Source organism: Spermophilus citellus, assembly GCF_964194105.1.
Source record: "Spermophilus citellus genome assembly, chromosome: 17".
NCBI lineage: Eukaryota > Metazoa > Chordata > Mammalia > Rodentia > Sciuridae > Spermophilus > Spermophilus citellus.
The window spans coordinates 20,092,656-20,164,744 of NC_138199.1; positions in this window are offsets into that span (position 1 = coordinate 20,092,656).

A 72,089-nucleotide genomic window follows, 5' to 3' on the forward strand; every position below is an offset into this window, starting at 1 on the left:
AAGGGGGCAAGCTCTGTGGGATAGAAGCCTGGCTGGTGCATTCTCCTAGGACCTTGACCCACCACACGTGACAGAACTCCCTCCAGCACTGTGTCCCAGTTGAACTCCTTGTATTTCCTGAAGCAAATTCCAAACTCCCAGTGCAGCAGCAAGAAACACCACGAAAAGTGGAGGATGACCAAATGGCTTCACAGTCCACACAGGGAGACACTTAGACCCCAGTGGCCACAGTTTACCTGCAAAGAGAGAATTCAGCACTTCTGCCTCATGTTCATTGGAAAATCAGAAACCATGTCCTCCAGGTCACATAGATGCAGACCTGGTTTGATGGTCTCACTACAAAGGAAGCTAAAGCTCCTGACAACAACATATATTTCAAGTGCCCAACCTCAGAAGCAGTTTCTCACGAAGTCTTTAGGCCAGCAGAGCTCCACGTTTGTGGAGTGTTTACCCTGTCCCTTACTCATGGAAAGTAGTCTACCACCTCCAAGGTTGTGAACTCCTGAGCATTTTCCATTCCACATATGTATTCACAGCATTTCTAACTCTTCTCCTCAAATTGTGTCTTACTTATTGTGAAGGTAATGTCAAGGCAATGTTCTGGATGAGAGTGGGAAGATTTTTTTGTAGCACATATTGGCCTACACATTGGATTCATTTTCCTATTTTCCGTTCGAAATACTGAATCCCTGACACTCACCCATACCCTACTAGATTGTGACTACGAATACTAATATGATGGAGAAAAATAACTCAAACAGAATAGAAATACAGGCAGTTCAGAGGAGGCCTGGTGTATAGTTGGACTGGCCTTTGGCATTATAAAGGGTAGGTGTTATAAATCTAGTCCAATTTAGTAGAAATAGTTCTCCATGTGTTTTGAATGTTAACAAATATGTGAATTCCTGTCTCCCTTTCTCTGTAGCCTATTCAGCAACATGCATTTTTACATGCACATATAGAATCCTACCTCCTATCCCACGTCCATTCTTGTGAGGTGGCTGACTTGGCAGATACAAACTGTGAGAAGAGATCACTCCTCCTAAACGCTGTTGGAACTGAAAATTCAACCTCCAGGTGAGCTTCCCACATGAACAACATGATACATAAATACATGTTCAGTAAAATAAATATTTTTGGATCTGTGGATGATAAATATTTCATGATGAATTTCGATTGGCATATATATTTCTACTCTTTAATGTCTGTGTTTGTGTGTGTGTTTTTCTTTTGTGTATATATATATATATATATATATATATATATATATATATATATATATATATATACATACACACACACACACACACACATACACACACTCTCCAGATTTTTCAAAATATGAAATGTATGTGTCATATTATATACTCCCTAAATTCATTCATGTTCATATATGTGGATTTATAATCAACTTTTCACAAGATTATTCTCAGAAATAGTCATCCACCTGAAATACATATTTGTTTCCTAGTGCTGAAATCCTAATATTTCTACAGTAACTGACCCAGTTTAACATGAATGCAAGTAGATTCCTATGGGACATGATGTGTATTTTGACGTTCATTTTTATTCAACACTGGTACATTACTATTTCTTCAGTTGATGCACATCATAGGATATGTATTTCATCCTCAAGTTCACAAATTTCTAGGCATTCATTTCCCTTTCAATCACTTCCTGCTTCAGAACACATGTATTCCTCCACGTTTCTTGACTGGTCTTTTCATGAGACTTCTTTCCAAACACATTCTTTTCCATTTCCATAATCCCTTGTGAAGCAAAACTCACACCCCCTTCATGGTAAACCATAACCCCAATATCACCATTAGATGTATAACTGGTTAGAATGAATGGTTGTGTATCAATATTAGATTTCCTATATATTTTCAGATATCAATGCAATCCATTATTTAAATTGGAACCTGTTATACTATTTATTCACAGTATGGTCTATTCATGCATTATCTCTATATTCATAGACCCAGGGTACACCTATTTGTACCCCCAAAGGCTAATTTATATGTCTTCAACATATTACTCCCAGAAATGGTGGAAGAAACACTCATGTCACCTGATCTACATATACATTTTATCACAGTGATATTCTGGACACAAAATGCAAAGGTCACACTTATGATTGCACCAACGCCTCATTGGAAAGTGAGCATGGATTACTAAAAACATCCTTGTCCAGGTTGCCTAATGCTCTCAAATGTCAATGCTATTGGTGACTACACATTTGTTTCTTCCTAAGATGATATATTCAACCTCAACCCTGTTGAAAATGTCTAATCCACTCACTCACTTTATACTTTGCCTGATTTCCTAATGTCTCTATTGATATCTGCTTTCCTACATATGTTCCCCAGTTCATCATTGTGACTGACTCTTCACATGTGCTGACGTTTACATTCACTCTCTAACCGACACCCTATTGCTAAAGAACTTTTGGTCCAAATTGCATACTCACTCTTCTTCCAAAACTTACCAACTATCTTCCTAATCCTACCTACTATCCCTTTTTGACTGGATGTTCTCTTCTACATTCAATCATCCAAGGTACAAGGTCCTATGCCATTGTGTACCGATTTATCTGAGACATCTGTGCAGAAAGTCATTCAAAGCTAAGTATCCCAATCAAGGGCCCAATGCCCTTCTGGCCTTCAAATCTTACTTGGATTTCTGTTTTCATACATATATTTCACCTATATATTATTATAAATATCCCAGGTTCCCAATACCATTCTTCATCCAGCAGAGTGATTCCTAAGCCACATCAAACAGGTTCTTAACCCTAACCATACACTGTTCCCTCAATCTAACTTTACAGAAGAGCAGGGACAGAGTGGGTCTTACAATACAGGAATGTGGGGGATCTTCCACCTGCTGAGAACCTCAAAGGTCCATGCAGAAATGATCCCTGGAGAAGATGTAGGCAGCTATGAAGGACCTGAGAGAGCAGAAGTCATCTTCCATGGCAAACAACCTGGTCAGGATGAAGGGATGTGTCTGAATGAGCCTCTCTCTTCTTAATGTAGACAAGATGGACCAAAGCAGGCCTGTGTGGAGAGCTGTTCCTTGGTGCCTATGGTTGATATTCCATTCTAACTTGTGAAAGTGTCACAGGAAGGAGGGGCAGCCTCCATCTCATGGGAGCCTTGGAAGCAACTGTTAGGACACAGTGGTTGCCAAGGCAGTGACCTCATTCAGTTCCTGAAGGAAGTGACCTCACCTCACTTCCTTGGTGATGGAACTCTCTGAACTTGGGATCCAGGAAGCCAGGCACCCAGAGCCAGTCCCAGTCCCAGTCCCAGTGGGCTCACTTGTTTGGATTTACCAAGGACAGAGTCAGTCTTTCTTGGTACCCACTGAGGTGAGGATTGCCAAATGCCAGGAAAGCTCTGCAGAGGGGCCTTTCCTGAGAAAGCAGGTAGTGGCTCACCGCTGGCTCCTGACAACTTCACAGAGTTGGCCAAGGAGGCCAGATGTGAGACAGGACAGGCCCTTTCGGGGGAACATAGTATGGCCCACCAGTCAGATGACACTCCGGGTAGTCACAGACCAACTTGGAAGGAGGTGCCTTTGTGGGTGTGGGTGTGAGTTTGTGGTTTTGTCTCATGTTCTGAGAATAGGTAGGAAAGGCGGTTTGTTTGGGTTGGAGTGGACTGTTTCTAGTAAGGCTTTTGACAAGGCGAGTGTTTCTATGTTTGTGTATCCCACTGTGTCCCTGGTTGTAGACATTAGAAAAGAGAATGCATCAATGGATGTGTCCTGTCTAGTAGAAAGCTTCCCAGCATTCATCCTGCCCAATTTATGAATGGACTGCGGCTTGCCTTATGGATGGGCAACGCCTACTATCTTCCTAAGTTCCTGTTTTCTTCCTGAATTCTGGCCACTCTCCAGAATAGGCTCATGGTTTTGTGTCCAAGATATGTACCACCTCCAAGCTCGGTGACATGGCCATGTACTGGATAGTTGAAAGAAATGGTGAGCATCTCAGAAAACTCAGATATCAGTGTGATCAGTAAAGTCTCCCTAGAGAAACCCTGCTTTGGGCCTTTGGCTTACCTATCCTTTTGTGGCCCTGAATGTCAGGAAGGCCTTTGCCTCAGGGCACCCCTTTGTGAAGCCTGAAGAAAACAGTTTTCAAATGGAAATGAATGGGCATCACCTGTGGCTCTTTGCTTAATTGCTTTGCAAAGGGATGTGTCTGAATCAGCCTCTTGGCCCTGTGTGAGGCTGTGGCTTACATTGTCAGCACCTGATGGATCCAAAGAAAGATCCCATGCGTGCATCCAAGGCCAAATTGGCACAAAAGCAGTCATCCTGGATGAGGTCTCTCGCCTTCCTCTGTAAGGTTCCTGACCTCCATCAAGTGAGAATAGGGATCCTTTGTGTCAAATGAGTCCTTCAAAGCCATGCAGAGGCTAGCCCATAGGTGCTTGGGTTTTCTCATGACTCCAGTTCACACAAAGAATCTATACCCGGCAGTCAGTAGGCCTCCAATTGGAGAAGTAGAGCAGTATTAAAGGCAGGCCTATTTGATCACTCCAGGTCCAAAGGAAGGGTGTCCAGGCCACCCTGACATTAGGCAAATGAGAGGCAAGGGAGCTTATTGTGGACACTGTCTTGGGCTGTGCCCCTCATGGAAACCTCCAGCCAGAGGTCATGATGAGTGTCTGTATGGAAGAAGATGAGGGCCATGTGGCAGTGTTTTGGTTTGAATTGTGGTGTGGCAGTGGGAAGAGATGACTGGGTCCACCTGGGCTTGAACTCTGGTGTGATTCCCCTTGGAGACTGAGTTCTGGAACTGACCTCAGAGAAGTATTGCCGTGAATTGTGTCGGGATGTTAGGAGGCCACGCATGAGAGTCGCCCTTGGAAACTGAGATCTAGGCCCAGGCTGGCTTTCCACAGAGCACTGGGAATCTCAGCCCGGATATCACATGATTTTATTCTTAAAGACCTGGCAGCCATCGTGGAGAGTCCAAACACACGTGGACCTCACATTGTAGACCTCAATGGGCCTGGCTTCCTGTGACCTTTTGGCCACTCCTTGGGAAGCCTTGTTTGTGAGAGTTCTCCAGAGCTTTCGTTGAAATGAGCTTCCTCACCATTTAATGGTTCCTGAAGGAATGGAAACCCACAGTGCCTCCAACTTCATCCTTTAAAAATGGCTAGCTAGATAAATACCATGACATTTTTGAAATTCCCATGACCAGGTGGCACTGGAGAACCTTTGGATGTCCTGTTGCTGATCATGAGTGTACCAGACAGTGCCTTGATTGACTGGGTTTCATGAAAATGGTGTAGAACAGAGATGCCAGTGAGTTGGGGCCTGCTGAGTAGTGGGCCTAGAGCAGTGGTGTGCAGGTGTGTGATAGAACATCTGTGGTGGGGCCATGTGGATCTGCCATTGGCTTCCAAATGGCTTGTGACTGACATGGTGCAGCGAGCAGACCCTTCTATGTAAAGGCATCTTGTTATATGGAGAGGTTTCAGGGCAATGTTCAGAATCAGGTTGCTATGGTCAAGGGGGCAAGCTCTGTGGGATAGAAGCCTGGCTGGTGCATTCTCCTAGGACCTTGACCCACCACACGTGACAGAACTCCCTCCAGCACTGTGTCCCAGTTGAACTCCTTGTATTTCCTGAAGCAAATTCCAAACTCCCAGTGCAGCAGCAAGAAACACCACGAAAAGTGGAGGATGACCAAATGGCTTCACAGTCCACACAGGGAGACACTTAGACCCCAGTGGCCACAGTTTACCTGCAAAGAGAGAATTCAGCACTTCTGCCTCATGTTCATTGGAAAATCAGAAACCATGTCCTCCAGGTCACATAGATGCAGACCTGGTTTGATGGTCTCACTACAAAGGAAGCTAAAGCTCCTGACAACAACATATATTTCAAGTGCCCAACCTCAGAAGCAGTTTCTCACGAAGTCTTTAGGCCAGCAGAGCTCCACGTTTGTGGAGTGTTTACCCTGTCCCTTACTCATGGAAAGTAGTCTACCACCTCCAAGGTTGTGAACTCCTGAGCATTTTCCATTCCACATATGTATTCACAGCATTTCTAACTCTTCTCCTCAAATTGTGTCTTACTTATTGTGAAGGTAATGTCAAGGCAATGTTCTGGATGAGAGTGGGAAGATTTTTTTGTAGCACATATTGGCCTACACATTGGATTCATTTTCCTATTTTCCGTTCGAAATACTGAATCCCTGACACTCACCCATACCCTACTAGATTGTGACTACGAATACTAATATGATGGAGAAAAATAACTCAAACAGAATAGAAATACAGGCAGTTCAGAGGAGGCCTGGTGTATAGTTGGACTGGCCTTTGGCATTATAAAGGGTAGGTGTTATAAATCTAGTCCAATTTAGTAGAAATAGTTCTCCATGTGTTTTGAATGTTAACAAATATGTGAATTCCTGTCTCCCTTTCTCTGTAGCCTATTCAGCAACATGCATTTTTACATGCACATATAGAATCCTACCTCCTATCCCACGTCCATTCTTGTGAGGTGGCTGACTTGGCAGATACAAACTGTGAGAAGAGATCACTCCTCCTAAACGCTGTTGGAACTGAAAATTCAACCTCCAGGTGAGCTTCCCACATGAACAACATGATACATAAATACATGTTCAGTAAAATAAATATTTTTGGATCTGTGGATGATAAATATTTCATGATGAATTTCGATTGGCATATATATTTCTACTCTTTAATGTCTGTGTTTGTGTGTGTGTTTTTCTTTTGTGTATATATATATATATATATATATATATATATATATATATATATATATACATACACACACACACACACACACATACACACACTCTCCAGATTTTTCAAAATATGAAATGTATGTGTCATATTATATACTCCCTAAATTCATTCATGTTCATATATGTGGATTTATAATCAACTTTTCACAAGATTATTCTCAGAAATAGTCATCCACCTGAAATACATATTTGTTTCCTAGTGCTGAAATCCTAATATTTCTACAGTAACTGACCCAGTTTAACATGAATGCAAGTAGATTCCTATGGGACATGATGTGTATTTTGACGTTCATTTTTATTCAACACTGGTACATTACTATTTCTTCAGTTGATGCACATCATAGGATATGTATTTCATCCTCAAGTTCACAAATTTCTAGGCATTCATTTCCCTTTCAATCACTTCCTGCTTCAGAACACATGTATTCCTCCACGTTTCTTGACTGGTCTTTTCATGAGACTTCTTTCCAAACACATTCTTTTCCATTTCCATAATCCCTTGTGAAGCAAAACTCACACCCCCTTCATGGTAAACCATAACCCCAATATCACCATTAGATGTATAACTGGTTAGAATGAATGGTTGTGTATCAATATTAGATTTCCTATATATTTTCAGATATCAATGCAATCCATTATTTAAATTGGAACCTGTTATACTATTTATTCACAGTATGGTCTATTCATGCATTATCTCTATATTCATAGACCCAGGGTACACCTATTTGTACCCCCAAAGGCTAATTTATATGTCTTCAACATATTACTCCCAGAAATGGTGGAAGAAACACTCATGTCACCTGATCTACATATACATTTTATCACAGTGATATTCTGGACACAAAATGCAAAGGTCACACTTATGATTGCACCAACGCCTCATTGGAAAGTGAGCATGGATTACTAAAAACATCCTTGTCCAGGTTGCCTAATGCTCTCAAATGTCAATGCTATTGGTGACTACACATTTGTTTCTTCCTAAGATGATATATTCAACCTCAACCCTGTTGAAAATGTCTAATCCACTCACTCACTTTATACTTTGCCTGATTTCCTAATGTCTCTATTGATATCTGCTTTCCTACATATGTTCCCCAGTTCATCATTGTGACTGACTCTTCACATGTGCTGACGTTTACATTCACTCTCTAACCGACACCCTATTGCTAAAGAACTTTTGGTCCAAATTGCATACTCACTCTTCTTCCAAAACTTACCAACTATCTTCCTAATCCTACCTACTATCCCTTTTTGACTGGATGTTCTCTTCTACATTCAATCATCCAAGGTACAAGGTCCTATGCCATTGTGTACTGATTTATCTGAGACATCTGTGCAGAAAGTCATTCAAAGCTAAGTATCCCAATCAAGGGCCCAATGCCCTTCTGGCCTTCAAATCTTACTTGGATTTCTGTTTTCATACATATATTTCACCTATATATTATTATAAATATCCCAGGTTCCCAATACCATTCTTCATCCAGCAGAGTGATTCCTAAGCCACATCAAACAGGTTCTTAACCCTAACCATACACTGTTCCCTCAATCTAACTTTACAGAAGAGCAGGGACAGAGTGGGTCTTACAATACAGGAATGTGGGGGATCTTCCACCTGCTGAGAACCTCAAAGGTCCATGCAGAAATGATCCCTGGAGAAGATGTAGGCAGCTATGAAGGACCTGAGAGAGCAGAAGTCATCTTCCATGGCAAACAACCTGGTCAGGATGAAGGGATGTGTCTGAATGAGCCTCTCTCTTCTTAATGTAGACAAGATGGACCAAAGCAGGCCTGTGTGGAGAGCTGTTCCTTGGTGCCTATGGTTGATATTCCATTCTAACTTGTGAAAGTGTCACAGGAAGGAGGGGCAGCCTCCATCTCATGGGAGCCTTGGAAGCAACTGTTAGGACACAGTGGTTGCCAAGGCAGTGACCTCATTCAGTTCCTGAAGGAAGTGACCTCACCTCACTTCCTTGGTGATGGAACTCTCTGAACTTGGGATCCAGGAAGCCAGGCACCCAGAGCCAGTCCCAGTCCCAGTCCCAGTGGGCTCACTTGTTTGGATTTACCAAGGACAGAGTCAGTCTTTCTTGGTACCCACTGAGGTGAGGATTGCCAAATGCCAGGAAAGCTCTGCAGAGGGGCCTTTCCTGAGAAAGCAGGTAGTGGCTCACCGCTGGCTCCTGACAACTTCACAGAGTTGGCCAAGGAGGCCAGATGTGAGACAGGACAGGCCCTTTCGGGGGAACATAGTATGGCCCACCAGTCAGATGACACTCCGGGTAGTCACAGACCAACTTGGAAGGAGGTGCCTTTGTGGGTGTGGGTGTGAGTTTGTGGTTTTGTCTCATGTTCTGAGAATAGGTAGGAAAGGCGGTTTGTTTGGGTTGGAGTGGACTGTTTCTAGTAAGGCTTTTGACAAGGCGAGTGTTTCTATGTTTGTGTATCCCACTGTGTCCCTGGTTGTAGACATTAGAAAAGAGAATGCATCAATGGATGTGTCCTGTCTAGTAGAAAGCTTCCCAGCATTCATCCTGCCCAATTTATGAATGGACTGCGGCTTGCCTTATGGATGGGCAACGCCTACTATCTTCCTAAGTTCCTGTTTTCTTCCTGAATTCTGGCCACTCTCCAGAATAGGCTCATGGTTTTGTGTCCAAGATATGTACCACCTCCAAGCTCGGTGACATGGCCATGTACTGGATAGTTGAAAGAAATGGTGAGCATCTCAGAAAACTCAGATATCAGTGTGATCAGTAAAGTCTCCCTAGAGAAACCCTGCTTTGGGCCTTTGGCTTACCTATCCTTTTGTGGCCCTGAATGTCAGGAAGGCCTTTGCCTCAGGGCACCCCTTTGTGAAGCCTGAAGAAAACAGTTTTCAAATGGAAATGAATGGGCATCACCTGTGGCTCTTTGCTTAATTGCTTTGCAAAGGGATGTGTCTGAATCAGCCTCTTGGCCCTGTGTGAGGCTGTGGCTTACATTGTCAGCACCTGATGGATCCAAAGAAAGATCCCATGCGTGCATCCAAGGCCAAATTGGCACAAAAGCAGTCATCCTGGATGAGGTCTCTCGCCTTCCTCTGTAAGGTTCCTGACCTCCATCAAGTGAGAATAGGGATCCTTTGTGTCAAATGAGTCCTTCAAAGCCATGCAGAGGCTAGCCCATAGGTGCTTGGGTTTTCTCATGACTCCAGTTCACACAAAGAATCTATACCCGGCAGTCAGTAGGCCTCCAATTGGAGAAGTAGAGCAGTATTAAAGGCAGGCCTATTTGATCACTCCAGGTCCAAAGGAAGGGTGTCCAGGCCACCCTGACATTAGGCAAATGAGAGGCAAGGGAGATTATTGTGGACACTGTCTTGGGCTGTGCCCCTCATGGAAACCTCCAGCCAGAGGTCATGATGAGTGTCTGTATGGAAGAAGATGAGGGCCATGTGGCAGTGTTTTGGTTTGAATTGTGGTGTGGCAGTGGGAAGAGATGACTGGGTCCACCTGGGCTTGAACTCTGGTGTGATTCCCCTTGGAGACTGAGTTCTGGAACTGACCTCAGAGAAGTATTGCCGTGAATTGTGTCGGGATGTTAGGAGGCCACGCATGAGAGTCGCCCTTGGAAACTGAGATCTAGGCCCAGGCTGGCTTTCCACAGAGCACTGGGAATCTCAGCCCGGATATCACATGATTTTATTCTTAAAGACCTGGCAGCCATCGTGGAGAGTCCAAACACACGTGGACCTCACATTGTAGACCTCAATGGGCCTGGCTTCCTGTGACCTTTTGGCCACTCCTTGGGAAGCCTTGTTTGTGAGAGTTCTCCAGAGCTTTCGTTGAAATGAGCTTCCTCACCATTTAATGGTTCCTGAAGGAATGGAAACCCACAGTGCCTCCAACTTCATCCTTTAAAAATGGCTAGCTAGATAAATACCATGACATTTTTGAAATTCCCATGACCAGGTGGCACTGGAGAACCTTTGGATGTCCTGTTGCTGATCATGAGTGTACCAGACAGTGCCTTGATTGACTGGGTTTCATGAAAATGGTGTAGAACAGAGATGCCAGTGAGTTGGGGCCTGCTGAGTAGTGGGCCTAGAGCAGTGGTGTGCAGGTGTGTGATAGAACATCTGTGGTGGGGCCATGTGGATCTGCCATTGGCTTCCAAATGGCTTGTGACTGACATGGTGCAGCGAGCAGACCCTTCTATGTAAAGGCATCTTGTTATATGGAGAGGTTTCAGGGCAATGTTCAGAATCAGGTTGCTATGGTCAAGGGGGCAAGCTCTGTGGGATAGAAGCCTGGCTGGTGCATTCTCCTAGGACCTTGACCCACCACACGTGACAGAACTCCCTCCAGCACTGTGTCCCAGTTGAACTCCTTGTATTTCCTGAAGCAAATTCCAAACTCCCAGTGCAGCAGCAAGAAACACCACGAAAAGTGGAGGATGACCAAATGGCTTCACAGTCCACACAGGGAGACACTTAGACCCCAGTGGCCACAGTTTACCTGCAAAGAGAGAATTCAGCACTTCTGCCTCATGTTCATTGGAAAATCAGAAACCATGTCCTCCAGGTCACATAGATGCAGACCTGGTTTGATGGTCTCACTACAAAGGAAGCTAAAGCTCCTGACAACAACATATATTTCAAGTGCCCAACCTCAGAAGCAGTTTCTCACGAAGTCTTTAGGCCAGCAGAGCTCCACGTTTGTGGAGTGTTTACCCTGTCCCTTACTCATGGAAAGTAGTCTACCACCTCCAAGGTTGTGAACTCCTGAGCATTTTCCATTCCACATATGTATTCACAGCATTTCTAACTCTTCTCCTCAAATTGTGTCTTACTTATTGTGAAGGTAATGTCAAGGCAATGTTCTGGATGAGAGTGGGAAGATTTTTTTGTAGCACATATTGGCCTACACATTGGATTCATTTTCCTATTTTCCGTTCGAAATACTGAATCCCTGACACTAACCCATACCCTACTAGATTGTGACTACGAATACTAATATGATGGAGAAAAATAACTCAAACAGAATAGAAATACAGGCAGTTCAGAGGAGGCCTGGTGTATAGTTGGACTGGCCTTTGGCATTATAAAGGGTAGGTGTTATAAATCTAGTCCAATTTAGTAGAAATAGTTCTCCATGTGTTTTGAATGTTAACAAATATGTGAATTCCTGTCTCCCTTTCTCTGTAGCCTATTCAGCAACATGCATTTTTACATGCACATATAGAATCCTACCTCCTATCCCACGTCCATTCTTGTGAGGTGGCTGACTTGGCAGATACAAACTGTGAGAAGAGATCACTCCTCCTAAACGCTGTTGGAACTGAAAATTCAACCTCCAGGTGAGCTTCCCACATGAACAACATGATACATAAATACATGTTCAGTAAAATAAATATTTTTGGATCTGTGGATGATAAATATTTCATGATGAATTTTGATTGGCATATATATTTCTACTCTTTAATGTCTGTGTTTGTGTGTGTGTTTTTCTTTTGTGTATATATATATATATATATATATATATATATATATATATATATACATATACACACACACACACACACACATACACACACTCTCCAGATTTTTCAAAATATGAAATGTATGTGTCATATTATATACTCCCTAAATTCATTCATGTTCATATATGTGGATTTATAATCAACTTTTCACAAGATTATTCTCAGAAATAGTCATCCACCTGAAATACATATTTGTTTCCTAGTGCTGAAATCCTAATATTTCTACAGTAACTGACCCAGTTTAACATGAATGCAAGTAGATTCCTATGGGACATGATGTGTATTTTGACGTTCATTTTTATTCAACACTGGTACATTACTATTTCTTCAGTTGATGCACATCATAGGATATGTATTTCATCCTCAAGTTCACAAATTTCTAGGCATTCATTTCCCTTTCAATCACTTCCTGCTTCAGAACACATGTATTCCTCCACGTTTCTTGACTGGTCTTTTCATGAGACTTCTTTCCAAACACATTCTTTTCCATTTCCATAATCCCTTGTGAAGCAAAACTCACACCCCCTTCATGGTAAACCATAACCCCAATATCACCATTAGATGTATAACTGGTTAGAATGAATGGTTGTGTATCAATATTAGATTTCCTATATATTTTCAGATATCAATGCAATCCATTATTTAAATTGGAACCTGTTATACTATTTATTCACAGTATGGTCTATTCATGCATTATCTCTATATTCATAGACCCAGGGTACACCTATTTGTACCCCCAAAGGCTAATTTATATGTCTTCAACATATTACTCCCAGAAATGGTGGAAGAAACACTCATGTCACCTGATCTACATATACATTTTATCACAGTGATATTCTGGACACAAAATGCAAAGGTCACACTTATGATTGCACCAACGCCTCATTGGAAAGTGAGCATGGATTACTAAAAACATCCTTGTCCAGGTTGCCTAATGCTCTCAAATGTCAATGCTATTGGTGACTACACATTTGTTTCTTCCTAAGATGATATATTCAACCTCAACCCTGTTGAAAATGTCTAATCCACTCACTCACTTTATACTTTGCCTGATTTCCTAATGTCTCTATTGATATCTGCTTTCCTACATATGTTCCCCAGTTCATCATTGTGACTGACTCTTCACATGTGCTGACGTTTACATTCACTCTCTAACCGACACCCTATTGCTAAAGAACTTTTGGTCCAAATTGCATACTCACTCTTCTTCCAAAACTTACCAACTATCTTCCTAATCCTACCTACTATCCCTTTTTGACTGGATGTTCTCTTCTACATTCAATCATCCAAGGTACAAGGTCCTATGCCATTGTGTACCGATTTATCTGAGACATCTGTGCAGAAAGTCATTCAAAGCTAAGTATCCCAATCAAGGGCCCAATGCCCTTCTGGCCTTCAAATCTTACTTGGATTTCTGTTTTCATACATATATTTCACCTATATATTATTATAAATATCCCAGGTTCCCAATACCATTCTTCATCCAGCAGAGTGATTCCTAAGCCACATCAAACAGGTTCTTAACCCTAACCATACACTGTTCCCTCAATCTAACTTTACAGAAGAGCAGGGACAGAGTGGGTCTTACAATACAGGAATGTGGGGGATCTTCCACCTGCTGAGAACCTCAAAGGTCCATGCAGAAATGATCCCTGGAGAAGATGTAGGCAGCTATGAAGGACCTGAGAGAGCAGAAGTCATCTTCCATGGCAAACAACCTGGTCAGGATGAAGGGATGTGTCTGAATGAGCCTCTCTCTTCTTAATGTAGACAAGATGGACCAAAGCAGGCCTGTGTGGAGAGCTGTTCCTTGGTGCCTATGGTTGATATTCCATTCTAACTTGTGAAAGTGTCACAGGAAGGAGGGGCAGCCTCCATCTCATGGGAGCCTTGGAAGCAACTGTTAGGACACAGTGGTTGCCAAGGCAGTGACCTCATTCAGTTCCTGAAGGAAGTGACCTCACCTCACTTCCTTGGTGATGGAACTCTCTGAACTTGGGATCCAGGAAGCCAGGCACCCAGAGCCAGTCCCAGTCCCAGTCCCAGTGGGCTCACTTGTTTGGATTTACCAAGGACAGAGTCAGTCTTTCTTGGTACCCACTGAGGTGAGGATTGCCAAATGCCAGGAAAGCTCTGCAGAGGGGCCTTTCCTGAGAAAGCAGGTAGTGGCTCACCGCTGGCTCCTGACAACTTCACAGAGTTGGCCAAGGAGGCCAGATGTGAGACAGGACAGGCCCTTTCGGGGGAACATAGTATGGCCCACCAGTCAGACGACACTCCGGGTAGTCACAGACCAACTTGGAAGGAGGTGCCTTTGTGGGTGTGGGTGTGAGTTTGTGGTTTTGTCTCATGTTCTGAGAATAGGTAGGAAAGGCGGTTTGTTTGGTTTGGAGTGGACTGTTTCTAGTAAGGCTTTTGACAAGGCGAGTGTTTCTATGTTTGTGTATCCCACTGTGTCCCTGGTTGTAGACATTAGAAAAGAGAATGCATCAATGGATGTGTCCTGTCTAGTAGAAAGCTTCCCAGCATTCATCCTGCCCAATTTATGAATGGACTGCGGCTTGCCTTATGGATGGGCAACGCCTACTATCTTCCTAAGTTCCTGTTTTCTTCCTGAATTCTGGCCACTCTCCAGAATAGGCTCATGGTTTTGTGTCCAAGATATGTACCACCTCCAAGCTCGGTGACATGGCCATGTACTGGATAGTTGAAAGAAATGGTGAGCATCTCAGAAAACTCAGATATCAGTGTGATCAGTAAAGTCTCCCTAGAGAAACCCTGCTTTGGGCCTTTGGCTTACCTATCCTTTTGTGGCCCTGAATGTCAGGAAGGCCTTTGCCTCAGGGCACCCCTTTGTGAAGCCTGAAGAAAACAGTTTTCAAATGGAAATGAATGGGCATCACCTGTGGCTCTTTGCTTAATTGCTTTGCAAAGGGATGTGTCTGAATCAGCCTCTTGGCCCTGTGTGAGGCTGTGGCTTACATTGTCAGCACCTGATGGATCCAAAGAAAGATCCCATGCGTGCATCCAAGGCCAAATTGGCACAAAAGCAGTCATCCTGGATGAGGTCTCTCGCCTTCCTCTGTAAGGTTCCTGACCTCCATCAAGTGAGAATAGGGATCCTTTGTGTCAAATGAGTCCTTCAAAGCCATGCAGAGGCTAGCCCATAGGTGCTTGGGTTTTCTCATGACTCCAGTTCACACAAAGAATCTATACCCGGCAGTCAGTAGGCCTCCAATTGGAGAAGTAGAGCAGTATTAAAGGCAGGCCTATTTGATCACTCCAGGTCCAAAGGAAGGGTGTCCAGGCCACCCTGACATTAGGCAAATGAGAGGCAAGGGAGCTTATTGTGGACACTGTCTTGGGCTGTGCCCCTCATGGAAACCTCCAGCCAGAGGTCATGATGAGTGTCTGTATGGAAGAAGATGAGGGCCATGTGGCAGTGTTTTGGTTTGAATTGTGGTGTGGCAGTGGGAAGAGATGACTGGGTCCACCTGGGCTTGAACTCTGGTGTGATTCCCCTTGGAGACTGAGTTCTGGAACTGACCTCAGAGAAGTATTGCCGTGAATTGTGTCGGGATGTTAGGAGGCCACGCATGAGAGTCGCCCTTGGAAACTGAGATCTAGGCCCAGGCTGGCTTTCCACAGAGCACTGGGAATCTCAGCCCGGATATCACATGATTTTATTCTTAAAGACCTGGCAGCCATCGTGGAGAGTCCAAACACACGTGGACCTCACATTGTAGACCTCAATGGGCCTGGCTTCCTGTGACCTTTTGGCCACTCCTTGGGAAGCCTTGTTTGTGAGAGTTCTCCAGAGCTTTCGTTGAAATGAGCTTCCTCACCATTTAATGGTTCCTGAAGGAATGGAAACCCACAGTGCCTCCAACTTCATCCTTTAAAAATGGCTAGCTAGATAAATACCATGACATTTTTGAAATTCCCATGACCAGGTGGCACTGGAGAACCTTTGGATGTCCTGTTGCTGATCATGAGTGTACCAGACAGTGCCTTGATTGACTGGGTTTCATGAAAATGGTGTAGAACAGAGATGCCAGTGAGTTGGGGCCTGCTGAGTAGTGGGCCTAGAGCAGTGGTGTGCAGGTGTGTGATAGAACATCTGTGGTGGGGCCATGTGGATCTGCCATTGGCTTCCAAATGGCTTGTGACTGACATGGTGCAGCGAGCAGACCCTTCTATGTAAAGGCATCTTGTTATATGGAGAGGTTTCAGGGCAATGTTCAGAATCAGGTTGCTATGGTCAAGGGGGCAAGCTCTGTGGGATAGAAGCCTGGCTGGTGCATTCTCCTAGGACCTTGACCCACCACACGTGACAGAACTCCCTCCAGCACTGTGTCCCAGTTGAACTCCTTGTATTTCCTGAAGCAAATTCCAAACTCCCAGTGCAGCAGCAAGAAACACCACGAAAAGTGGAGGATGACCAAATGGCTTCACAGTCCACACAGGGAGACACTTAGACCCCAGTGGCCACAGTTTACCTGCAAAGAGAGAATTCAGCACTTCTGCCTCATGTTCATTGGAAAATCAGAAACCATGTCCTCCAGGTCACATAGATGCAGACCTGGTTTGATGGTCTCACTACAAAGGAAGCTAAAGCTCCTGACAACAACATATATTTCAAGTGCCCAACCTCAGAAGCAGTTTCTCACGAAGTCTTTAGGCCAGCAGAGCTCCACGTTTGTGGAGTGTTTACCCTGTCCCTTACTCATGGAAAGTAGTCTACCACCTCCAAGGTTGTGAACTCCTGAGCATTTTCCATTCCACATATGTATTCACAGCATTTCTAACTCTTCTCCTCAAATTGTGTCTTACTTATTGTGAAGGTAATGTCAAGGCAATGTTCTGGATGAGAGTGGGAAGATTTTTTTGTAGCACATATTGGCCTACACATTGGATTCATTTTCCTATTTTCCGTTCGAAATACTGAATCCCTGACACTCACCCATACCCTACTAGATTGTGACTACGAATACTAATATGATGGAGAAAAATAACTCAAACAGAATAGAAATACAGGCAGTTCAGAGGAGGCCTGGTGTATAGTTGGACTGGCCTTTGGCATTATAAAGGGTAGGTGTTATAAATCTAGTCCAATTTAGTAGAAATAGTTCTCCATGTGTTTTGAATGTTAACAAATATGTGAATTCCTGTCTCCCTTTCTCTGTAGCCTATTCAGCAACATGCATTTTTACATGCACATATAGAATCCTACCTCCTATCCCACGTCCATTCTTGTGAGGTGGCTGACTTGGCAGATACAAACTGTGAGAAGAGATCACTCCTCCTAAACGCTGTTGGAACTGAAAATTCAACCTCCAGGTGAGCTTCCCACATGAACAACATGATACATAAATACATGTTCAGTAAAATAAATATTTTTGGATCTGTGGATGATAAATATTTCATGATGAATTTCGATTGGCATATATATTTCTACTCTTTAATGTCTGTGTTTGTGTGTGTGTTTTTCTTTTGTGTATATATATATACATATACACACACACACACACACACATACACACACTCTCCAGATTTTTCAAAATATGAAATGTATGTGTCATATTATATACTCCCTAAATTCATTCATGTTCATATATGTGGATTTATAATCAACTTTTCACAAGATTATTCTCAGAAATAGTCATCCACCTGAAATACATATTTGTTTCCTAGTGCTGAAATCCTAATATTTCTACAGTAACTGACCCAGTTTAACATGAATGCAAGTAGATTCCTATGGGACATGATGTGTATTTTGACGTTCATTTTTATTCAACACTGGTACATTACTATTTCTTCAGTTGATGCACATCATAGGATATGTATTTCATCCTCAAGTTCACAAATTTCTAGGCATTCATTTCCCTTTCAATCACTTCCTGCTTCAGAACACATGTATTCCTCCACGTTTCTTGACTGGTCTTTTCATGAGACTTCTTTCCAAACACATTCTTTTCCATTTCCATAATCCCTTGTGAAGCAAAACTCACACCCCCTTCATGGTAAACCATAACCCCAATATCACCATTAGATGTATAACTGGTTAGAATGAATGGTTGTGTATCAATATTAGATTTCCTATATATTTTCAGATATCAATGCAATCCATTATTTAAATTGGAACCTGTTATACTATTTATTCACAGTATGGTCTATTCATGCATTATCTCTATATTCATAGACCCAGGGTACACCTATTTGTACCCCCAAAGGCTAATTTATATGTCTTCAACATATTACTCCCAGAAATGGTGGAAGAAACACTCATGTCACCTGATCTACATATACATTTTATCACAGTGATATTCTGGACACAAAATGCAAAGGTCACACTTATGATTGCACCAACGCCTCATTGGAAAGTGAGCATGGATTACTAAAAACATCCTTGTCCAGGTTGCCTAATGCTCTCAAATGTCAATGCTATTGGTGACTACACATTTGTTTCTTCCTAAGATGATATATTCAACCTCAACCCTGTTGAAAATGTCTAATCCACTCACTCACTTTATACTTTGCCTGATTTCCTAATGTCTCTATTGATATCTGCTTTCCTACATATGTTCCCCAGTTCATCATTGTGACTGACTCTTCACATGTGCTGACGTTTACATTCACTCTCTAACCGACACCCTATTGCTAAAGAACTTTTGGTCCAAATTGCATACTCACTCTTCTTCCAAAACTTACCAACTATCTTCCTAATCCTACCTACTATCCCTTTTTGACTGGATGTTCTCTTCTACATTCAATCATCCAAGGTACAAGGTCCTATGCCATTGTGTACCGATTTATCTGAGACATCTGTGCAGAAAGTCATTCAAAGCTAAGTATCCCAATCAAGGGCCCAATGCCCTTCTGGCCTTCAAATCTTACTTGGATTTCTGTTTTCATACATATATTTCACCTATATATTATTATAAATATCCCAGGTTCCCAATACCATTCTTCATCCAGCAGAGTGATTCCTAAGCCACATCAAACAGGTTCTTAACCCTAACCATACACTGTTCCCTCAATCTAACTTTACAGAAGAGCAGGGACAGAGTGGGTCTTACAATACAGGAATGTGGGGGATCTTCCACCTGCTGAGAACCTCAAAGGTCCATGCAGAAATGATCCCTGGAGAAGATGTAGGCAGCTATGAAGGACCTGAGAGAGCAGAAGTCATCTTCCATGGCAAACAACCTGGTCAGGATGAAGGGATGTGTCTGAATGAGCCTCTCTCTTCTTAATGTAGACAAGATGGACCAAAGCAGGCCTGTGTGGAGAGCTGTTCCTTGGTGCCTATGGTTGATATTCCATTCTAACTTGTGAAAGTGTCACAGGAAGGAGGGGCAGCCTCCATCTCATGGGAGCCTTGGAAGCAACTGTTAGGACACAGTGGTTGCCAAGGCAGTGACCTCATTCAGTTCCTGAAGGAAGTGACCTCACCTCACTTCCTTGGTGATGGAACTCTCTGAACTTGGGATCCAGGAAGCCAGGCACCCAGAGCCAGTCCCAGTCCCAGTCCCAGTGGGCTCACTTGTTTGGATTTACCAAGGACAGAGTCAGTCTTTCTTGGTACCCACTGAGGTGAGGATTGCCAAATGCCAGGAAAGCTCTGCAGAGGGGCCTTTCCTGAGAAAGCAGGTAGTGGCTCACCGCTGGCTCCTGACAACTTCACAGAGTTGGCCAAGGAGGCCAGATGTGAGACAGGACAGGCCCTTTCGGGGGAACATAGTATGGCCCACCAGTCAGACGACACTCCGGGTAGTCACAGACCAACTTGGAAGGAGGTGCCTTTGTGGGTGTGGGTGTGAGTTTGTGGTTTTGTCTCATGTTCTGAGAATAGGTAGGAAAGGCGGTTTGTTTGGGTTGGAGTGGACTGTTTCTAGTAAGGCTTTTGACAAGGCGAGTGTTTCTATGTTTGTGTATCCCACTGTGTCCCTGGTTGTAGACATTAGAAAAGAGAATGCATCAATGGATGTGTCCTGTCTAGTAGAAAGCTTCCCAGCATTCATCCTGCCCAATTTATGAATGGACTGCGGCTTGCCTTATGGATGGGCAACGCCTACTATCTTCCTAAGTTCCTGTTTTCTTCCTGAATTCTGGCCACTCTCCAGAATAGGCTCATGGTTTTGTGTCCAAGATATGTACCACCTCCAAGCTCGGTGACATGGCCATGTACTGGATAGTTGAAAGAAATGGTGAGCATCTCAGAAAACTCAGATATCAGTGTGATCAGTAAAGTCTCCCTAGAGAAACCCTGCTTTGGGCCTTTGGCTTACCTATCCTTTTGTGGCCCTGAATGTCAGGAAGGCCTTTGCCTCAGGGCACCCCTTTGTGAAGCCTGAAGAAAACAGTTTTCAAATGGAAATGAATGGGCATCACCTGTGGCTCTTTGCTTAATTGCTTTGCAAAGGGATGTGTCTGAATCAGCCTCTTGGCCCTGTGTGAGGCTGTGGCTTACATTGTCAGCACCTGATGGATCCAAAGAAAGATCCCATGCGTGCATCCAAGGCCAAATTGGCACAAAAGCAGTCATCCTGGATGAGGTCTCTCGCCTTCCTCTGTAAGGTTCCTGACCTCCATCAAGTGAGAATAGGGATCCTTTGTGTCAAATGAGTCCTTCAAAGCCATGCAGAGGCTAGCCCATAGGTGCTTGGGTTTTCTCATGACTCCAGTTCACACAAAGAATCTATACCCGGCAGTCAGTAGGCCTCCAATTGGAGAAGTAGAGCAGTATTAAAGGCAGGCCTATTTGATCACTCCAGGTCCAAAGGAAGGGTGTCCAGGCCACCCTGACATTAGGCAAATGAGAGGCAAGGGAGCTTATTGTGGACACTGTCTTGGGCTGTGCCCCTCATGGAAACCTCCAGCCAGAGGTCATGATGAGTGTCTGTATGGAAGAAGATGAGGGCCATGTGGCAGTGTTTTGGTTTGAATTGTGGTGTGGCAGTGGGAAGAGATGACTGGGTCCACCTGGGCTTGAACTCTGGTGTGATTCCCCTTGGAGACTGAGTTCTGGAACTGACCTCAGAGAAGTATTGCCGTGAATTGTGTCGGGATGTTAGGAGGCCACGCATGAGAGTCGCCCTTGGAAACTGAGATCTAGGCCCAGGCTGGCTTTCCACAGAGCACTGGGAATCTCAGCCCGGATATCACATGATTTTATTCTTAAAGACCTGGCAGCCATCGTGGAGAGTCCAAACACACGTGGACCTCACATTGTAGACCTCAATGGGCCTGGCTTCCTGTGACCTTTTGGCCACTCCTTGGGAAGCCTTGTTTGTGAGAGTTCTCCAGAGCTTTCGTTGAAATGAGCTTCCTCACCATTTAATGGTTCCTGAAGGAATGGAAACCCACAGTGCCTCCAACTTCATCCTTTAAAAATGGCTAGCTAGATAAATACCATGACATTTTTGAAATTCCCATGACCAGGTGGCACTGGAGAACCTTTGGATGTCCTGTTGCTGATCATGAGTGTACCAGACAGTGCCTTGATTGACTGGGTTTCATGAAAATGGTGTAGAACAGAGATGCCAGTGAGTTGGGGCCTGCTGAGTAGTGGGCCTAGAGCAGTGGTGTGCAGGTGTGTGATAGAACATCTGTGGTGGGGCCATGTGGATCTGCCATTGGCTTCCAAATGGCTTGTGACTGACATGGTGCAGCGAGCAGACCCTTCTATGTAAAGGCATCTTGTTATATGGAGAGGTTTCAGGGCAATGTTCAGAATCAGGTTGCTATGGTCAAGGGGGCAAGCTCTGTGGGATAGAAGCCTGGCTGGTGCATTCTCCTAGGACCTTGACCCACCACACGTGACAGAACTCCCTCCAGCACTGTGTCCCAGTTGAACTCCTTGTATTTCCTGAAGCAAATTCCAAACTCCCAGTGCAGCAGCAAGAAACACCACGAAAAGTGGAGGATGACCAAATGGCTTCACAGTCCACACAGGGAGACACTTAGACCCCAGTGGCCACAGTTTACCTGCAAAGAGAGAATTCAGCACTTCTGCCTCATGTTCATTGGAAAATCAGAAACCATGTCCTCCAGGTCACATAGATGCAGACCTGGTTTGATGGTCTCACTACAAAGGAAGCTAAAGCTCCTGACAACAACATATATTTCAAGTGCCCAACCTCAGAAGCAGTTTCTCACGAAGTCTTTAGGCCAGCAGAGCTCCACGTTTGTGGAGTGTTTACCCTGTCCCTTACTCATGGAAAGTAGTCTACCACCTCCAAGGTTGTGAACTCCTGAGCATTTTCCATTCCACATATGTATTCACAGCATTTCTAACTCTTCTCCTCAAATTGTGTCTTACTTATTGTGAAGGTAATGTCAAGGCAATGTTCTGGATGAGAGTGGGAAGATTTTTTTGTAGCACATATTGGCCTACACATTGGATTCATTTTCCTATTTTCCGTTCGAAATACTGAATCCCTGACACTCACCCATACCCTACTAGATTGTGACTACGAATACTAATATGATGGAGAAAAATAACTCAAACAGAATAGAAATACAGGCAGTTCAGAGGAGGCCTGGTGTATAGTTGGACTGGCCTTTGGCATTATAAAGGGTAGGTGTTATAAATCTAGTCCAATTTAGTAGAAATAGTTCTCCATGTGTTTTGAATGTTAACAAATATGTGAATTCCTGTCTCCCTTTCTCTGTAGCCTATTCAGCAACATGCATTTTTACATGCACATATAGAATCCTACCTCCTATCCCACGTCCATTCTTGTGAGGTGGCTGACTTGGCAGATACAAACTGTGAGAAGAGATCACTCCTCCTAAACGCTGTTGGAACTGAAAATTCAACCTCCAGGTGAGCTTCCCACATGAACAACATGATACATAAATACATGTTCAGTAAAATAAATATTTTTGGATCTGTGGATGATAAATATTTCATGATGAATTTCGATTGGCATATATATTTCTACTCTTTAATGTCTGTGTTTGTGTGTGTGTTTTTCTTTTGTATATATATATATATATATATATATATATATATATATATATATATATATACATATACACACACACACACACACACATACACACACTCTCCAGATTTTTCAAAATATGAAATGTATGTGTCATATTATATACTCCCTAAATTCATTCATGTTCATATATGTGGATTTATAATCAACTTTTCACAAGATTATTCTCAGAAATAGTCATCCACCTGAAATACATATTTGTTTCCTAGTGCTGAAATCCTAATATTTCTACAGTAACTGACCCAGTTTAACATGAATGCAAGTAGATTCCTATGGGACATGATGTGTATTTTGACGTTCATTTTTATTCAACACTGGTACATTACTATTTCTTCAGTTGATGCACATCATAGGATATGTATTTCATCCTCAAGTTCACAAATTTCTAGGCATTCATTTCCCTTTCAATCACTTCCTGCTTCAGAACACATGTATTCCTCCACGTTTCTTGACTGGTCTTTTCATGAGACTTCTTTCCAAACACATTCTTTTCCATTTCCATAATCCCTTGTGAAGCAAAACTCACACCCCCTTCATGGTAAACCATAACCCCAATATCACCATTAGATGTATAACTGGTTAGAATGAATGGTTGTGTATCAATATTAGATTTCCTATATATTTTCAGATATCAATGCAATCCATTATTTAAATTGGAACCTGTTATACTATTTATTCACAGTATGGTCTATTCATGCATTATCTCTATATTCATAGACCCAGGGTACACCTATTTGTACCCCCAAAGGCTAATTTATATGTCTTCAACATATTACTCCCAGAAATGGTGGAAGAAACACTCATGTCACCTGATCTACATATACATTTTATCACAGTGATATTCTGGACACAAAATGCAAAGGTCACACTTATGATTGCACCAACGCCTCATTGGAAAGTGAGCATGGATTACTAAAAACATCCTTGTCCAGGTTGCCTAATGCTCTCAAATGTCAATGCTATTGGTGACTACACATTTGTTTCTTCCTAAGATGATATATTCAACCTCAACCCTGTTGAAAATGTCTAATCCACTCACTCACTTTATACTTTGCCTGATTTCCTAATGTCTCTATTGATATCTGCTTTCCTACATATGTTCCCCAGTTCATCATTGTGACTGACTCTTCACATGTGCTGACGTTTACATTCACTCTCTAACCGACACCCTATTGCTAAAGAACTTTTGGTCCAAATTGCATACTCACTCTTCTTCCAAAACTTACCAACTATCTTCCTAATCCTACCTACTATCCCTTTTTGACTGGATGTTCTCTTCTACATTCAATCATCCAAGGTACAAGGTCCTATGCCATTGTGTACCGATTTATCTGAGACATCTGTGCAGAAAGTCATTCAAAGCTAAGTATCCCAATCAAGGGCCCAATGCCCTTCTGGCCTTCAAATCTTACTTGGATTTCTGTTTTCATACATATATTTCACCTATATATTATTATAAATATCCCAGGTTCCCAATACCATTCTTCATCCAGCAGAGTGATTCCTAAGCCACATCAAACAGGTTCTTAACCCTAACCATACACTGTTCCCTCAATCTAACTTTACAGAAGAGCAGGGACAGAGTGGGTCTTACAATACAGGAATGTGGGGGATCTTCCACCTGCTGAGAACCTCAAAGGTCCATGCAGAAATGATCCCTGGAGAAGATGTAGGCAGCTATGAAGGACCTGAGAGAGCAGAAGTCATCTTCCATGGCAAACAACCTGGTCAGGATGAAGGGATGTGTCTGAATGAGCCTCTCTCTTCTTAATGTAGACAAGATGGACCAAAGCAGGCCTGTGTGGAGAGCTGTTCCTTGGTGCCTATGGTTGATATTCCATTCTAACTTGTGAAAGTGTCACAGGAAGGAGGGGCAGCCTCCATCTCATGGGAGCCTTGGAAGCAACTGTTAGGACACAGTGGTTGCCAAGGCAGTGACCTCATTCAGTTCCTGAAGGAAGTGACCTCACCTCACTTCCTTGGTGATGGAACTCTCTGAACTTGGGATCCAGGAAGCCAGGCACCCAGAGCCAGTCCCAGTCCCAGTCCCAGTGGGCTCACTTGTTTGGATTTACCAAGGACAGAGTCAGTCTTTCTTGGTACCCACTGAGGTGAGGATTGCCAAATGCCAGGAAAGCTCTGCAGAGGGGCCTTTCCTGAGAAAGCAGGTAGTGGCTCACCGCTGGCTCCTGACAACTTCACAGAGTTGGCCAAGGAGGCCAGATGTGAGACAGGACAGGCCCTTTCGGGGGAACATAGTATGGCCCACCAGTCAGACGACACTCCGGGTAGTCACAGACCAACTTGGAAGGAGGTGCCTTTGTGGGTGTGGGTGTGAGTTTGTGGTTTTGTCTCATGTTCTGAGAATAGGTAGGAAAGGCGGTTTGTTTGGGTTGGAGTGGACTGTTTCTAGTAAGGCTTTTGACAAGGCGAGTGTTTCTATGTTTGTGTATCCCACTGTGTCCCTGGTTGTAGACATTAGAAAAGAGAATGCATCAATGGATGTGTCCTGTCTAGTGGAAAGCTTCCCAGCATTCATCCTGCCCAATTTATGAATGGACTGCGGCTTGCCTTATGGATGGGCAACGCCTACTATCTTCCTAAGTTCCTGTTTTCTTCCTGAATTCTGGCCACTCTCCAGAATAGGCTCATGGTTTTGTGTCCAAGATATGTACCACCTCCAAGCTCGGTGACATGGCCATGTACTGGATAGTTGAAAGAAATGGTGAGCATCTCAGAAAACTCAGATATCAGTGTGATCAGTAAAGTCTCCCTAGAGAAACCCTGCTTTGGGCCTTTGGCTTACCTATCCTTTTGTGGCCCTGAATGTCAGGAAGGCCTTTGCCTCAGGGCACCCCTTTGTGAAGCCTGAAGAAAACAGTTTTCAAATGGAAATGAATGGGCATCACCTGTGGCTCTTTGCTTAATTGCTTTGCAAAGGGATGTGTCTGAATCAGCCTCTTGGCCCTGTGTGAGGCTGTGGCTTACATTGTCAGCACCTGATGGATCCAAAGAAAGATCCCATGCGTGCATCCAAGGCCAAATTGGCACAAAAGCAGTCATCCTGGATGAGGTCTCTCGCCTTCCTCTGTAAGGTTCCTGACCTCCATCAAGTGAGAATAGGGATCCTTTGTGTCAAATGAGTCCTTCAAAGCCATGCAGAGGCTAGCCCATAGGTGCTTGGGTTTTCTCATGACTCCAGTTCACACAAAGAATCTATACCCGGCAGTCAGTAGGCCTCCAATTGGAGAAGTAGAGCAGTATTAAAGGCAGGCCTATTTGATCACTCCAGGTCCAAAGGAAGGGTGTCCAGGCCACCCTGACATTAGGCAAATGAGAGGCAAGGGAGCTTATTGTGGACACTGTCTTGGGCTGTGCCCCTCATGGAAACCTCCAGCCAGAGGTCATGATGAGTGTCTGTATGGAAGAAGATGAGGGCCATGTGGCAGTGTTTTGGTTTGAATTGTGGTGTGGCAGTGGGAAGAGATGACTGGGTCCACCTGGGCTTGAACTCTGGTGTGATTCCCCTTGGAGACTGAGTTCTGGAACTGACCTCAGAGAAGTATTGCCGTGAATTGTGTCGGGATGTTAGGAGGCCACGCATGAGAGTCGCCCTTGGAAACTGAGATCTAGGCCCAGGCTGGCTTTCCACAGAGCACTGGGAATCTCAGCCCGGATATCACATGATTTTATTCTTAAAGACCTGGCAGCCATCGTGGAGAGTCCAAACACACGTGGACCTCACATTGTAGACCTCAATGGGCCTGGCTTCCTGTGACCTTTTGGCCACTCCTTGGGAAGCCTTGTTTGTGAGAGTTCTCCAGAGCTTTCGTTGAAATGAGCTTCCTCACCATTTAATGGTTCCTGAAGGAATGGAAACCCACAGTGCCTCCAACTTCATCCTTTAAAAATGGCTAGCTAGATAAATACCATGACATTTTTGAAATTCCCATGACCAGGTGGCACTGGAGAACCTTTGGATGTCCTGTTGCTGATCATGAGTGTACCAGACAGTGCCTTGATTGACTGGGTTTCATGAAAATGGTGTAGAACAGAGATGCCAGTGAGTTGGGGCCTGCTGAGTAGTGGGCCTAGAGCAGTGGTGTGCAGGTGTGTGATAGAACATCTGTGGTGGGGCCATGTGGATCTGCCATTGGCTTCCAAATGGCTTGTGACTGACATGGTGCAGCGAGCAGACCCTTCTATGTAAAGGCATCTTGTTATATGGAGAGGTTTCAGGGCAATGTTCAGAATCAGGTTGCTATGGTCAAGGGGGCAAGCTCTGTGGGATAGAAGCCTGGCTGGTGCATTCTCCTAGGACCTTGACCCACCACACGTGACAGAACTCCCTCCAGCACTGTGTCCCAGTTGAACTCCTTGTATTTCCTGAAGCAAATTCCAAACTCCCAGTGCAGCAGCAAGAAACACCACGAAAAGTGGAGGATGACCAAATGGCTTCACAGTCCACACAGGGAGACACTTAGACCCCAGTGGCCACAGTTTACCTGCAAAGAGAGAATTCAGCACTTCTGCCTCATGTTCATTGGAAAATCAGAAACCATGTCCTCCAGGTCACATAGATGCAGACCTGGTTTGATGGTCTCACTACAAAGGAAGCTAAAGCTCCTGACAACAACATATATTTCAAGTGCCCAACCTCAGAAGCAGTTTCTCACGAAGTCTTTAGGCCAGCAGAGCTCCACGTTTGTGGAGTGTTTACCCTGTCCCTTACTCATGGAAAGTAGTCTACCACCTCCAAGGTTGTGAACTCCTGAGCATTTTCCATTCCACATATGTATTCACAGCATTTCTAACTCTTCTCCTCAAATTGTGTCTTACTTATTGTGAAGGTAATGTCAAGGCAATGTTCTGGATGAGAGTGGGAAGATTTTTTTGTAGCACATATTGGCCTACACATTGGATTCATTTTCCTATTTTCCGTTCGAAATACTGAATCCCTGACACTCACCCATACCCTACTAGATTGTGACTACGAATACTAATATGATGGAGAAAAATAACTCAAACAGAATAGAAATACAGGCAGTTCAGAGGAGGCCTGGTGTATAGTTGGACTGGCCTTTGGCATTATAAAGGGTAGGTGTTATAAATCTAGTCCAATTTAGTAGAAATAGTTCTCCATGTGTTTTGAATGTTAACAAATATGTGAATTCCTGTCTCCCTTTCTCTGTAGCCTATTCAGCAACATGCATTTTTACATGCACATATAGAATCCTACCTCCTATCCCACGTCCATTCTTGTGAGGTGGCTGACTTGGCAGATACAAACTGTGAGAAGAGATCACTCCTCCTAAACGCTGTTGGAACTGAAAATTCAACCTCCAGGTGAGCTTCCCACATGAACAACATGATACATAAATACATGTTCAGTAAAATAAATATTTTTGGATCTGTGGATGATAAATATTTCATGATGAATTTCGATTGGCATATATATTTCTACTCTTTAATGTCTGTGTTTGTGTGTGTGTTTTTCTTTTGTGTATATATATATATATATATATATATATATATATATATATATATATATATATATATATACACACATATACACACACACACACACACATACACACACTCTCCAGATTTTTCAAAATATGAAATGTATGTGTCATATTATATACTCCCTAAATTCATTCATGTTCATATATGTGGATTTATAATCAACTTTTCACAAGATTATTCTCAGAAATAGTCATCCACCTGAAATACATATTTGTTTCCTAGTGCTGAAATCCTAATATTTCTACAGTAACTGACCCAGTTTAACATGAATGCAAGTAGATTCCTATGGGACATGATGTGTATTTTGACGTTCATTTTTATTCAACACTGGTACATTACTATTTCTTCAGTTGATGCACATCATAGGATATGTATTTCATCCTCAAGTTCACAAATTTCTAGGCATTCATTTCCCTTTCAATCACTTCCTGCTTCAGAACACATGTATTCCTCCACGTTTCTTGACTGGTCTTTTCATGAGACTTCTTTCCAAACACATTCTTTTCCATTTCCATAATCCCTTGTGAAGCAAAACTCACACCCCCTTCATGGTAAACCATAACCCCAATATCACCATTAGATGTATAACTGGTTAGAATGAATGGTTGTGTATCAATATTAGATTTCCTATATATTTTCAGATATCAATGCAATCCATTATTTAAATTGGAACCTGTTATACTATTTATTCACAGTATGGTCTATTCATGCATTATCTCTATATTCATAGACCCAGGGTACACCTATTTGTACCCCCAAAGGCTAATTTATATGTCTTCAACATATTACTCCCAGAAATGGTGGAAGAAACACTCATGTCACCTGATCTACATATACATTTTATCACAGTGATATTCTGGACACAAAATGCAAAGGTCACACTTATGATTGCACCAACGCCTCATTGGAAAGTGAGCATGGATTACTAAAAACATCCTTGTCCAGGTTGCCTAATGCTCTCAAATGTCAATGCTATTGGTGACTACACATTTGTTTCTTCCTAAGATGATATATTCAACCTCAACCCTGTTGAAAATGTCTAATCCACTCACTCACTTTATACTTTGCCTGATTTCCTAATGTCTCTATTGATATCTGCTTTCCTGCATATGTTCCCCAGTTCATCATTGTGACTGACTCTTCACATGTGCTGACGTTTACATTCACTCTCTAACCGACACCCTATTGCTAAAGAACTTTTGGTCCAAATTGCATACTCACTCTTCTTCCAAAACTTACCAACTATCTTCCTAATCCTACCTACTATCCCTTTTTGACTGGATGTTCTCTTCTACATTCAATCATCCAAGGTACAAGGTCCTATGCCATTGTGTACCGATTTATCTGAGACATCTGTGCAGAAAGTCATTCAAAGCTAAGTATCCCAATCAAGGGCCCAATGCCCTTCTGGCCTTCAAATCTTACTTGGATTTCTGTTTTCATACATATATTTCACCTATATATTATTATAAATATCCCAGGTTCCCAATACCATTCTTCATCCAGCAGAGTGATTCCTAAGCCACATCAAACAGGTTCTTAACCCTAACCATACACTGTTCCCTCAATCTAACTTTACAGAAGAGCAGGGACAGAGTGGGTCTTACAATACAGGAATGTGGGGGATCTTCCACCTGCTGAGAACCTCAAAGGTCCATGCAGAAATGATCCCTGGAGAAGATGTAGGCAGCTATGAAGGACCTGAGAGAGCAGAAGTCATCTTCCATGGCAAACAACCTGGTCAGGATGAAGGGATGTGTCTGAATGAGCCTCTCTCTTCTTAATGTAGACAAGATGGACCAAAGCAGGCCTGTGTGGAGAGCTGTTCCTTGGTGCCTATGGTTGATATTCCATTCTAACTTGTGAAAGTGTCACAGGAAGGAGGGGCAGCCTCCATCTCATGGGAGCCTTGGAAGCAACTGTTAGGACACAGTGGTTGCCAAGGCAGTGACCTCATTCAGTTCCTGAAGGAAGTGACCTCACCTCACTTCCTTGGTGATGGAACTCTCTGAACTTGGGATCCAGGAAGCCAGGCACCCAGAGCCAGTCCCAGTCCCAGTCCCAGTGGGCTCACTTGTTTGGATTTACCAAGGACAGAGTCAGTCTTTCTTGGTACCCACTGAGGTGAGGATTGCCAAATGCCAGGAAAGCTCTGCAGAGGGGCCTTTCCTGAGAAAGCAGGTAGTGGCTCACCGCTGGCTCCTGACAACTTCACAGAGTTGGCCAAGGAGGCCAGATGTGAGACAGGACAGGCCCTTTCGGGGGAACATAGTATGGCCCACCAGTCAGACGACACTCCGGGTAGTCACAGACCAACTTGGAAGGAGGTGCCTTTGTGGGTGTGGGTGTGAGTTTGTGGTTTTGTCTCATGTTCTGAGAATAGGTAGGAAAGGCGGTTTGTTTGGGTTGGAGTGGACTGTTTCTAGTAAGGCTTTTGACAAGGCGAGTGTTTCTATGTTTGTGTATCCCACTGTGTCCCTGGTTGTAGACATTAGAAAAGAGAATGCATCAATGGATGTGTCCTGTCTAGTAGAAAGCTTCCCAGCATTCATCCTGCCCAATTTATGAATGGACTGCGGCTTGCCTTATGGATGGGCAACGCCTACTATCTTCCTAAGTTCCTGTTTTCTTCCTGAATTCTGGCCACTCTCCAGAATAGGCTCATGGTTTTGTGTCCAAGATATGTACCACCTCCAAGCTCGGTGACATGGCCATGTACTGGATAGTTGAAAGAAATGGTGAGCATCTCAGAAAACTCAGATATCAGTGTGATCAGTAAAGTCTCCCTAGAGAAACCCTGCTTTGGGCCTTTGGCTTACCTATCCTTTTGTGGCCCTGAATGTCAGGAAGGCCTTTGCCTCAGGGCACCCCTTTGTGAAGCCTGAAGAAAACAGTTTTCAAATGGAAATGAATGGGCATCACCTGTGGCTCTTTGCTTAATTGCTTTGCAAAGGGATGTGTCTGAATCAGCCTCTTGGCCCTGTGTGAGGCTGTGGCTTACATTGTCAGCACCTGATGGATCCAAAGAAAGATCCCATGCGTGCATCCAAGGCCAAATTGGCACAAAAGCAGTCATCCTGGATGAGGTCTCTCGCCTTCCTCTGTAAGGTTCCTGACCTCCATCAAGTGAGAATAGGGATCCTTTGTGTCAAATGAGTCCTTCAAAGCCATGCAGAGGCTAGCCCATAGGTGCTTGGGTTTTCTCATGACTCCAGTTCACACAAAGAATCTATACCCGGCAGTCAGTAGGCCTCCAATTGGAGAAGTAGAGCAGTATTAAAGGCAGGCCTATTTGATCACTCCAGGTCCAAAGGAAGGGTGTCCAGGCCACCCTGACATTAGGCAAATGAGAGGCAAGGGAGCTTATTGTGGACACTGTCTTGGGCTGTGCCCCTCATGGAAACCTCCAGCCAGAGGTCATGATGAGTGTCTGTATGGAAGAAGATGAGGGCCATGTGGCAGTGTTTTGGTTTGAATTGTGGTGTGGCAGTGGGAAGAGATGACTGGGTCCACCTGGGCTTGAACTCTGGTGTGATTCCCCTTGGAGACTGAGTTCTGGAACTGACCTCAGAGAAGTATTGCCGTGAATTGTGTCGGGATGTTAGGAGGCCACGCATGAGAGTCGCCCTTGGAAACTGAGATCTAGGCCCAGGCTGGCTTTCCACAGAGCACTGGGAATCTCAGCCCGGATATCACATGATTTTATTCTTAAAGACCTGGCAGCCATCGTGGAGAGTCCAAACACACGTGGACCTCACATTGTAGACCTCAATGGGCCTGGCTTCCTGTGACCTTTTGGCCACTCCTTGGGAAGCCTTGTTTGTGAGAGTTCTCCAGAGCTTTCGTTGAAATGAGCTTCCTCACCATTTAATGGTTCCTGAAGGAATGGAAACCCACAGTGCCTCCAACTTCATCCTTTAAAAATGGCTAGCTAGATAAATACCATGACATTTTTGAAATTCCCATGACCAGGTGGCACTGGAGAACCTTTGGATGTCCTGTTGCTGATCATGAGTGTACCAGACAGTGCCTTGATTGACTGGGTTTCATGAAAATGGTGTAGAACAGAGATGCCAGTGAGTTGGGGCCTGCTGAGTAGTGGGCCTAGAGCAGTGGTGTGCAGGTGTGTGATAGAACATCTGTGGTGGGGCCATGTGGATCTGCCATTGGCTTCCAAATGGCTTGTGACTGACATGGTGCAGCGAGCAGACCCTTCTATGTAAAGGCATCTTGTTATATGGAGAGGTTTCAGGGCAATGTTCAGAATCAGGTTGCTATGGTCAAGGGGGCAAGCTCTGTGGGATAGAAGCCTGGCTGGTGCATTCTCCTAGGACCTTGACCCACCACACGTGACAGAACTCCCTCCAGCACTGTGTCCCAGTTGAACTCCTTGTATTTCCTGAAGCAAATTCCAAACTCCCAGTGCAGCAGCAAGAAACACCACGAAAAGTGGAGGATGACCAAATGGCTTCACAGTCCACACAGGGAGACACTTAGACCCCAGTGGCCACAGTTTACCTGCAAAGAGAGAATTCAGCACTTCTGCCTCATGTTCATTGGAAAATCAGAAACCATGTCCTCCAGGTCACATAGATGCAGACCTGGTTTGATGGTCTCACTACAAAGGAAGCTAAAGCTCCTGACAACAACATATATTTCAAGTGCCCAACCTCAGAAGCAGTTTCTCACGAAGTCTTTAGGCCAGCAGAGCTCCACGTTTGTGGAGTGTTTACCCTGTCCCTTACTCATGGAAAGTAGTCTACCACCTCCAAGGTTGTGAACTCCTGAGCATTTTCCATTCCACATATGTATTCACAGCATTTCTAACTCTTCTCCTCAAATTGTGTCTTACTTATTGTGAAGGTAATGTCAAGGCAATGTTCTGGATGAGAGTGGGAAGATTTTTTTGTAGCACATATTGGCCTACACATTGGATTCATTTTCCTATTTTCCGTTCGAAATACTGAATCCCTGACACTCACCCATACCCTACTAGATTGTGACTACGAATACTAATATGATGGAGAAAAATAACTCAAACAGAATAGAAATACAGGCAGTTCAGAGGAGGCCTGGTGTATAGTTGGACTGGCCTTTGGCATTATAAAGGGTAGGTGTTATAAATCTAGTCCAATTTAGTAGAAATAGTTCTCCATGTGTTTTGAATGTTAACAAATATGTGAATTCCTGTCTCCCTTTCTCTGTAGCCTATTCAGCAACATGCATTTTTACATGCACATATAGAATCCTACCTCCTATCCCACGTCCATTCTTGTGAGGTGGCTGACTTGGCAGATACAAACTGTGAGAAGAGATCACTCCTCCTAAACGCTGTTGGAACTGAAAATTCAACCTCCAGGTGAGCTTCCCACATGAACAACATGATACATAAATACATGTTCAGTAAAATAAATATTTTTGGATCTGTGGATGATAAATATTTCATGATGAATTTCGATTGGCATATATATTTCTACTCTTTAATGTCTGTGTTTGTGTGTGTGTTTTTCTTTTGTGTATATATATATATATATATATATATATATATATATATATACATATACACACACACACATACACACACTCTCCAGATTTTTCAAAATATGAAATGTATGTGTCATATTATATACTCCCTAAATTCATTCATGTTCATATATGTGGATTTATAATCAACTTTTCACAAGATTATTCTCAGAAATAGTCATCCACCTGAAATACATATTTGTTTCCTAGTGCTGAAATCCTAATATTTCTACAGTAACTGACCCAGTTTAACATGAATGCAAGTAGATTCCTATGGGACATGATGTGTATTTTGACGTTCATTTTTATTCAACACTGGTACATTACTATTTCTTCAGTTGATGCACATCATAGGATATGTATTTCATCCTCAAGTTCACAAATTTCTAGGCATTCATTTCCCTTTCAATCACTTCCTGCTTCAGAACACATGTATTCCTCCACGTTTCTTGACTGGTCTTTTCATGAGACTTCTTTCCAAACACATTCTTTTCCATTTCCATAATCCCTTGTGAAGCAAAACTCACACCCCCTTCATGGTAAACCATAACCCCAATATCACCATTAGATGTATAACTGGTTAGAATGAATGGTTGTGTATCAATATTAGATTTCCTATATATTTTCAGATATCAATGCAATCCATTATTTAAATTGGAACCTGTTATACTATTTATTCACAGTATGGTCTATTCATGCATTATCTCTATATTCATAGACCCAGGGTACACCTATTTGTACCCCCAAAGGCTAATTTATATGTCTTCAACATATTACTCCCAGAAATGGTGGAAGAAACACTCATGTCACCTGATCTACATATACATTTTATCACAGTGATATTCTGGACACAAAATGCAAAGGTCACACTTATGATTGCACCAACGCCTCATTGGAAAGTGAGCATGGATTACTAAAAACATCCTTGTCCAGGTTGCCTAATGCTCTCAAATGTCAATGCTATTGGTGACTACACATTTGTTTCTTCCTAAGATGATATATTCAACCTCAACCCTGTTGAAAATGTCTAATCCACTCACTCACTTTATACTTTGCCTGATTTCCTAATGTCTCTATTGATATCTGCTTTCCTACATATGTTCCCCAGTTCATCATTGTGACTGACTCTTCACATGTGCTGACGTTTACATTCACTCTCTAACCGACACCCTATTGCTAAAGAACTTTTGGTCCAAATTGCATACTCACTCTTCTTCCAAAACTTACCAACTATCTTCCTAATCCTACCTACTATCCCTTTTTGACTGGATGTTCTCTTCTACATTCAATCATCCAAGGTACAAGGTCCTATGCCATTGTGTACCGATTTATCTGAGACATCTGTGCAGAAAGTCATTCAAAGCTAAGTATCCCAATCAAGGGCCCAATGCCCTTCTGGCCTTCAAATCTTACTTGGATTTCTGTTTTCATACATATATTTCACCTATATATTATTATAAATATCCCAGGTTCCCAATACCATTCTTCATCCAGCAGAGTGATTCCTAAGCCACATCAAACAGGTTCTTAACCCTAACCATACACTGTTCCCTCAATCTAACTTTACAGAAGAGCAGGGACAGAGTGGGTCTTACAATACAGGAATGTGGGGGATCTTCCACCTGCTGAGAACCTCAAAGGTCCATGCAGAAATGATCCCTGGAGAAGATGTAGGCAGCTATGAAGGACCTGAGAGAGCAGAAGTCATCTTCCATGGCAAACAACCTGGTCAGGATGAAGGGATGTGTCTGAATGAGCCTCTCTCTTCTTAATGTAGACAAGATGGACCAAAGCAGGCCTGTGTGGAGAGCTGTTCCTTGGTGCCTATGGTTGATATTCCATTCTAACTTGTGAAAGTGTCACAGGAAGGAGGGGCAGCCTCCATCTCATGGGAGCCTTGGAAGCAACTGTTAGGACACAGTGGTTGCCAAGGCAGTGACCTCATTCAGTTCCTGAAGGAAGTGACCTCACCTCACTTCCTTGGTGATGGAACTCTCTGAACTTGGGATCCAGGAAGCCAGGCACCCAGAGCCAGTCCCAGTCCCAGTCCCAGTGGGCTCACTTGTTTGGATTTACCAAGGACAGAGTCAGTCTTTCTTGGTACCCACTGAGGTGAGGATTGCCAAATGCCAGGAAAGCTCTGCAGAGGGGCCTTTCCTGAGAAAGCAGGTAGTGGCTCACCGCTGGCTCCTGACAACTTCACAGAGTTGGCCAAGGAGGCCAGATGTGAGACAGGACAGGCCCTTTCGGGGGAACATAGTATGGCCCACCAGTCAGACGACACTCCGGGTAGTCACAGACCAACTTGGAAGGAGGTGCCTTTGTGGGTGTGGGTGTGAGTTTGTGGTTTTGTCTCATGTTCTGAGAATAGGTAGGAAAGGCGGTTTGTTTGGGTTGGAGTGGACTGTTTCTAGTAAGGCTTTTGACAAGGCGAGTGTTTCTATGTTTGTGTATCCCACTGTGTCCCTGGTTGTAGACATTAGAAAAGAGAATGCATCAATGGATGTGTCCTGTCTAGTAGAAAGCTTCCCAGCATTCATCCTGCCCAATTTATGAATGGACTGCGGCTTGCCTTATGGATGGGCAACGCCTACTATCTTCCTAAGTTCCTGTTTTCTTCCTGAATTCTGGCCACTCTCCAGAATAGGCTCATGGTTTTGTGTCCAAGATATGTACCACCTCCAAGCTCGGTGACATGGCCATGTACTGGATAGTTGAAAGAAATGGTGAGCATCTCAGAAAACTCAGATATCAGTGTGATCAGTAAAGTCTCCCTAGAGAAACCCTGCTTTGGGCCTTTGGCTTACCTATCCTTTTGTGGCCCTGAATGTCAGGAAGGCCTTTGCCTCAGGGCACCCCTTTGTGAAGCCTGAAGAAAACAAACAGTTTTCAAATGGAAATGAATGGGCATCACCTGTGGCTCTTTGCTTAATTGCTTTGCAAAGGGATGTGTCTGAATCAGCCTCTTGGCCCTGTGTGAGGCTGTGGCTTACATTGTCAGCACCTGGTGGATCCAAAGAAAGATCCCATGCGTGCATCCAAGGCCAAATTGGCACAAAAGCAGTCATCCTGGATGAGGTCTCTCGCCTTCCTCTATAAGGTTCCTGACCTCCATCAAGTGAGAATAGGGATCCTTTGTGTCAAATGAGTCCTTCAAAGCCATGCAGAGGCTAGCCCATAGGTGCTTGGGTTTTCTCATGACTCCAGTTCACACAAAGAATCTATACCCGGCAGTCAGTAGGCCTCCAATTGGAGAAGTAGAGCAGTATTAAAGGCAGGCCTATTTGATCACTCCAGGTCCAAAGGAAGGGTGTCCAGGCCACCCTGACATTAGGCAAATGAGAGGCAAGGGAGCTTATTGTGGACACTGTCTTGGGCTGTGCCCCTCATGGAAACCTCCAGCCAGAGGTTATGATGAGTGTCTGTATGGAAGAAGATGAGGGCCATGTGGCAGTGTTTTGGTTTGAATTGTGGTGTGGCAGTGGGAAGAGATGACTGGGTCCACCTGGGCTTGAACTCTGGTGTGATTCCCCTTGGAGACTGAGTTCTGGAACTGACCTCCGAGAAGTATTGCCGTGAATTGTGTCGGGTTGTTAGGAGGCCACGCATGAGAGTCGCCCTTGGAAACTGAGATCTAGGCCCAGGCTGGCTTTCCACAGAGCACTGGGAATCTCAGCCCGGATATCACATGATTTTATTCTTAAAGACCTGGCAGCCATCGTGGAGAGTCCAAACACACGTGGACCTCACATTGTAGACCTCAATGGGCCTGGCTTCCTGTGACCTTTTGGCCACTCCTTGGGAAGCCTTGTTTGTGAGAGTTCTCCAGAGCTTTCGTTGAAATGAGCTTCCTCACCATTTAATGGTTCCTGAAGGAATGGAAACCCACAGTGCCTCCAACTTCATCCTTTAAAAATGGCTAGCTAGATAAATACCATGACATTTTTGAAATTCCCATGACCAGGTGGCACTGGAGAACCTTTGGATGTCCTGTTGCTGATCATGAGTGTACCAGACAGTGCCTTGATTGACTGGGTTTCATGAAAATGGTGTAGAACAGAGATGCCAGTGAGTTGGGGCCTGCTGAGTAGTGGGCCTAGAGCAGTGGTGTGCAGGTGTGTGATAGAACATCTGTGGTGGGGCCATGTGGATCTGCCATTGGCTTCCAAATGGCTTGTGACTGACATGGTGCAGCGAGCAGACCCTTCTATGTAAAGGCATCTTGTTATATGGAGAGGTTTCAGGGCAATGTTCAGAATCAGGTTGCTATGGTCAAGGGGGCAAGCTCTGTGGGATAGAAGCCTGGCTGGTGCATTCTCCTAGGACCTTGACCCACCACACGTGACAGAACTCCCTCCAGCACTGTGTCCCAGTTGAACTCCTTGTATTTCCTGAAGCAAATTCCAAACTCCCAGTGCAGCAGCAAGAAACACCACGAAAAGTGGAGGATGACCAAATGGCTTCACAGTCCACACAGGGAGACACTTAGACCCCAGTGGCCACAGTTTACCTGCAAAGAGAGAATTTAGCACTTCTGCCTCATGTTCATTGGAAAATCAGAAACCATGTCCTCCAGGTCACATAGATGCAGACCTGGTTTGATGGTCTCACTACAAAGGAAGCTAAAGCTCCTGACAACAACATATATTTCAAGTGCCCAACCTCAGAAGCAGTTTCTCACGAAGTCTTTAGGCCAGCAGAGCTCCACGTTTGTGGAGTGTTTACCCTGTCCCTTACTCATGGAAAGTAGTCTACCACCTCCAAGGTTGTGAACTCCTGAGCATTTTCCATTCCACATATGTATTCACAGCATTTCTAACTCTTCTCCTCAAATTGTGTCTTACTTATTGTGAAGGTAATGTCAAGGCAATGTTCTGGATGAGAGTGGGAAGATTTTTTTGTAGCACATATTGGCCTACACATTGGATTCATTTTCCTATTTTCCGTTCGAAATACTGAATCCCTGACACTAACCCATACCCTACTAGATTGTGACTACGAATACTAATATGATGGAGAAAAATAACTCAAACAGAATAGAAATACAGGCAGTTCAGAGGAGGCCTGGTGTATAGTTGGACTGGCCTTTGGCATTATAAAGGGTAGGTGTTATAAATCTAGTCCAATTTAGTAGAAATAGTTCTCCATGTGTTTTGAATGTTAACAAATATGTGAATTCCTGTCTCCCTTTCTCTGTAGCCTATTCAGCAACATGCATTTTTACATGCACATATAGAATCCTACCTCCTATCCCACGTCCATTCTTGTGAGGTGGCTGACTTGGCAGATACAAACTGTGAGAAGAGATCACTCCTCCTAAACGCTGTTGGAACTGAAAATTCAACCTCCAGGTGAGCTTCCCACATGAACAACATGATACATAAATACATGTTCAGTAAAATAAATATTTTTGGATCTGTGGATGATAAATATTTCATGATGAATTTCGATTGGCATATATATTTCTACTCTTTAATGTCTGTGTTTGTGTGTGTGTTTTTCTTTTGTGTATATATATATATATATATATATATATATATATATATATATACATATACACACACACACATACACACACTCTCCAGATTTTTCAAAATATGAAATGTATGTGTCATATTATATACTCCCTAAATTCATTCATGTTCATATATGTGGATTTATAATCAACTTTTCACAAGATTATTCTCAGAAATAGTCATCCACCTGAAATACATATTTGTTTCCTAGTGCTGAAATCCTAATATTTCTACAGTAACTGACCCAGTTTAACATGAATGCAAGTAGATTCCTATGGGACATGATGTGTATTTTGACGTTCATTTTTATTCAACACTGGTACATTACTATTTCTTCAGTTGATGCACATCATAGGATATGTATTTCATCCTCAAGTTCACAAATTTCTAGGCATTCATTTCCCTTTCAATCACTTCCTGCTTCAGAACACATGTATTCCTCCACGTTTCTTGACTGGTCTTTTCATGAGACTTCTTTCCAAACACATTCTTTTCCATTTCCATAATCCCTTGTGAAGCAAAACTCACACCCCCTTCATGGTAAACCATAACCCCAATATCACCATTAGATGTATAACTGGTTAGAATGAATGGTTGTGTATCAATATTAGATTTCCTATATATTTTCAGATATCAATGCAATCCATTATTTAAATTGGAACCTGTTATACTATTTATTCACAGTATGGTCTATTCATGCATTATCTCTATATTCATAGACCCAGGGTACACCTATTTGTACCCCCAAAGGCTAATTTATATGTCTTCAACATATTACTCCCAGAAATGGTGGAAGAAACACTCATGTCACCTGATCTACATATACATTTTATCACAGTGATATTCTGGACACAAAATGCAAAGGTCACACTTATGATTGCACCAACGCCTCATTGGAAAGTGAGCATGGATTACTAAAAACATCCTTGTCCAGGTTGCCTAATGCTCTCAAATGTCAATGCTATTGGTGACTACACATTTGTTTCTTCCTAAGATGATATATTCAACCTCAACCCTGTTGAAAATGTCTAATCCACTCACTCACTTTATACTTTGCCTGATTTCCTAATGTCTCTATTGATATCTGCTTTCCTACATATGTTCCCCAGTTCATCATTGTGACTGACTCTTCACATGTGCTGACGTTTACATTCACTCTCTAACCGACACCCTATTGCTAAAGAACTTTTGGTCCAAATTGCATACTCACTCTTCTTCCAAAACTTACCAACTATCTTCCTAATCCTACCTACTATCCCTTTTTGACTGGATGTTCTCTTCTACATTCAATCATCCAAGGTACAAGGTCCTATGCCATTGTGTACCGATTTATCTGAGACATCTGTGCAGAAAGTCATTCAAAGCTAAGTATCCCAATCAAGGGCCCAATGCCCTTCTGGCCTTCAAATCTTACTTGGATTTCTGTTTTCATACATATATTTCACCTATATATTATTATAAATATCCCAGGTTCCCAATACCATTCTTCATCCAGCAGAGTGATTCCTAAGCCACATCAAACAGGTTCTTAACCCTAACCATACACTGTTCCCTCAATCTAACTTTACAGAAGAGCAGGGACAGAGTGGGTCTTACAATACAGGAATGTGGGGGATCTTCCACCTGCTGAGAACCTCAAAGGTCCATGCAGAAATGATCCCTGGAGAAGATGTAGGCAGCTATGAAGGACCTGAGAGAGCAGAAGTCATCTTCCATGGCAAACAACCTGGTCAGGATGAAGGGATGTGTCTGAATGAGCCTCTCTCTTCTTAATGTAGACAAGATGGACCAAAGCAGGCCTGTGTGGAGAGCTGTTCCTTGGTGCCTATGGTTGATATTCCATTCTAACTTGTGAAAGTGTCACAGGAAGGAGGGGCAGCCTCCATCTCATGGGAGCCTTGGAAGCAACTGTTAGGACACAGTGGTTGCCAAGGCAGTGACCTCATTCAGTTCCTGAAGGAAGTGACCTCACCTCACTTCCTTGGTGATGGAACTCTCTGAACTTGGGATCCAGGAAGCCAGGCACCCAGAGCCAGTCCCAGTCCCAGTCCCAGTGGGCTCACTTGTTTGGATTTACCAAGGACAGAGTCAGTCTTTCTTGGTACCCACTGAGGTGAGGATTGCCAAATGCCAGGAAAGCTCTGCAGAGGGGCCTTTCCTGAGAAAGCAGGTAGTGGCTCACCGCTGGCTCCTGACAACTTCACAGAGTTGGCCAAGGAGGCCAGATGTGAGACAGGACAGGCCCTTTCGGGGGAACATAGTATGGCCCACCAGTCAGATGACACTCCGGGTAGTCACAGACCAACTTGGAAGGAGGTGCCTTTGTGGGTGTGGGTGTGAGTTTGTGGTTTTGTCTCATGTTCTGAGAATAGGTAGGAAAGGCGGTTTGTTTGGGTTGGAGTGGACTGTTTCTAGTAAGGCTTTTGACAAGGCGAGTGTTTCTATGTTTGTGTATCCCACTGTGTCCCTGGTTGTAGACATTAGAAAAGAGAATGCATCAATGGATGTGTCCTGTCTAGTAGAAAGCTTCCCAGCATTCATCCTGCCCAATTTATGAATGGACTGCGGCTTGCCTTATGGATGGGCAACGCCTACTATCTTCCTAAGTTCCTGTTTTCTTCCTGAATTCTGGCCACTCTCCAGAATAGGCTCATGGTTTTGTGTCCAAGATATGTACCACCTCCAAGCTCGGTGACATGGCCATGTACTGGATAGTTGAAAGAAATGGTGAGCATCTCAGAAAACTCAGATATCAGTGTGATCAGTAAAGTCTCCCTAGAGAAACCCTGCTTTGGGCCTTTGGCTTACCTATCCTTTTGTGGCCCTGAATGTCAGGAAGGCCTTTGCCTCAGGGCACCCCTTTGTGAAGCCTGAAGAAAACAGTTTTCAAATGGAAATGAATGGGCATCACCTGTGGCTCTTTGCTTAATTGCTTTGCAAAGGGATGTGTCTGAATCAGCCTCTTGGCCCTGTGTGAGGCTGTGGCTTACATTGTCAGCACCTGATGGATCCAAAGAAAGATCCCATGCGTGCATCCAAGGCCAAATTGGCACAAAAGCAGTCATCCTGGATGAGGTCTCTCGCCTTCCTCTGTAAGGTTCCTGACCTCCATCAAGTGAGAATAGGGATCCTTTGTGTCAAATGAGTCCTTCAAAGCCATGCAGAGGCTAGCCCATAGGTGCTTGGGTTTTCTCATGACTCCAGTTCACACAAAGAATCTATACCCGGCAGTCAGTAGGCCTCCAATTGGAGAAGTAGAGCAGTATTAAAGGCAGGCCTATTTGATCACTCCAGGTCCAAAGGAAGGGTGTCCAGGCCACCCTGACATTAGGCAAATGAGAGGCAAGGGAGCTTATTGTGGACACTGTCTTGGGCTGTGCCCCTCATGGAAACCTCCAGCCAGAGGTCATGATGAGTGTCTGTATGGAAGAAGATGAGGGCCATGTGGCAGTGTTTTGGTTTGAATTGTGGTGTGGCAGTGGGAAGAGATGACTGGGTCCACCTGGGCTTGAACTCTGGTGTGATTCCCCTTGGAGACTGAGTTCTGGAACTGACCTCAGAGAAGTATTGCCGTGAATTGTGTCGGGATGTTAGGAGGCCACGCATGAGAGTCGCCCTTGGAAACTGAGATCTAGGCCCAGGCTGGCTTTCCACAGAGCACTGGGAATCTCAGCCCGGATATCACATGATTTTATTCTTAAAGACCTGGCAGCCATCGTGGAGAGTCCAAACACACGTGGACCTCACATTGTAGACCTCAATGGGCCTGGCTTCCTGTGACCTTTTGGCCACTCCTTGGGAAGCCTTGTTTGTGAGAGTTCTCCAGAGCTTTCGTTGAAATGAGCTTCCTCACCATTTAATGGTTCCTGAAGGAATGGAAACCCACAGTGCCTCCAACTTCATCCTTTAAAAATGGCTAGCTAGATAAATACCATGACATTTTTGAAATTCCCATGACCAGGTGGCACTGGAGAACCTTTGGATGTCCTGTTGCTGATCATGAGTGTACCAGACAGTGCCTTGATTGACTGGGTTTCATGAAAATGGTGTAGAACAGAGATGCCAGTGAGTTGGGGCCTGCTGAGTAGTGGGCCTAGAGCAGTGGTGTGCAGGTGTGTGATAGAACATCTGTGGTGGGGCCATGTGGATCTGCCATTGGCTTCCAAATGGCTTGTGACTGACATGGTGCAGCGAGCAGACCCTTCTATGTAAAGGCATCTTGTTATATGGAGAGGTTTCAGGGCAATGTTCAGAATCAGGTTGCTATGGTCAAGGGGGCAAGCTCTGTGGGATAGAAGCCTGGCTGGTGCATTCTCCTAGGACCTTGACCCACCACACGTGACAGAACTCCCTCCAGCACTGTGTCCCAGTTGAACTCCTTGTATTTCCTGAAGCAAATTCCAAACTCCCAGTGCAGCAGCAAGAAACACCACGAAAAGTGGAGGATGACCAAATGGCTTCACAGTCCACACAGGGAGACACTTAGACCCCAGTGGCCACAGTTTACCTGCAAAGAGAGAATTCAGCACTTCTGCCTCATGTTCATTGGAAAATCAGAAACCATGTCCTCCAGGTCACATAGATGCAGACCTGGTTTGATGGTCTCACTACAAAGGAAGCTAAAGCTCCTGACAACAACATATATTTCAAGTGCCCAACCTCAGAAGCAGTTTCTCACGAAGTCTTTAGGCCAGCAGAGCTCCACGTTTGTGGAGTGTTTACCCTGTCCCTTACTCATGGAAAGTAGTCTACCACCTCCAAGGTTGTGAACTCCTGAGCATTTTCCATTCCACATATGTATTCACAGCATTTCTAACTCTTCTCCTCAAATTGTGTCTTACTTATTGTGAAGGTAATGTCAAGGCAATGTTCTGGATGAGAGTGGGAAGATTTTTTTGTAGCACATATTGGCCTACACATTGGATTCATTTTCCTATTTTCCGTTCGAAATACTGAATCCCTGACACTCACCCATACCCTACTAGATTGTGACTACGAATACTAATATGATGGAGAAAAATAACTCAAACAGAATAGAAATACAGGCAGTTCAGAGGAGGCCTGGTGTATAGTTGGACTGGCCTTTGGCATTATAAAGGGTAGGTGTTATAAATCTAGTCCAATTTAGTAGAAATAGTTCTCCATGTGTTTTGAATGTTAACAAATATGTGAATTCCTGTCTCCCTTTCTCTGTAGCCTATTCAGCAACATGCATTTTTACATGCACATATAGAATCCTACCTCCTATCCCACGTCCATTCTTGTGAGGTGGCTGACTTGGCAGATACAAACTGTGAGAAGAGATCACTCCTCCTAAACGCTGTTGGAACTGAAAATTCAACCTCCAGGTGAGCTTCCCACATGAACAACATGATACATAAATACATGTTCAGTAAAATAAATATTTTTGGATCTGTGGATGATAAATATTTCATGATGAATTTCGATTGGCATATATATTTCTACTCTTTAATGTCTGTGTTTGTGTGTGTGTTTTTCTTTTGTGTATATATATATATATATATATATATATATATATATATATATATATATATACATATACACACACACACACACACACATACACACACTCTCCAGATTTTTCAAAATATGAAATGTATGTGTCATATTATATACTCCCTAAATTCATTCATGTTCATATATGTGGATTTATAATCAACTTTTCACAAGATTATTCTCAGAAATAGTCATCCACCTGAAATACATATTTGTTTCCTAGTGCTGAAATCCTAATATTTCTACAGTAACTGACCCAGTTTAACATGAATGCAAGTAGATTCCTATGGGACATGATGTGTATTTTGACGTTCATTTTTATTCAACACTGGTACATTACTATTTCTTCAGTTGATGCACATCATAGGATATGTATTTCATCCTCAAGTTCACAAATTTCTAGGCATTCATTTCCCTTTCAATCACTTCCTGCTTCAGAACACATGTATTCCTCCACGTTTCTTGACTGGTCTTTTCATGAGACTTCTTTCCAAACACATTCTTTTCCATTTCCATAATCCCTTGTGAAGCAAAACTCACACCCCCTTCATGGTAAACCATAACCCCAATATCACCATTAGATGTATAACTGGTTAGAATGAATGGTTGTGTATCAATATTAGATTTCCTATATATTTTCAGATATCAATGCAATCCATTATTTAAATTGGAACCTGTTATACTATTTATTCACAGTATGGTCTATTCATGCATTATCTCTATATTCATAGACCCAGGGTACACCTATTTGTACCCCCAAAGGCTAATTTATATGTCTTCAACATATTACTCCCAGAAATGGTGGAAGAAACACTCATGTCACCTGATCTACATATACATTTTATCACAGTGATATTCTGGACACAAAATGCAAAGGTCACACTTATGATTGCACCAACGCCTCATTGGAAAGTGAGCATGGATTACTAAAAACATCCTTGTCCAGGTTGCCTAATGCTCTCAAATGTCAATGCTATTGGTGACTACACATTTGTTTCTTCCTAAGATGATATATTCAACCTCAACCCTGTTGAAAATGTCTAATCCACTCACTCACTTTATACTTTGCCTGATTTCCTAATGTCTCTATTGATATCTGCTTTCCTACATATGTTCCCCAGTTCATCATTGTGACTGACTCTTCACATGTGCTGACGTTTACATTCACTCTCTAACCGACACCCTATTGCTAAAGAACTTTTGGTCCAAATTGCATACTCACTCTTCTTCCAAAACTTACCAACTATCTTCCTAATCCTACCTACTATCCCTTTTTGACTGGATGTTCTCTTCTACATTCAATCATCCAAGGTACAAGGTCCTATGCCATTGTGTACCGATTTATCTGAGACATCTGTGCAGAAAGTCATTCAAAGCTAAGTATCCCAATCAAGGGCCCAATGCCCTTCTGGCCTTCAAATCTTACTTGGATTTCTGTTTTCATACATATATTTCACCTATATATTATTATAAATATCCCAGGTTCCCAATGCCATTCTTCATCCAGCAGAGTGATTCCTAAGCCACATCAAACAGGTTCTTAACCCTAACCATACACTGTTCCCTCAAACTAACTTTACAGAAGAGCAGGGACAGAGTGGGTCTTACAATACAGGAATGTGGGGGATCTTCCACCTGCTGAGAACCTCAAAGGTCCATGCAGAAATGATCCCTGGAGAAGATGTAGGCAGCTATGAAGGACCTGAGAGAGCAGAAGTCATCTTCCATGGCAAACAACCTGGTCAGGATGAAGGGATGTGTCTGAATGAGCCTCTCTCTTCTTAATGTAGACAAGATGGACCAAAGCAGGCCTGTGTGGAGAGCTGTTCCTTGGTGCCTATGGTTGATATTCCATTCTAACTTGTGAAAGTGTCACAGGAAGGAGGGGCAGCCTCCATCTCATGGGAGCCTTGGAAGCAACTGTTAGGACACAGTGGTTGCCAAGGCAGTGACCTCATTCAGTTCCTGAAGGAAGTGACCTCACCTCACTTCCTTGGTGATGGAACTCTCTGAACTTGGGATCCAGGAAGCCAGGCACCCAGAGCCAGTCCCAGTCCCAGTCCCAGTGGGCTCACTTGTTTGGATTTACCAAGGACAGAGTCAGTCTTTCTTGGTACCCACTGAGGTGAGGATTGCCAAATGCCAGGAAAGCTCTGCAGAGGGGCCTTTCCTGAGAAAGCAGGTAGTGGCTCACCGCTGGCTCCTGACAACTTCACAGAGTTGGCCAAGGAGGCCAGATGTGAGACAGGACAGGCCCTTTCGGGGGAACATAGTATGGCCCACCAGTCAGACGACACTCCGGGTAGTCACAGACCAACTTGGAAGGAGGTGCCTTTGTGGGTGTGGGTGTGAGTTTGTGGTTTTGTCTCATGTTCTGAGAATAGGTAGGAAAGGCGGTTTGTTTGGGTTGGAGTGGACTGTTTCTAGTAAGGCTTTTGACAAGGCGAGTGTTTCTATGTTTGTGTATCCCACTGTGTCCCTGGTTGTAGACATTAGAAAAGAGAATGCATCAATGGATGTGTCCTGTCTAGTGGAAAGCTTCCCAGCATTCATCCTGCCCAATTTATGAATGGACTGCGGCTTGCCTTATGGATGGGCAACGCCTACTATCTTCCTAAGTTCCTGTTTTCTTCCTGAATTCTGGCCACTCTCCAGAATAGGCTCATGGTTTTGTGTCCAAGATATGTACCACCTCCAAGCTCGGTGACATGGCCATGTACTGGATAGTTGAAAGAAATGGTGAGCATCTCAGAAAACTCAGATATCAGTGTGATCAGTAAAGTCTCCCTAGAGAAACCCTGCTTTGGGCCTTTGGCTTACCTATCCTTTTGTGGCCCTGAATGTCAGGAAGGCCTTTGCCTCAGGGCACCCCTTTGTGAAGCCTGAAGAAAACAGTTTTCAAATGGAAATGAATGGGCATCACCTGTGGCTCTTTGCTTAATTGCTTTGCAAAGGGATGTGTCTGAATCAGCCTCTTGGCCCTGTGTGAGGCTGTGGCTTACATTGTCAGCACCTGATGGATCCAAAGAAAGATCCCATGCGTGCATCCAAGGCCAAATTGGCACAAAAGCAGTCATCCTGGATGAGGTCTCTCGCCTTCCTCTGTAAGGTTCCTGACCTCCATCAAGTGAGAATAGGGATCCTTTGTGTCAAATGAGTCCTTCAAAGCCATGCAGAGGCTAGCCCATAGGTGCTTGGGTTTTCTCATGACTCCAGTTCACACAAAGAATCTATACCCGGCAGTCAGTAGGCCTCCAATTGGAGAAGTAGAGCAGTATTAAAGGCAGGCCTATTTGATCACTCCAGGTCCAAAGGAAGGGTGTCCAGGCCACCCTGACATTAGGCAAATGAGAGGCAAGGGAGCTTATTGTGGACACTGTCTTGGGCTGTGCCCCTCATGGAAACCTCCAGCCAGAGGTCATGATGAGTGTCTGTATGGAAGAAGATGAGGGCCATGTGGCAGTGTTTTGGTTTGAATTGTGGTGTGGCAGTGGGAAGAGATGACTGGGTCCACCTGGGCTTGAACTCTGGTGTGATTCCCCTTGGAGACTGAGTTCTGGAACTGACCTCAGAGAAGTATTGCCGTGAATTGTGTCGGGATGTTAGGAGGCCACGCATGAGAGTCGCCCTTGGAAACTGAGATCTAGGCCCAGGCTGGCTTTCCACAGAGCACTGGGAATCTCAGCCCGGATATCACATGATTTTATTCTTAAAGACCTGGCAGCCATCGTGGAGAGTCCAAACACACGTGGACCTCACATTGTAGACCTCAATGGGCCTGGCTTCCTGTGACCTTTTGGCCACTCCTTGGGAAGCCTTGTTTGTGAGAGTTCTCCAGAGCTTTCGTTGAAATGAGCTTCCTCACCATTTAATGGTTCCTGAAGGAATGGAAACCCACAGTGCCTCCAACTTCATCCTTTAAAAATGGCTAGCTAGATAAATACCATGACATTTTTGAAATTCCCATGACCAGGTGGCACTGGAGAACCTTTGGATGTCCTGTTGCTGATCATGAGTGTACCAGACAGTGCCTTGATTGACTGGGTTTCATGAAAATGGTGTAGAACAGAGATGCCAGTGAGTTGGGGCCTGCTGAGTAGTGGGCCTAGAGCAGTGGTGTGCAGGTGTGTGATAGAACATCTGTGGTGGGGCCATGTGGATCTGCCATTGGCTTCCAAATGGCTTGTGACTGACATGGTGCAGCGAGCAGACCCTTCTATGTAAAGGCATCTTGTTATATGGAGAGGTTTCAGGGCAATGTTCAGAATCAGGTTGCTATGGTCAAGGGGGCAAGCTCTGTGGGATAGAAGCCTGGCTGGTGCATTCTCCTAGGACCTTGACCCACCACACGTGACAGAACTCCCTCCAGCACTGTGTCCCAGTTGAACTCCTTGTATTTCCTGAAGCAAATTCCAAACTCCCAGTGCAGCAGCAAGAAACACCACGAAAAGTGGAGGATGACCAAATGGCTTCACAGTCCACACAGGGAGACACTTAGACCCCAGTGGCCACAGTTTACCTGCAAAGAGAGAATTCAGCACTTCTGCCTCATGTTCATTGGAAAATCAGAAACCATGTCCTCCAGGTCACATAGATGCAGACCTGGTTTGATGGTCTCACTACAAAGGAAGCTAAAGCTCCTGACAACAACATATATTTCAAGTGCCCAACCTCAGAAGCAGTTTCTCACGAAGTCTTTAGGCCAGCAGAGCTCCACGTTTGTGGAGTGTTTACCCTGTCCCTTACTCATGGAAAGTAGTCTACCACCTCCAAGGTTGTGAACTCCTGAGCATTTTCCATTCCACATATGTATTCACAGCATTTCTAACTCTTCTCCTCAAATTGTGTCTTACTTATTGTGAAGGTAATGTCAAGGCAATGTTCTGGATGAGAGTGGGAAGATTTTTTTGTAGCACATATTGGCCTACACATTGGATTCATTTTCCTATTTTCCGTTCGAAATACTGAATCCCTGACACTCACCCATACCCTACTAGATTGTGACTACGAATACTAATATGATGGAGAAAAATAACTCAAACAGAATAGAAATACAGGCAGTTCAGAGGAGGCCTGGTGTATAGTTGGACTGGCCTTTGGCATTATAAAGGGTAGGTGTTATAAATCTAGTCCAATTTAGTAGAAATAGTTCTCCATGTGTTTTGAATGTTAACAAATATGTGAATTCCTGTCTCCCTTTCTCTGTAGCCTATTCAGCAACATGCATTTTTACATGCACATATAGAATCCTACCTCCTATCCCACGTCCATTCTTGTGAGGTGGCTGACTTGGCAGATACAAACTGTGAGAAGAGATCACTCCTCCTAAACGCTGTTGGAACTGAAAATTCAACCTCCAGGTGAGCTTCCCACATGAACAACATGATACATAAATACATGTTCAGTAAAATAAATATTTTTGGATCTGTGGATGATAAATATTTCATGATGAATTTCGATTGGCATATATATTTCTACTCTTTAATGTCTGTGTTTGTGTGTGTGTTTTTCTTTTGTGTATATATATATATATATATATATATATATATATATATATATATATATATATATACATATACACACACACACACACACACATACACACACTCTCCAGATTTTTCAAAATATGAAATGTATGTGTCATATTATATACTCCCTAAATTCATTCATGTTCATATATGTGGATTTATAATCAACTTTTCACAAGATTATTCTCAGAAATAGTCATCCACCTGAAATACATATTTGTTTCCTAGTGCTGAAATCCTAATATTTCTACAGTAACTGACCCAGTTTAACATGAATGCAAGTAGATTCCTATGGGACATGATGTGTATTTTGACGTTCATTTTTATTCAACACTGGTACATTACTATTTCTTCAGTTGATGCACATCATAGGATGTGTATTTCATCCTCAAGTTCACAAATTTCTAGGCATTCATTTCCCTTTCAATCACTTCCTGCTTCAGAACACATGTATTCCTCCACGTTTCTTGACTGGTCTTTTCATGAGACTTCTTTCCAAACACATTCTTTTCCATTTCCATAATCCCTTGTGAAGCAAAACTCACACCCCCTTCATGGTAAACCATAACCCCAATATCACCATTAGATGTATAACTGGTTAGAATGAATGGTTGTGTATCAATATTAGATTTCCTATATATTTTCAGATATCAATGCAATCCATTATTTAAATTGGAACCTGTTATACTATTTATTCACAGTATGGTCTATTCATGCATTATCTCTATATTCATAGACCCAGGGTACACCTATTTGTACCCCCAAAGGCTAATTTATATGTCTTCAACATATTACTCCCAGAAATGGTGGAAGAAACACTCATGTCACCTGATCTACATATACATTTTATCACAGTGATATTCTGGACACAAAATGCAAAGGTCACACTTATGATTGCACCAACGCCTCATTGGAAAGTGAGCATGGATTACTAAAAACATCCTTGTCCAGGTTGCCTAATGCTCTCAAATGTCAATGCTATTGGTGACTACACATTTGTTTCTTCCTAAGATGATATATTCAACCTCAACCCTGTTGAAAATGTCTAATCCACTCACTCACTTTATACTTTGCCTGATTTCCTAATGTCTCTATTGATATCTGCTTTCCTGCATATGTTCCCCAGTTCATCATTGTGACTGACTCTTCACATGTGCTGACGTTTACATTCACTCTCTAACCGACACCCTATTGCTAAAGAACTTTTGGTCCAAATTGCATACTCACTCTTCTTCCAAAACTTACCAACTATCTTCCTAATCCTACCTACTATCCCTTTTTGACTGGATGTTCTCTTCTACATTCAATCATCCAAGGTACAAGGTCCTATGCCATTGTGTACTGATTTATCTGAGACATCTGTGCAGAAAGTCATTCAAAGCTAAGTATCCCAATCAAGGGCCCAATGCCCTTCTGGCCTTCAAATCTTACTTGGATTTCTGTTTTCATACATATATTTCACCTATATATTATTATAAATATCCCAGGTTCCCAATACCATTCTTCATCCAGCAGAGTGATTCCTAAGCCACATCAAACAGGTTCTTAACCCTAACCATACACTGTTCCCTCAATCTAACTTTACAGAAGAGCAGGGACAGAGTGGGTCTTACAATACAGGAATGTGGGGGATCTTCCACCTGCTGAGAACCTCAAAGGTCCATGCAGAAATGATCCCTGGAGAAGATGTAGGCAGCTATGAAGGACCTGAGAGAGCAGAAGTCATCTTCCATGGCAAACAACCTGGTCAGGATGAAGGGATGTGTCTGAATGAGCCTCTCTCTTCTTAATGTAGACAAGATGGACCAAAGCAGGCCTGTGTGGAGAGCTGTTCCTTGGTGCCTATGGTTGATATTCCATTCTAACTTGTGAAAGTGTCACAGGAAGGAGGGGCAGCCTCCATCTCATGGGAGCCTTGGAAGCAACTGTTAGGACACAGTGGTTGCCAAGGCAGTGACCTCATTCAGTTCCTGAAGGAAGTGACCTCACCTCACTTCCTTGGTGATGGAACTCTCTGAACTTGGGATCCAGGAAGCCAGGCACCCAGAGCCAGTCCCAGTCCCAGTCCCAGTGGGCTCACTTGTTTGGATTTACCAAGGACAGAGTCAGTCTTTCTTGGTACCCACTGAGGTGAGGATTGCCAAATGCCAGGAAAGCTCTGCAGAGGGGCCTTTCCTGAGAAAGCAGGTAGTGGCTCACCGCTGGCTCCTGACAACTTCACAGAGTTGGCCAAGGAGGCCAGATGTGAGACAGGACAGGCCCTTTCGGGGGAACATAGTATGGCCCACCAGTCAGACGACACTCCGGGTAGTCACAGACCAACTTGGAAGGAGGTGCCTTTGTGGGTGTGGGTGTGAGTTTGTGGTTTTGTCTCATGTTCTGAGAATAGGTAGGAAAGGCGGTTTGTTTGGGTTGGAGTGGACTGTTTCTAGTAAGGCTTTTGACAAGGCGAGTGTTTCTATGTTTGTGTATCCCACTGTGTCCCTGGTTGTAGACATTAGAAAAGAGAATGCATCAATGGATGTGTCCTGTCTAGTAGAAAGCTTCCCAGCATTCATCCTGCCCAATTTATGAATGGACTGCGGCTTGCCTTATGGATGGGCAACGCCTACTATCTTCCTAAGTTCCTGTTTTCTTCCTGAATTCTGGCCACTCTCCAGAATAGGCTCATGGTTTTGTGTCCAAGATATGTACCACCTCCAAGCTCGGTGACATGGCCATGTACTGGATAGTTGAAAGAAATGGTGAGCATCTCAGAAAACTCAGATATCAGTGTGATCAGTAAAGTCTCCCTAGAGAAACCCTGCTTTGGGCCTTTGGCTTACCTATCCTTTTGTGGCCCTGAATGTCAGGAAGGCCTTTGCCTCAGGGCACCCCTTTGTGAAGCCTGAAGAAAACAGTTTTCAAATGGAAATGAATGGGCATCACCTGTGGCTCTTTGCTTAATTGCTTTGCAAAGGGATGTGTCTGAATCAGCCTCTTGGCCCTGTGTGAGGCTGTGGCTTACATTGTCAGCACCTGATGGATCCAAAGAAAGATCCCATGCGTGCATCCAAGGCCAAATTGGCACAAAAGCAGTCATCCTGGATGAGGTCTCTCGCCTTCCTCTGTAAGGTTCCTGACCTCCATCAAGTGAGAATAGGGATCCTTTGTGTCAAATGAGTCCTTCAAAGCCATGCAGAGGCTAGCCCATAGGTGCTTGGGTTTTCTCATGACTCCAGTTCACACAAAGAATCTATACCCGGCAGTCAGTAGGCCTCCAATTGGAGAAGTAGAGCAGTATTAAAGGCAGGCCTATTTGATCACTCCAGGTCCAAAGGAAGGGTGTCCAGGCCACCCTGACATTAGGCAAATGAGAGGCAAGGGAGCTTATTGTGGACACTGTCTTGGGCTGTGCCCCTCATGGAAACCTCCAGCCAGAGGTCATGATGAGTGTCTGTATGGAAGAAGATGAGGGCCATGTGGCAGTGTTTTGGTTTGAATTGTGGTGTGGCAGTGGGAAGAGATGACTGGGTCCACCTGGGCTTGAACTCTGGTGTGATTCCCCTTGGAGACTGAGTTCTGGAACTGACCTCAGAGAAGTATTGCCGTGAATTGTGTCGGGATGTTAGGAGGCCACGCATGAGAGTCGCCCTTGGAAACTGAGATCTAGGCCCAGGCTGGCTTTCCACAGAGCACTGGGAATCTCAGCCCGGATATCACATGATTTTATTCTTAAAGACCTGGCAGCCATCGTGGAGAGTCCAAACACACGTGGACCTCACATTGTAGACCTCAATGGGCCTGGCTTCCTGTGACCTTTTGGCCACTCCTTGGGAAGCCTTGTTTGTGAGAGTTCTCCAGAGCTTTCGTTGAAATGAGCTTCCTCACCATTTAATGGTTCCTGAAGGAATGGAAACCCACAGTGCCTCCAACTTCATCCTTTAAAAATGGCTAGCTAGATAAATACCATGACATTTTTGAAATTCCCATGACCAGGTGGCACTGGAGAACCTTTGGATGTCCTGTTGCTGATCATGAGTGTACCAGACAGTGCCTTGATTGACTGGGTTTCATGAAAATGGTGTAGAACAGAGATGCCAGTGAGTTGGGGCCTGCTGAGTAGTGGGCCTAGAGCAGTGGTGTGCAGGTGTGTGATAGAACATCTGTGGTGGGGCCATGTGGATCTGCCATTGGCTTCCAAATGGCTTGTGACTGACATGGTGCAGCGAGCAGACCCTTCTATGTAAAGGCATCTTGTTATATGGAGAGGTTTCAGGGCAATGTTCAGAATCAGGTTGCTATGGTCAAGGGGGCAAGCTCTGTGGGATAGAAGCCTGGCTGGTGCATTCTCCTAGGACCTTGACCCACCACACGTGACAGAACTCCCTCCAGCACTGTGTCCCAGTTGAACTCCTTGTATTTCCTGAAGCAAATTCCAAACTCCCAGTGCAGCAGCAAGAAACACCACGAAAAGTGGAGGATGACCAAATGGCTTCACAGTCCACACAGGGAGACACTTAGACCCCAGTGGCCACAGTTTACCTGCAAAGAGAGAATTCAGCACTTCTGCCTCATGTTCATTGGAAAATCAGAAACCATGTCCTCCAGGTCACATAGATGCAGACCTGGTTTGATGGTCTCACTACAAAGGAAGCTAAAGCTCCTGACAACAACATATATTTCAAGTGCCCAACCTCAGAAGCAGTTTCTCACGAAGTCTTTAGGCCAGCAGAGCTCCACGTTTGTGGAGTGTTTACCCTGTCCCTTACTCATGGAAAGTAGTCTACCACCTCCAAGGTTGTGAACTCCTGAGCATTTTCCATTCCACATATGTATTCACAGCATTTCTAACTCTTCTCCTCAAATTGTGTCTTACTTATTGTGAAGGTAATGTCAAGGCAATGTTCTGGATGAGAGTGGGAAGATTTTTTTGTAGCACATATTGGCCTACACATTGGATTCATTTTCCTATTTTCCGTTCGAAATACTGAATCCCTGACACTCACCCATACCCTACTAGATTGTGACTACGAATACTAATATGATGGAGAAAAATAACTCAAACAGAATAGAAATACAGGCAGTTCAGAGGAGGCCTGGTGTATAGTTGGACTGGCCTTTGGCATTATAAAGGGTAGGTGTTATAAATCTAGTCCAATTTAGTAGAAATAGTTCTCCATGTGTTTTGAATGTTAACAAATATGTGAATTCCTGTCTCCCTTTCTCTGTAGCCTATTCAGCAACATGCATTTTTACATGCACATATAGAATCCTACCTCCTATCCCACGTCCATTCTTGTGAGGTGGCTGACTTGGCAGATACAAACTGTGAGAAGAGATCACTCCTCCTAAACGCTGTTGGAACTGAAAATTCAACCTCCAGGTGAGCTTCCCACATGAACAACATGATACATAAATACATGTTCAGTAAAATAAATATTTTTGGATCTGTGGATGATAAATATTTCATGATGAATTTCGATTGGCATATATATTTCTACTCTTTAATGTCTGTGTTTGTGTGTGTGTTTTTCTTTTGTGTATATATATATATATATATATATATATATATATATATATATACATATACACACACACACATACACACACTCTCCAGATTTTTCAAAATATGAAATGTATGTGTCATATTATATACTCCCTAAATTCATTCATGTTCATATATGTGGATTTATAATCAACTTTTCACAAGATTATTCTCAGAAATAGTCATCCACCTGAAATACATATTTGTTTCCTAGTGCTGAAATCCTAATATTTCTACAGTAACTGACCCAGTTTAACATGAATGCAAGTAGATTCCTATGGGACATGATGTGTATTTTGACGTTCATTTTTATTCAACACTGGTACATTACTATTTCTTCAGTTGATGCACATCATAGGATATGTATTTCATCCTCAAGTTCACAAATTTCTAGGCATTCATTTCCCTTTCAATCACTTCCTGCTTCAGAACACATGTATTCCTCCACGTTTCTTGACTGGTCTTTTCATGAGACTTCTTTCCAAACACATTCTTTTCCATTTCCATAATCCCTTGTGAAGCAAAACTCACACCCCCTTCATGGTAAACCATAACCCCAATATCACCATTAGATGTATAACTGGTTAGAATGAATGGTTGTGTATCAATATTAGATTTCCTATATATTTTCAGATATCAATGCAATCCATTATTTAAATTGGAACCTGTTATACTATTTATTCACAGTATGGTCTATTCATGCATTATCTCTATATTCATAGACCCAGGGTACACCTATTTGTACCCCCAAAGGCTAATTTATATGTCTTCAACATATTACTCCCAGAAATGGTGGAAGAAACACTCATGTCACCTGATCTACATATACATTTTATCACAGTGATATTCTGGACACAAAATGCAAAGGTCACACTTATGATTGCACCAACGCCTCATTGGAAAGTGAGCATGGATTACTAAAAACATCCTTGTCCAGGTTGCCTAATGCTCTCAAATGTCAATGCTATTGGTGACTACACATTTGTTTCTTCCTAAGATGATATATTCAACCTCAACCCTGTTGAAAATGTCTAATCCACTCACTCACTTTATACTTTGCCTGATTTCCTAATGTCTCTATTGATATCTGCTTTCCTACATATGTTCCCCAGTTCATCATTGTGACTGACTCTTCACATGTGCTGACGTTTACATTCACTCTCTAACCGACACCCTATTGCTAAAGAACTTTTGGTCCAAATTGCATACTCACTCTTCTTCCAAAACTTACCAACTATCTTCCTAATCCTACCTACTATCCCTTTTTGACTGGATGTTCTCTTCTACATTCAATCATCCAAGGTACAAGGTCCTATGCCATTGTGTACCGATTTATCTGAGACATCTGTGCAGAAAGTCATTCAAAGCTAAGTATCCCAATCAAGGGCCCAATGCCCTTCTGGCCTTCAAATCTTACTTGGATTTCTGTTTTCATACATATATTTCACCTATATATTATTATAAATATCCCAGGTTCCCAATACCATTCTTCATCCAGCAGAGTGATTCCTAAGCCACATCAAACAGGTTCTTAACCCTAACCATACACTGTTCCCTCAATCTAACTTTACAGAAGAGCAGGGACAGAGTGGGTCTTACAATACAGGAATGTGGGGGATCTTCCACCTGCTGAGAACCTCAAAGGTCCATGCAGAAATGATCCCTGGAGAAGATGTAGGCAGCTATGAAGGACCTGAGAGAGCAGAAGTCATCTTCCATGGCAAACAACCTGGTCAGGATGAAGGGATGTGTCTGAATGAGCCTCTCTCTTCTTAATGTAGACAAGATGGACCAAAGCAGGCCTGTGTGGAGAGCTGTTCCTTGGTGCCTATGGTTGATATTCCATTCTAACTTGTGAAAGTGTCACAGGAAGGAGGGGCAGCCTCCATCTCATGGGAGCCTTGGAAGCAACTGTTAGGACACAGTGGTTGCCAAGGCAGTGACCTCATTCAGTTCCTGAAGGAAGTGACCTCACCTCACTTCCTTGGTGATGGAACTCTCTGAACTTGGGATCCAGGAAGCCAGGCACCCAGAGCCAGTCCCAGTCCCAGTCCCAGTGGGCTCACTTGTTTGGATTTACCAAGGACAGAGTCAGTCTTTCTTGGTACCCACTGAGGTGAGGATTGCCAAATGCCAGGAAAGCTCTGCAGAGGGGCCTTTCCTGAGAAAGCAGGTAGTGGCTCACCGCTGGCTCCTGACAACTTCACAGAGTTGGCCAAGGAGGCCAGATGTGAGACAGGACAGGCCCTTTCGGGGGAACATAGTATGGCCCACCAGTCAGACGACACTCCGGGTAGTCACAGACCAACTTGGAAGGAGGTGCCTTTGTGGGTGTGGGTGTGAGTTTGTGGTTTTGTCTCATGTTCTGAGAATAGGTAGGAAAGGCGGTTTGTTTGGGTTGGAGTGGACTGTTTCTAGTAAGGCTTTTGACAAGGCGAGTGTTTCTATGTTTGTGTATCCCACTGTGTCCCTGGTTGTAGACATTAGAAAAGAGAATGCATCAATGGATGTGTCCTGTCTAGTAGAAAGCTTCCCAGCATTCATCCTGCCCAATTTATGAATGGACTGCGGCTTGCCTTATGGATGGGCAACGCCTACTATCTTCCTAAGTTCCTGTTTTCTTCCTGAATTCTGGCCACTCTCCAGAATAGGCTCATGGTTTTGTGTCCAAGATATGTACCACCTCCAAGCTCGGTGACATGGCCATGTACTGGATAGTTGAAAGAAATGGTGAGCATCTCAGAAAACTCAGATATCAGTGTGATCAGTAAAGTCTCCCTAGAGAAACCCTGCTTTGGGCCTTTGGCTTACCTATCCTTTTGTGGCCCTGAATGTCAGGAAGGCCTTTGCCTCAGGGCACCCCTTTGTGAAGCCTGAAGAAAACAGTTTTCAAATGGAAATGAATGGGCATCACCTGTGGCTCTTTGCTTAATTGCTTTGCAAAGGGATGTGTCTGAATCAGCCTCTTGGCCCTGTGTGAGGCTGTGGCTTACATTGTCAGCACCTGATGGATCCAAAGAAAGATCCCATGCGTGCATCCAAGGCCAAATTGGCACAAAAGCAGTCATCCTGGATGAGGTCTCTCGCCTTCCTCTGTAAGGTTCCTGACCTCCATCAAGTGAGAATAGGGATCCTTTGTGTCAAATGAGTCCTTCAAAGCCATGCAGAGGCTAGCCCATAGGTGCTTGGGTTTTCTCATGACTCCAGTTCACACAAAGAATCTATACCCGGCAGTCAGTAGGCCTCCAATTGGAGAAGTAGAGCAGTATTAAAGGCAGGCCTATTTGATCACTCCAGGTCCAAAGGAAGGGTGTCCAGGCCACCCTGACATTAGGCAAATGAGAGGCAAGGGAGCTTATTGTGGACACTGTCTTGGGCTGTGCCCCTCATGGAAACCTCCAGCCAGAGGTCATGATGAGTGTCTGTATGGAAGAAGATGAGGGCCATGTGGCAGTGTTTTGGTTTGAATTGTGGTGTGGCAGTGGGAAGAGATGACTGGGTCCACCTGGGCTTGAACTCTGGTGTGATTCCCCTTGGAGACTGAGTTCTGGAACTGACCTCAGAGAAGTATTGCCGTGAATTGTGTCGGGATGTTAGGAGGCCACGCATGAGAGTCGCCCTTGGAAACTGAGATCTAGGCCCAGGCTGGCTTTCCACAGAGCACTGGGAATCTCAGCCCGGATATCACATGATTTTATTCTTAAAGACCTGGCAGCCATCGTGGAGAGTCCAAACACACGTGGACCTCACATTGTAGACCTCAATGGGCCTGGCTTCCTGTGACCTTTTGGCCACTCCTTGGGAAGCCTTGTTTGTGAGAGTTCTCCAGAGCTTTCGTTGAAATGAGCTTCCTCACCATTTAATGGTTCCTGAAGGAATGGAAACCCACAGTGCCTCCAACTTCATCCTTTAAAAATGGCTAGCTAGATAAATACCATGACATTTTTGAAATTCCCATGACCAGGTGGCACTGGAGAACCTTTGGATGTCCTGTTGCTGATCATGAGTGTACCAGACAGTGCCTTGATTGACTGGGTTTCATGAAAATGGTGTAGAACAGAGATGCCAGTGAGTTGGGGCCTGCTGAGTAGTGGGCCTAGAGCAGTGGTGTGCAGGTGTGTGATAGAACATCTGTGGTGGGGCCATGTGGATCTGCCATTGGCTTCCAAATGGCTTGTGACTGACATGGTGCAGCGAGCAGACCCTTCTATGTAAAGGCATCTTGTTATATGGAGAGGTTTCAGGGCAATGTTCAGAATCAGGTTGCTATGGTCAAGGGGGCAAGCTCTGTGGGATAGAAGCCTGGCTGGTGCATTCTCCTAGGACCTTGACCCACCACACGTGACAGAACTCCCTCCAGCACTGTGTCCCAGTTGAACTCCTTGTATTTCCTGAAGCAAATTCCAAACTCCCAGTGCAGCAGCAAGAAACACCACGAAAAGTGGAGGATGACCAAATGGCTTCACAGTCCACACAGGGAGACACTTAGACCCCAGTGGCCACAGTTTACCTGCAAAGAGAGAATTCAGCACTTCTGCCTCATGTTCATTGGAAAATCAGAAACCATGTCCTCCAGGTCACATAGATGCAGACCTGGTTTGATGGTCTCACTACAAAGGAAGCTAAAGCTCCTGACAACAACATATATTTCAAGTGCCCAACCTCAGAAGCAGTTTCTCACGAAGTCTTTAGGCCAGCAGAGCTCCACGTTTGTGGAGTGTTTACCCTGTCCCTTACTCATGGAAAGTAGTCTACCACCTCCAAGGTTGTGAACTCCTGAGCATTTTCCATTCCACATATGTATTCACAGCATTTCTAACTCTTCTCCTCAAATTGTGTCTTACTTATTGTGAAGGTAATGTCAAGGCAATGTTCTGGATGAGAGTGGGAAGATTTTTTTGTAGCACATATTGGCCTACACATTGGATTCATTTTCCTATTTTCCGTTCGAAATACTGAATCCCTGACACTCACCCATACCCTACTAGATTGTGACTACGAATACTAATATGATGGAGAAAAATAACTCAAACAGAATAGAAATACAGGCAGTTCAGAGGAGGCCTGGTGTATAGTTGGACTGGCCTTTGGCATTATAAAGGGTAGGTGTTATAAATCTAGTCCAATTTAGTAGAAATAGTTCTCCATGTGTTTTGAATGTTAACAAATATGTGAATTCCTGTCTCCCTTTCTCTGTAGCCTATTCAGCAACATGCATTTTTACATGCACATATAGAATCCTACCTCCTATCCCACGTCCATTCTTGTGAGGTGGCTGACTTGGCAGATACAAACTGTGAGAAGAGATCACTCCTCCTAAACGCTGTTGGAACTGAAAATTCAACCTCCAGGTGAGCTTCCCACATGAACAACATGATACATAAATACATGTTCAGTAAAATAAATATTTTTGGATCTGTGGATGATAAATATTTCATGATGAATTTCGATTGGCATATATATTTCTACTCTTTAATGTCTGTGTTTGTGTGTGTGTTTTTCTTTTGTGTATATATATATATATATATATATATATATATATATATATATATATATACATATACACACACACACATACACACACTCTCCAGATTTTTCAAAATATGAAATGTATGTGTCATATTATATACTCCCTAAATTCATTCATGTTCATATATGTGGATTTATAATCAACTTTTCACAAGATTATTCTCAGAAATAGTCATCCACCTGAAATACATATTTGTTTCCTAGTGCTGAAATCCTAATATTTCTACAGTAACTGACCCAGTTTAACATGAATGCAAGTAGATTCCTATGGGACATGATGTGTATTTTGACGTTCATTTTTATTCAACACTGGTACATTACTATTTCTTCAGTTGATGCACATCATAGGATATGTATTTCATCCTCAAGTTCACAAATTTCTAGGCATTCATTTCCCTTTCAATCACTTCCTGCTTCAGAACACATGTATTCCTCCACGTTTCTTGACTGGTCTTTTCATGAGACTTCTTTCCAAACACATTCTTTTCCATTTCCATAATCCCTTGTGAAGCAAAACTCACACCCCCTTCATGGTAAACCATAACCCCAATATCACCATTAGATGTATAACTGGTTAGAATGAATGGTTGTGTATCAATATTAGATTTCCTATATATTTTCAGATATCAATGCAATCCATTATTTAAATTGGAACCTGTTATACTATTTATTCACAGTATGGTCTATTCATGCATTATCTCTATATTCATAGACCCAGGGTACACCTATTTGTACCCCCAAAGGCTAATTTATATGTCTTCAACATATTACTCCCAGAAATGGTGGAAGAAACACTCATGTCACCTGATCTACATATACATTTTATCACAGTGATATTCTGGACACAAAATGCAAAGGTCACACTTATGATTGCACCAACGCCTCATTGGAAAGTGAGCATGGATTACTAAAAACATCCTTGTCCAGGTTGCCTAATGCTCTCAAATGTCAATGCTATTGGTGACTACACATTTGTTTCTTCCTAAGATGATATATTCAACCTCAACCCTGTTGAAAATGTCTAATCCACTCACTCACTTTATACTTTGCCTGATTTCCTAATGTCTCTATTGATATCTGCTTTCCTACATATGTTCCCCAGTTCATCATTGTGACTGACTCTTCACATGTGCTGACGTTTACATTCACTCTCTAACCGACACCCTATTGCTAAAGAACTTTTGGTCCAAATTGCATACTCACTCTTCTTCCAAAACTTACCAACTATCTTCCTAATCCTACCTACTATCCCTTTTTGACTGGATGTTCTCTTCTACATTCAATCATCCAAGGTACAAGGTCCTATGCCATTGTGTACCGATTTATCTGAGACATCTGTGCAGAAAGTCATTCAAAGCTAAGTATCCCAATCAAGGGCCCAATGCCCTTCTGGCCTTCAAATCTTACTTGGATTTCTGTTTTCATACATATATTTCACCTATATATTATTATAAATATCCCAGGTTCCCAATACCATTCTTCATCCAGCAGAGTGATTCCTAAGCCACATCAAACAGGTTCTTAACCCTAACCATACACTGTTCCCTCAATCTAACTTTACAGAAGAGCAGGGACAGAGTGGGTCTTACAATACAGGAATGTGGGGGATCTTCCACCTGCTGAGAACCTCAAAGGTCCATGCAGAAATGATCCCTGGAGAAGATGTAGGCAGCTATGAAGGACCTGAGAGAGCAGAAGTCATCTTCCATGGCAAACAACCTGGTCAGGATGAAGGGATGTGTCTGAATGAGCCTCTCTCTTCTTAATGTAGACAAGATGGACCAAAGCAGGCCTGTGTGGAGAGCTGTTCCTTGGTGCCTATGGTTGATATTCCATTCTAACTTGTGAAAGTGTCACAGGAAGGAGGGGCAGCCTCCATCTCATGGGAGCCTTGGAAGCAACTGTTAGGACACAGTGGTTGCCAAGGCAGTGACCTCATTCAGTTCCTGAAGGAAGTGACCTCACCTCACTTCCTTGGTGATGGAACTCTCTGAACTTGGGATCCAGGAAGCCAGGCACCCAGAGCCAGTCCCAGTCCCAGTCCCAGTGGGCTCACTTGTTTGGATTTACCAAGGACAGAGTCAGTCTTTCTTGGTACCCACTGAGGTGAGGATTGCCAAATGCCAGGAAAGCTCTGCAGAGGGGCCTTTCCTGAGAAAGCAGGTAGTGGCTCACCGCTGGCTCCTGACAACTTCACAGAGTTGGCCAAGGAGGCCAGATGTGAGACAGGACAGGCCCTTTCGGGGGAACATAGTATGGCCCACCAGTCAGACGACACTCCGGGTAGTCACAGACCAACTTGGAAGGAGGTGCCTTTGTGGGTGTGGGTGTGAGTTTGTGGTTTTGTCTCATGTTCTGAGAATAGGTAGGAAAGGCGGTTTGTTTGGGTTGGAGTGGACTGTTTCTAGTAAGGCTTTTGACAAGGCGAGTGTTTCTATGTTTGTGTATCCCACTGTGTCCCTGGTTGTAGACATTAGAAAAGAGAATGCATCAATGGATGTGTCCTGTCTAGTAGAAAGCTTCCCAGCATTCATCCTGCCCAATTTATGAATGGACTGCGGCTTGCCTTATGGATGGGCAACGCCTACTATCTTCCTAAGTTCCTGTTTTCTTCCTGAATTCTGGCCACTCTCCAGAATAGGCTCATGGTTTTGTGTCCAAGATATGTACCACCTCCAAGCTCGGTGACATGGCCATGTACTGGATAGTTGAAAGAAATGGTGAGCATCTCAGAAAACTCAGATATCAGTGTGATCAGTAAAGTCTCCCTAGAGAAACCCTGCTTTGGGCCTTTGGCTTACCTATCCTTTTGTGGCCCTGAATGTCAGGAAGGCCTTTGCCTCAGGGCACCCCTTTGTGAAGCCTGAAGAAAACAGTTTTCAAATGGAAATGAATGGGCATCACCTGTGGCTCTTTGCTTAATTGCTTTGCAAAGGGATGTGTCTGAATCAGCCTCTTGGCCCTGTGTGAGGCTGTGGCTTACATTGTCAGCACCTGATGGATCCAAAGAAAGATCCCATGCGTGCATCCAAGGCCAAATTGGCACAAAAGCAGTCATCCTGGATGAGGTCTCTCGCCTTCCTCTGTAAGGTTCCTGACCTCCATCAAGTGAGAATAGGGATCCTTTGTGTCAAATGAGTCCTTCAAAGCCATGCAGAGGCTAGCCCATAGGTGCTTGGGTTTTCTCATGACTCCAGTTCACACAAAGAATCTATACCCGGCAGTCAGTAGGCCTCCAATTGGAGAAGTAGAGCAGTATTAAAGGCAGGCCTATTTGATCACTCCAGGTCCAAAGGAAGGGTGTCCAGGCCACCCTGACATTAGGCAAATGAGAGGCAAGGGAGCTTATTGTGGACACTGTCTTGGGCTGTGCCCCTCATGGAAACCTCCAGCCAGAGGTCATGATGAGTGTCTGTATGGAAGAAGATGAGGGCCATGTGGCAGTGTTTTGGTTTGAATTGTGGTGTGGCAGTGGGAAGAGATGACTGGGTCCACCTGGGCTTGAACTCTGGTGTGATTCCCCTTGGAGACTGAGTTCTGGAACTGACCTCAGAGAAGTATTGCCGTGAATTGTGTCGGGATGTTAGGAGGCCACGCATGAGAGTCGCCCTTGGAAACTGAGATCTAGGCCCAGGCTGGCTTTCCACAGAGCACTGGGAATCTCAGCCCGGATATCACATGATTTTATTCTTAAAGACCTGGCAGCCATCGTGGAGAGTCCAAACACACGTGGACCTCACATTGTAGACCTCAATGGGCCTGGCTTCCTGTGACCTTTTGGCCACTCCTTGGGAAGCCTTGTTTGTGAGAGTTCTCCAGAGCTTTCGTTGAAATGAGCTTCCTCACCATTTAATGGTTCCTGAAGGAATGGAAACCCACAGTGCCTCCAACTTCATCCTTTAAAAATGGCTAGCTAGATAAATACCATGACATTTTTGAAATTCCCATGACCAGGTGGCACTGGAGAACCTTTGGATGTCCTGTTGCTGATCATGAGTGTACCAGACAGTGCCTTGATTGACTGGGTTTCATGAAAATGGTGTAGAACAGAGATGCCAGTGAGTTGGGGCCTGCTGAGTAGTGGGCCTAGAGCAGTGGTGTGCAGGTGTGTGATAGAACATCTGTGGTGGGGCCATGTGGATCTGCCATTGGCTTCCAAATGGCTTGTGACTGACATGGTGCAGCGAGCAGACCCTTCTATGTAAAGGCATCTTGTTATATGGAGAGGTTTCAGGGCAATGTTCAGAATCAGGTTGCTATGGTCAAGGGGGCAAGCTCTGTGGGATAGAAGCCTGGCTGGTGCATTCTCCTAGGACCTTGACCCACCACACGTGACAGAACTCCCTCCAGCACTGTGTCCCAGTTGAACTCCTTGTATTTCCTGAAGCAAATTCCAAACTCCCAGTGCAGCAGCAAGAAACACCACGAAAAGTGGAGGATGACCAAATGGCTTCACAGTCCACACAGGGAGACACTTAGACCCCAGTGGCCACAGTTTACCTGCAAAGAGAGAATTCAGCACTTCTGCCTCATGTTCATTGGAAAATCAGAAACCATGTCCTCCAGGTCACATAGATGCAGACCTGGTTTGATGGTCTCACTACAAAGGAAGCTAAAGCTCCTGACAACAACATATATTTCAAGTGCCCAACCTCAGAAGCAGTTTCTCACGAAGTCTTTAGGCCAGCAGAGCTCCACGTTTGTGGAGTGTTTACCCTGTCCCTTACTCATGGAAAGTAGTCTACCACCTCCAAGGTTGTGAACTCCTGAGCATTTTCCATTCCACATATGTATTCACAGCATTTCTAACTCTTCTCCTCAAATTGTGTCTTACTTATTGTGAAGGTAATGTCAAGGCAATGTTCTGGATGAGAGTGGGAAGATTTTTTTGTAGCACATATTGGCCTACACATTGGATTCATTTTCCTATTTTCCGTTCGAAATACTGAATCCCTGACACTCACCCATACCCTACTAGATTGTGACTACGAATACTAATATGATGGAGAAAAATAACTCAAACAGAATAGAAATACAGGCAGTTCAGAGGAGGCCTGGTGTATAGTTGGACTGGCCTTTGGCATTATAAAGGGTAGGTGTTATAAATCTAGTCCAATTTAGTAGAAATAGTTCTCCATGTGTTTTGAATGTTAACAAATATGTGAATTCCTGTCTCCCTTTCTCTGTAGCCTATTCAGCAACATGCATTTTTACATGCACATATAGAATCCTACCTCCTATCCCACGTCCATTCTTGTGAGGTGGCTGACTTGGCAGATACAAACTGTGAGAAGAGATCACTCCTCCTAAACGCTGTTGGAACTGAAAATTCAACCTCCAGGTGAGCTTCCCACATGAACAACATGATACATAAATACATGTTCAGTAAAATAAATATTTTTGGATCTGTGGATGATAAATATTTCATGATGAATTTCGATTGGCATATATATTTCTACTCTTTAATGTCTGTGTTTGTGTGTGTGTTTTTCTTTTGTGTATATATATATATATATATATATATATATATATATATATATATATATATATATACATATACACACACACACACACACACATACACACACTCTCCAGATTTTTCAAAATATGAAATGTATGTGTCATATTATATACTCCCTAAATTCATTCATGTTCATATATGTGGATTTATAATCAACTTTTCACAAGATTATTCTCAGAAATAGTCATCCACCTGAAATACATATTTGTTTCCTAGTGCTGAAATCCTAATATTTCTACAGTAACTGACCCAGTTTAACATGAATGCAAGTAGATTCCTATGGGACATGATGTGTATTTTGACGTTCATTTTTATTCAACACTGGTACATTACTATTTCTTCAGTTGATGCACATCATAGGATATGTATTTCATCCTCAAGTTCACAAATTTCTAGGCATTCATTTCCCTTTCAATCACTTCCTGCTTCAGAACACATGTATTCCTCCACGTTTCTTGACTGGTCTTTTCATGAGACTTCTTTCCAAACACATTCTTTTCCATTTCCATAATCCCTTGTGAAGCAAAACTCACACCCCCTTCATGGTAAACCATAACCCCAATATCACCATTAGATGTATAACTGGTTAGAATGAATGGTTGTGTATCAATATTAGATTTCCTATATATTTTCAGATATCAATGCAATCCATTATTTAAATTGGAACCTGTTATACTATTTATTCACAGTATGGTCTATTCATGCATTATCTCTATATTCATAGACCCAGGGTACACCTATTTGTACCCCCAAAGGCTAATTTATATGTCTTCAACATATTACTCCCAGAAATGGTGGAAGAAACACTCATGTCACCTGATCTACATATACATTTTATCACAGTGATATTCTGGACACAAAATGCAAAGGTCACACTTATGATTGCACCAACGCCTCATTGGAAAGTGAGCATGGATTACTAAAAACATCCTTGTCCAGGTTGCCTAATGCTCTCAAATGTCAATGCTATTGGTGACTACACATTTGTTTCTTCCTAAGATGATATATTCAACCTCAACCCTGTTGAAAATGTCTAATCCACTCACTCACTTTATACTTTGCCTGATTTCCTAATGTCTCTATTGATATCTGCTTTCCTACATATGTTCCCCAGTTCATCATTGTGACTGACTCTTCACATGTGCTGACGTTTACATTCACTCTCTAACCGACACCCTATTGCTAAAGAACTTTTGGTCCAAATTGCATACTCACTCTTCTTCCAAAACTTACCAACTATCTTCCTAATCCTACCTACTATCCCTTTTTGACTGGATGTTCTCTTCTACATTCAATCATCCAAGGTACAAGGTCCTATGCCATTGTGTACCGATTTATCTGAGACATCTGTGCAGAAAGTCATTCAAAGCTAAGTATCCCAATCAAGGGCCCAATGCCCTTCTGGCCTTCAAATCTTACTTGGATTTCTGTTTTCATACATATATTTCACCTATATATTATTATAAATATCCCAGGTTCCCAATACCATTCTTCATCCAGCAGAGTGATTCCTAAGCCACATCAAACAGGTTCTTAACCCTAACCATACACTGTTCCCTCAATCTAACTTTACAGAAGAGCAGGGACAGAGTGGGTCTTACAATACAGGAATGTGGGGGATCTTCCACCTGCTGAGAACCTCAAAGGTCCATGCAGAAATGATCCCTGGAGAAGATGTAGGCAGCTATGAAGGACCTGAGAGAGCAGAAGTCATCTTCCATGGCAAACAACCTGGTCAGGATGAAGGGATGTGTCTGAATGAGCCTCTCTCTTCTTAATGTAGACAAGATGGACCAAAGCAGGCCTGTGTGGAGAGCTGTTCCTTGGTGCCTATGGTTGATATTCCATTCTAACTTGTGAAAGTGTCACAGGAAGGAGGGGCAGCCTCCATCTCATGGGAGCCTTGGAAGCAACTGTTAGGACACAGTGGTTGCCAAGGCAGTGACCTCATTCAGTTCCTGAAGGAAGTGACCTCACCTCACTTCCTTGGTGATGGAACTCTCTGAACTTGGGATCCAGGAAGCCAGGCACCCAGAGCCAGTCCCAGTCCCAGTCCCAGTGGGCTCACTTGTTTGGATTTACCAAGGACAGAGTCAGTCTTTCTTGGTACCCACTGAGGTGAGGATTGCCAAATGCCAGGAAAGCTCTGCAGAGGGGCCTTTCCTGAGAAAGCAGGTAGTGGCTCACCGCTGGCTCCTGACAACTTCACAGAGTTGGCCAAGGAGGCCAGATGTGAGACAGGACAGGCCCTTTCGGGGGAACATAGTATGGCCCACCAGTCAGATGACACTCCGGGTAGTCACAGACCAACTTGGAAGGAGGTGCCTTTGTGGGTGTGGGTGTGAGTTTGTGGTTTTGTCTCATGTTCTGAGAATAGGTAGGAAAGGCGGTTTGTTTGGGTTGGAGTGGACTGTTTCTAGTAAGGCTTTTGACAAGGCGAGTGTTTCTATGTTTGTGTATCCCACTGTGTCCCTGGTTGTAGACATTAGAAAAGAGAATGCATCAATGGATGTGTCCTGTCTAGTAGAAAGCTTCCCAGCATTCATCCTGCCCAATTTATGAATGGACTGCGGCTTGCCTTATGGATGGGCAACGCCTACTATCTTCCTAAGTTCCTGTTTTCTTCCTGAATTCTGGCCACTCTCCAGAATAGGCTCATGGTTTTGTGTCCAAGATATGTACCACCTCCAAGCTCGGTGACATGGCCATGTACTGGATAGTTGAAAGAAATGGTGAGCATCTCAGAAAACTCAGATATCAGTGTGATCAGTAAAGTCTCCCTAGAGAAACCCTGCTTTGGGCCTTTGGCTTACCTATCCTTTTGTGGCCCTGAATGTCAGGAAGGCCTTTGCCTCAGGGCACCCCTTTGTGAAGCCTGAAGAAAACAGTTTTCAAATGGAAATGAATGGGCATCACCTGTGGCTCTTTGCTTAATTGCTTTGCAAAGGGATGTGTCTGAATCAGCCTCTTGGCCCTGTGTGAGGCTGTGGCTTACATTGTCAGCACCTGATGGATCCAAAGAAAGATCCCATGCGTGCATCCAAGGCCAAATTGGCACAAAAGCAGTCATCCTGGATGAGGTCTCTCGCCTTCCTCTGTAAGGTTCCTGACCTCCATCAAGTGAGAATAGGGATCCTTTGTGTCAAATGAGTCCTTCAAAGCCATGCAGAGGCTAGCCCATAGGTGCTTGGGTTTTCTCATGACTCCAGTTCACACAAAGAATCTATACCCGGCAGTCAGTAGGCCTCCAATTGGAGAAGTAGAGCAGTATTAAAGGCAGGCCTATTTGATCACTCCAGGTCCAAAGGAAGGGTGTCCAGGCCACCCTGACATTAGGCAAATGAGAGGCAAGGGAGCTTATTGTGGACACTGTCTTGGGCTGTGCCCCTCATGGAAACCTCCAGCCAGAGGTCATGATGAGTGTCTGTATGGAAGAAGATGAGGGCCATGTGGCAGTGTTTTGGTTTGAATTGTGGTGTGGCAGTGGGAAGAGATGACTGGGTCCACCTGGGCTTGAACTCTGGTGTGATTCCCCTTGGAGACTGAGTTCTGGAACTGACCTCAGAGAAGTATTGCCGTGAATTGTGTCGGGATGTTAGGAGGCCACGCATGAGAGTCGCCCTTGGAAACTGAGATCTAGGCCCAGGCTGGCTTTCCACAGAGCACTGGGAATCTCAGCCCGGATATCACATGATTTTATTCTTAAAGACCTGGCAGCCATCGTGGAGAGTCCAAACACACGTGGACCTCACATTGTAGACCTCAATGGGCCTGGCTTCCTGTGACCTTTTGGCCACTCCTTGGGAAGCCTTGTTTGTGAGAGTTCTCCAGAGCTTTCGTTGAAATGAGCTTCCTCACCATTTAATGGTTCCTGAAGGAATGGAAACCCACAGTGCCTCCAACTTCATCCTTTAAAAATGGCTAGCTAGATAAATACCATGACATTTTTGAAATTCCCATGACCAGGTGGCACTGGAGAACCTTTGGATGTCCTGTTGCTGATCATGAGTGTACCAGACAGTGCCTTGATTGACTGGGTTTCATGAAAATGGTGTAGAACAGAGATGCCAGTGAGTTGGGGCCTGCTGAGTAGTGGGCCTAGAGCAGTGGTGTGCAGGTGTGTGATAGAACATCTGTGGTGGGGCCATGTGGATCTGCCATTGGCTTCCAAATGGCTTGTGACTGACATGGTGCAGCGAGCAGACCCTTCTATGTAAAGGCATCTTGTTATATGGAGAGGTTTCAGGGCAATGTTCAGAATCAGGTTGCTATGGTCAAGGGGGCAAGCTCTGTGGGATAGAAGCCTGGCTGGTGCATTCTCCTAGGACCTTGACCCACCACACGTGACAGAACTCCCTCCAGCACTGTGTCCCAGTTGAACTCCTTGTATTTCCTGAAGCAAATTCCAAACTCCCAGTGCAGCAGCAAGAAACACCACGAAAAGTGGAGGATGACCAAATGGCTTCACAGTCCACACAGGGAGACACTTAGACCCCAGTGGCCACAGTTTACCTGCAAAGAGAGAATTCAGCACTTCTGCCTCATGTTCATTGGAAAATCAGAAACCATGTCCT